This window comes from Lampetra planeri, chromosome 60 (genome assembly GCF_965212315.1).
Source record: "Lampetra planeri chromosome 60, kcLamPlan1.2.h2, whole genome shotgun sequence".
Classification (NCBI taxonomy): domain Eukaryota; kingdom Metazoa; phylum Chordata; class Hyperoartia; order Petromyzontiformes; family Petromyzontidae; genus Lampetra; species Lampetra planeri.
In genome coordinates, this window is record NC_136166.1 from 3997616 (window position 1) to 4069704 (window position 72089).

Consider the following 72089-nt stretch of genomic DNA (forward strand, 5'->3'; position numbering starts at 1 on the left):
TGGAGGTCGTATAGGTCTTGCGGCCGCAATGTGTACGCGTCAAATGGGGGAGGCGTCGGTGGTACGTGCACCCCTCAAGGTTGAAACCGTTCATTGCGCCGCCCCGTGGTTCGCACACATGCACGCATGGCCAAACGTGTGAGGGGTCCGCCGACTCCCCAACGTCGCTGCTCTCGCCTAACCTGACATCAACTGTGCCATCTCCAGGTGCAACTGGAGTGACGGCTCCGCGACCGCCAACCCCCCCCGGGGGGGTCGGGGGTCGCTCGGCAGCGGCACCAGACTCTCTCGCACCCGGACCGTCAACAACCGCCACTGAGCAGGCCGGGACGGGCCCTTGTGACGGGCCCGCCGCGAGAACGCGCACCAAAACGCGCAGACTATTGTGAGGTCGGCCGTTGGGGGGCCTTTGCGGACGAGGGGGGGGAGGCGCCTGGGGCGCGTGTATATATATGGTGGTTTTACGGAATGGGGTATTTATTCGGGAGGGTGCGCCGGGTTATTTTTTTTCTTCTCTTTCTTCTACCTGTTTCCTGTTGTTGTTGTTGTTATGGTTGTCATTGTTCTTGTTAAAATTACGCGAGGCACACACGGGTTTGAGGAGGGATGCACCTTTATTCTGATTTTGTTGCAGCCGGGGACGGCTGCGAGCTGTACAGGGGGGGGGTGATGTAGAGGTGTAATTGTGTATGGGAGCGGATGGCCAACAAACACAAGGGGCGTGGTTAGGGCCGTACACATAGGAGGTGCTCACACCGACGTCCGCACCTGCATCCCCCACGGGACCCTCCCGGGGGCCGAGTACTATAAAAGATGGTGAGCCGGAGGGCTCGGGGTCGGGGGTATCAGCTTTAACCAGCGAAGACGGAAGACCAGCTAGCATAGGCCCCGGAGCTCCCCTGGCTCGCTGTCCTTATCAGGGCCGACCAGGGCAAGCCGGTGGCGTGGCCCCGAGAGCCCAGACTGACGAGCCGGTCTGGAGACTCAGGGTGCCGGGATCCCAGCTTGACCAGGGCTGGGATAGGTAGCCTCCCCTAGCTCCGTAGTGGAGGACTTGGGCGTAGGTTAGCGGGGTTAGAAGTTGTGTATCCCTGTAGCCGAGTGAAGGGGACGATACCCCCTTAAGTATTGTGTGTACCCATTACTGTGCACAAGTTGGTGTCAATAAATAAGTGTGCCTCCGACCCTGTCGTCAAGCCTCCTGATACTTACTACATATGTAACCATACAGATAGTTATAGGAGTGCCTATAACTGGCGCAAGAACAGGTGAATAAAGTGTAAGCAGGTGACTGGTTACAACGTGTCGGTGTGAGTAATTATTGAAGACACTACACTTAGACCAAACAGGGATTCTACCTCCGATTCGCGCGGTTGACTACATACGGTGCGAAAAACGTTAAATGTACATACATTAAGAGCTTGTAATTTAGTAGAAAAATATGTAAGGCTTGGTAGATATTGACAATGGCGTGTTTCTGTGTTTTGTTGACATTGCGTAAAGAGTAAAATGTCGCAACTGTTATCATTGACCACATCTGCATTGCGCGTGCAACTACAGGGCAGTAAACACACGGACAGACAAAAAAACAAACACGTGTGTGTATATTTTTACTGGAGAGTTTGGGTACAGCCGTGATACGCAAAGACATCACCACCACCCGCCCGACAACTGACGGCGGGATGCTACAGATCGACAGGACTGGAGGCGTGAGTCGATCAATATTTAATGTAACCACAATTATGTTACATTGCCTCACTGACATTTCTGAGGAGACAGAGATTCCGAGACCACAGCAAAACGCGCCTTATGGTTCTTTGGGGGGGGGGGCAGTGTAATGCTTGTCCACGTTACCATGTCCGAGGATGAGAGCGGAATTACATTGAGGACAGAAAGATGAACATGTGGATTGGAGAACACACACAGACTAATGACATATAGGTACAGCAATTCAAAGTGAGGACGAGTGAGTGGGCTTAGGCATGGCACGTCACGGCGAAAAGGGGTGATGGCAAGCAGTAAGGATTAAGAATGATGTGGTATCACTGGTGGCAATGTTAACTACCTCGCCTGGTATACAGGAGGTTGTGGGTTAAATCACGACCGTGACGCCTGTTGTATATTTGGAGTTTGCTTGTCTCTCTCCCCATGGTCGCATGGATTTTTCTCCGGGTCCTCTGGTTTTTCCCTCCACATTTATAAACATGCGTTTAGAGCATTTGGCTGCTATTAATGTATACGTGACAAGGCACTTCGTTGAGCTATCACTTGTGGCCTGGTCGCTTCTGAAAAAGAACCTAATATCTCAGTGGGCTTTACCTGGTGAGATAAAAAAATATATAGTTAAGTTTGATTTGTATATTTGTTTAAGTTATTTGTTTACCTTTCCAAAACGTTGCACTCCTAGTGTGTTTGTATTGTTTGTTGTTGTAACGTTCTGACCTGCCCCAACTGGACATCTTTGAAAAAGAGCTTTATAGCTCATCCGATTCCTCCAGTAGAAATATTCTGATTCTGAGAGCTTGTCGCATAATTTGCTATGAGTTTCTCCAAGACGCACGGTAACACTTCCCCCCCTCACTCGCACGAGTCAAGCTTGAGGCTAAGCAGTGCTGTAAGGCTTTTTAAACACTGACAATGAAATCATCGCTGGTGTTCATGACCCCTTGGTGGCCGCACTCGGTGGATTACACTTGGCCTAAACAATTTAGCCTTGGAGGTGAAGTGGAATTCTCTGATATCCGTGAGTGACGCAGTGCAGAGGCAATCGCCTTATCTCCTATTTCACAATTGGCACAACATTCCGAAAGTTGTAAGCTGCTCGCTAAAATGGACAAACCCCTGCCATTTCCTTTTACAATAGCATGTCAACATTGATCTATCAAATTTAACATCTACAGTGGTGTTCTGCTTAACCCTGTCACACACCAAATGCAAACAATTACCGGCGCAGTAATATACAATCTCATCCTTTAGTAGCCAATATCACCTTTATTATTCAATCTCACCTTAATATCCAATCCCACCTTATTATCCAATCTCACCTTATTCTCCGATCTCACCTTTATTTTCCAATCTCACCTTTATTATCCAATCTCACCTTTATTATCTAATTTCACCTTTAGTTCTCAGCACTTCGCGCCCCCCCCCCGCCCCCACTGACGTCCTCTTCTTCTCCACTCCCCCAAATGTGTGCAGACACTACTGACTCGATTGTATGTAGGGTGTGTAGGCAAACATTCCTACAAAATATATTTCTTTTTTTGGGGGGGGTCCACAATTTAATTAAACCTGTTGGATCAACTTTTTACCCCCACATCTGGGAGTGGGTCACTTTCTATAACTTGTTGATTCAGGCCTTCTGAAAGGATCTTGTAATTAAGTTGACGTACAAACGGAACGCCGGGGCTGTTATAATCGATGGCTCCTCATGGTGCAGCTGTGTTGGCAGCGGTGCACAAGCACAAATAATAATTACAAATCAACACGCGCGTCAATACCACTGTGACGTTTACAATAAGTACTGTACATAATAGGTAACGTTTTGAGCAATGGCCATTCTGCACAGCACAGTGTAAGCCGTGTAACAATGGGAAATTCATTCATTTGTCATCTTAACAAGATGGCCCACACGTTATTCTTTTTTTCATAATAAACTTGAAAGGAATAATTTAATGAAAATTAACTTACCAGTAGTGATTGTTAGACTTCTCAAGCTTCTTCTTGAAGTTATTTTTGTTGCCAAATGACCTAAAGTTGCATTTGTGGATTTTCTAGTTACACGGTACGACACAATATATATAATACAATCTCAATGTGTCGAGAGAGTATTTAAAATTGGGGAGAGAAAAAAACGAAATCTGTTTTATTAATTTGAAACTCCAGTGGGGATGTGGACACGAGGCCTGTCTGTCTCTCAGTTCCCGCTCAGTTTTAACAATAATTCAAATTTATAATTGCGCACTCCATCCTAAGATCCCAATGCGCAATGCATGAAAAGCAGGAAACAAAAACAGGTCCAGGAGAAACCGACCAAACTAAAGACGGAAGGGCACTTTAAAGAGATGGGTTTTCAAAGCAGATTTGAATATATCTGCCTTTAACCACCCCACCAGTGCCACCTTTATAAGCCCTCTCACGTTGCACACACCCCCACCCCCCTTTGCTTGCGTGAAGGAATGTACCCAAGTGAATAGCGCGTAGCCAGAGAGTGTAAGGGGAGGGGGTGCACATTTATGGGAGGGCATTAATGCGCACACCCCCACAAGCTGAGCCAATGGGCAATGTTACATGTCACACAAAGACAAATATTCCCCGTATCGCCTTCAAGAGACTGTTGGGGTGGTTGGCAAGTGCTGTTAGCGAGCAACTATGGAGGCACCGTGGCAGGGCACACGAGGTGGTCTTGAGTGGTGAACACCACGCCGGGCCGTCTTTGTCTCCCCCAGTGCTGATGTTTATTACACACCGTGCCAGATACGATTTGTTTTATGACTGAGTCCACCGAGGGGATGGCCAGAACCGATTCATATGTTCGTCATTGTTATTTGGTGGTGTAGAGTGAATCGAACTCGAGTCGCCGGGTTAGTAGTGCAGTGGGCCAACCGCTACAACAACATCCGCCCTTTACCACGAAGTGGTGGTGACGACACCACGGCGCTTGTGCCATGCTAGGTGCATTTTAAGGCCATGCTAGGTGCATTTTAAGGCCACGCGAAGTGTCGAAGAAGGCCCGCTGGCAGGAGGTCACGGAACAGACCCAAGTGTCATTGGTTGACTGAGATGACTGGTCGATGCATCAAACTACACTACCTCTCCGCACAAACACACACATACAAAGATTACCCGTGTAGCCTTAACAGACTGCTGGGGAAAGTGTTGTTCGCAGTAACACATAAGAAGGCCAATGGGGGTGAGTGGCTACCACCACGCCCAGCTGCCTGTGTCTCCCTCCGTGTCGATGTTTACACACCGCACCAGGCACAGTTCTCATTTGAGGCTGAATCGACCTTGGGGAGGCCCAGGACCAGTTGAGATAATCGCCACTGATGATGGCCACACAAATAGACACGCAAACACACACCTGTCCATTCCTGGCCACGGACAAATTGTGGTGGCGCATTCCTACCGGAGTGGCTGAGGGTAAGGGCAGGAGAACGGTTAGAGGATACAGCACTGCGTTAGTTGCCAAGGGATTGTTGTTGTTTTTCAATTATTTGTTTTTAGGCTTTTTTTAAAATCCCAACACAGATTAAGAGGTCTCAGCCACAAATAACTTAAGAGACCACTTAACCTTATCCCCCCACCCACCGCATCCGTCCCTGCCCCTCCCGCCCAGCAATCACGTGCCCATTACAAACGATCTCAAAACATCCACTCCCCTCCCTATTGGGTGTGAGTGAGAGGGAGGACCCACGCACTCAACCTTCACCCATGCAAATTCAACCCCGACGATGATAGAGCTTGGAAAGCTGAATGGAGTTCACAAATCACAAACTCCTTCTCGTGAAAGACCCGACGACGCAGAAGATATATTAAACCCATGCTCCATAATACAGGTATTTTTTGGGTTAGATCGCGTAAATGACCAAAAAACATGTATTATGGATGATATTGGTCGCGAAAATCTACGTATTACGTTTGAATTAAAGCTTTCGTGACTGCAGGAATTAATATTCTTGGGTCTTTCGGTAAAGTAACGTAGATAGGTTCAAATACATTTCAACCGAGAAGATGGGTACAAAGTGAGCAATCATTGGAAGGACGTTATTAACCAGTTTAGGTCATAACTGGCTGTGATGTTTCCATCCTATCTTCGGATGTTAGTAGTTATTTTCGACTCTCCGGTTTTACATTAACAGGTTAGATGTCTCACAATAACACAACCACCGTCGCTCGTGTCCTCGATGTGGCGGTGGCTCTGCGATCTTACATTGACATGCTAATCTCCAGAGGTGGGACAAAGTCATTGTTATGCAAGTCACAAGTAAGTCTCAAGTCTTTGCTCTCGAGTCCCGAGTCAAGTCGAGTCAAAGATGAGGCAAGTCCAAGTCGAGTCTGAAGTCATCAAAATCATGACTCGAGTCTGACTCGAGTCCAAGTCGCATGACTCGAGTCCACACCTCTGAGGTGGGACAAAGTCATTGTTGTGCAAGTCACAAGTAAGTCTCAAGTCTTTGCTCTCGAGTCCCGAGTCAAGTCGAGTCAAAGATGAGGCAAGTCCAAGTCGAGTCTGAAGTCATCAAAATCATGACTCGAGTCTGACTCGAGTCCAAGTCGCATGACTCGAGTCCACACCTCTGCTAATCTCTCACAATACAATGGCCATCTCCATGCCTTCGTCATCGTGGAGGTTGCTCTCCAACCTTACATTTACATGCAAATTTCTCACTTTAACATCACTAGCCCCGCCCACTGCGTTTATGACCCTTGGGCTACACCCATTTCAAACCTTTGTAAGCGATCTGCGAGCCACCCTCACGCACACGCACCACGCAAACACGACATCTCCGCTCTCATGACAACACGCACCAATCACACGCGCGGGAATGCGCTGGACGGGGGGTCAGGGGTTAAAGGGCAGTGACGTCACACGGACCAGGCGTGCTAGACGCGGATGTGTATTGGGAGCGGCGATTGAGGGGTTAAAAGGGGCTGTGGGACGTGTGTTCGGGGTTGGTCTTGGAACGAGTGTTGCTGTGCGTTGGTGAAATGAAGAAGTGCTTAAACCATTCTACGACGCCTCTTCACCTTTAAAACAGCCTGCCTCGGCAGCTTTCCCGCTTTTTTCTCCTGATGACGATTGCTTGTGTTGCGATCGAAACGTCGTAGTTTTTTCTTAATTTTGTTATTTTCTTTGAACATATCTACGTAACTTTACCGAAAGACCCAAGAATATAAACCCATGCTATTTTTATTTTACCAGGTAACGCCCATTGAGCTATTATAGGTCTTTTTCAGAAGCGACCTTGATCACAAATGATAGCTCAACGAAGTGGCTCATCATGTGGAAATTTATAGCAGGCAAATACTCTAAACGCACGTTTTTAAATGTGGTGGGAAAAACAGGAGGACCCGGAGAAAAATCCACCCAACCACGGGCAGAAAGAACATGCGACCTCCAAATATACAGACGTCGGGGTTGGGATCGAACCCACGACCATCCTGTACACCAGGCGAGGCAGTTAACATATTGCCACCGCGGCACCTCTCCCTGGCTTCCATCTCCCTGCCGTGTATATTTTGGGCAGCAACCCCTAAACCGCGTTCACTGCAAAAATCATGGCAGCAGCAGATGATGCGGATACTCGACGATGATGATGCACAAATGGAGAATTTTTTAAAATCTCCGACAGTGTGCACCAACTGTGGTCACCACCCAAAACAGAACCATGGAGCTACTCCTGATACTATCACATGGCTCAACCACCCCAGTGTAAAATCACAGCTGTTGCCCTACAACATCAGCCAGAATCAGAATCGTTATTTGTCCTGGACGAATCCAATGAGATATGAAGCTCTTTCTCACAGATGTCCAATTTGTACCTATAGAGGGGTGGTGCTCAACCAGGTGTGAATTCACGAGACCAGGATTACCTCACTTGCAAGAATGCCTTGGGTTACTCGTCTGCCAGTTAGAGGGCGATGATGACTAGGCACAATCCCAATTGAGTAATTTGCAGCGTCATTTTCGACTTTGCCAAATTTGGACCGTGACGCCGGCACATGATGGCCCACTCTCGTGAATGACGTCAGGGGATCTTTAACGTCCACGTGTGAGTGAAGCAGGCGGTGCGTAGTGTTGTTACGATTAATGCACACAGCGGTAATAATCAGGACGGTCGCTGGATTCGAACTGGGAACTTCTGCAGCGAGCGGTGAATGCGTTACCGCTGGGCCGCGTCACCGCTCGTCATCCACGATTGTACGCTCAGCATGAAGGTTTTCTCAGCCGGTGGTTACGATTCAAAGTTGATTTTTGGCTCGGGCCATGCGATTATCTCACAAAACCTGTCGTTGGAACCCCTCCACCACACGATGTTGCTTCACGGCCTCTGCTGTCCACAACGTGGCCCTGCAGCAAGCCGATAGCGCCTCTTCTATGCATGGCATTGGTGGTCACCCATCCAAGAACTGTCCAGACTCAACCCAGACTTAGCTTGGGGGCATCATCTCGCTGGGACCATTGGGCATGGAATGCAATCACTAAGCTAGACAGATGGAAGGCGGCATCTGAAGCTGACTTATAAATACGTGCTGTGCTTCGGAGCCAAACTGTTGAGTGGACGACATTGGACGCTCGACACTATAATCAACCACACCTCCTCGATTCATACAACGCCAGCCAGCCACAATCCCAGGCCCCATCCATTAATGCCCCCCTCCCTCCCACAGTGTCCCCGACTAATGCCCCCCCCCCCTCCCAGTGTCCCCGACGAGTGATGTGTCTCACTGACCTATATGTGCTGCAGAGGCAAACCATTATATATGTTATATAACCGTCGGTCGATTGCGAGCACGGATTTAAACAGTATTGCACACTCCATGTTGCCAATGTCGATTGGGGTTGAGAGGGGCTTGCAATGCTGTGGACTGCTCTATGAACCTGGTCAGTCCTGTTATTACCGCAAAAGTACCGCGCAAGTTACCACCTTTTCCTAGCCCCCCCCCCAACCTTGTCACCAGTGGGCCTGGCTCACAGCATAATCTGATTGGCTGCAGAACACGTGCCAGCCAGCGGGAGGAGGGGGCGAGGGGAAATGTAACTAGACACCTGAGGATCCACCATCGTGCGTTTGACCTCGACCGTATGCGAGAGTTGCTATGGGCGCAGTGGCGTAGCTAACAGTGGTGCAGGCGGTGCAACTTCACCAGGACCCACGGACCGCAGGGGTCCAGGCGTCAGACTATAAAAAGATGGGGGGGATTCGACAGGGTTTAGGGTGGGGCCCCCTGTCCAGTTCATTTAATTGTATAGGGGGCCCCATTGCATTCCTGTCGCTGTCCCCAATACCAACCACGTTGTGCCGCAGAGCACCGACGAGGGCCGTCAAGGCACGCAGAGGTCATGCGACCGGCACCGTGGTCGACAAACTCACGGCGCATGTCAGCACTTGTTTGACACGCTGGCAGAAAAATGCTTTTAAGGTTCAATGCAGCAAGCTCCATGGAAGACTGGGGCCGCCTCTGTTTACTCGGCGGCGAATGTTGATGATGGATACCTTAAACCGTGGGGAGGGTCGACGTGGTAAAACACCCAGGGATCACTGTGGGTCATCATGTACAACTGAGGCTTGGGAGTGCAGGTTTATGAGCCAGGACCAAGTGGGATTTAGCGATTGTGATGCTGCTGCTGCGTGGCTCGCCGATGTGCTCTTTCGGGTTGTGCTGCAGTGTGCTGTTTGGCATCCGACGTTTCGCTCCACGTTCTGGTATCCTCTTTAGAAAATCCATTCGGTTCCTGAAGAAGATGTGAAACAATGTTAATGTTATGCTAAATCAAGTAAGACACAATAATTTAAAACATTGGAAAATTCAATACACGAGGCACATGAGTACAATTGGGGCCACGCAACCCAAACTATGAACCGTATCGTAAACTCACTTTAGTCTGTGCTCCTCCACTGGAAGGGGAACAGCAAAACTACATTAATAATCTCTGCTGAAGCCCTCTCATAATGGCCAGCAGACCTCGACACTGGCATTGAGCTCCTAAACACATTGCTGCTGCCATCATGTGCGCAAGAATAGGCTTAAAACATTCTTCTTTATGCACATTGCTACGTTCCTTTTCATGATTTCCATAAGCACTACATCGTCTTGCTCTCATTCAGCTCTTTATTTTATCGTGTTGAGCCTGCTCCACCATGAATACATACTCTAGTTTGACATACTCTGTTGTGTTTTCCACTGTGTCCCTATAAAGTATGGCCTATATAGATTGTTGAGGCAAATACTATTGGTGAGCACCTGTTCAGGCCACTATGGCACACAAAGTCGTGGTGGCCAGTCATGCATCCGTGCCGTCTTTGTATCTCCAGTGGTAATGCTTACATACCACAGCAGGAACTCATTTAATGCCGAGTTAACGCAGAAAATAACCCCAGCACAAGTTCAGATAATACTTACCACTGACGTTCGCCACGTCCTGTAATAAAAGCCAGGTTACCGGGTTCGTAGCGTGGAGTGCTAATTTAGTCAACCACTGCCCATGTAGGCAGACACATGGACACACATGGATACATGCACGAACTCTGGAAACCAAACAGATCGTTGCCAATGCACTGAGATGTGTGACCCCTGCATTGAGTCACAGCGTTAATAGGACTGGCACACACAGATGCTCAGCGACGAACTGATATCCAACCCCTCCCCAGCAGTAACAGTATAAAAAAAACTGGCGGCCGACCGAATCCGAGTACATTTTCTGATGAGCTGCGCAGAATGACACATTCCCGTTAATTTTGGAGCACACTGCCACACCTGTATGGTGCTGGGGCAAATGAGATGGCCAGTTATATAGAGAAATAAGTAATATTTATAAACACGCTTTTATGAAGAACTCCATGACTCCAGGAAGTGGCCCCGAAGCTTGCCATAACGTAAGGGACCGTGGCTAATTACAGCCAACGTCAGTTGAGCGTGGACAATTAGACCCAAACCGAAACATAACATATAAAAAAAATGCTTAAGAATATAGATTTTTTTTTTATATATAATATAGTACTGTCATCAGTATGACATAAGTATACCACGTTTGCAGTCGATACCACATTGGGAAGTGGGTTAAATTTTGATACAAGATTTGAGGATACAACAACGACAACAACAACAGACAGAGCGAGTTAAAATAAAGCGTGTAATAATAAAAAAAATTTAAACACGTTTGGTGGCCAATAATAGTGGCGGTCTTTGTCACGGCCAACATTTCAGCCTTGTTTTCCGACACGGAGATAAGTCTACACTTTAGAAGTGATGTTAACGCAGAGACTGTTCTCCATAATATAGGTTTTTGGGTTAGATCGCGTAAATATGGATAATATAGGTCGCGAAAGCCTATGTGTTAAACAGACTCCGTTCTCCATTTGTTGCCCAAAGGCCTCTGCAATGTTGCACTGACAGCCGAGAGAACGAAACTAATCTAACTGTTAACGCGTTGGAGAAAATACTAAATACATTCACACTGACCTGCATGGTGAAGTATGGTCATACGCACCCCCCCCCCCCATGCCTGACATGGCGTGAGTCCTACTCGCGGTAGCGGATTGGCAAATCGCTGTAAATCAGGGGTGTCCAAACTTTTTGCAAAGAGGGCCAAATTTGATAAAGTGAAGATGCCCGGGGGCCAATAGTTCCTTCCGACATTTTTTTACCACAAAAGTTACGTGAAAACACACTGTTATAAAACAATTTTCATTGTCACAATTACCTTTATTTTTCAAATGACAATGTAACCAAATATAAGTCACTCAGGCAGACGTGAACAACTCTAAAAACACAATTCTGCCTTTCATTCAGTCAGATAACATTGAACAAACTGTATAGAATACCTTAAATTTCCATGAGTTAAATATCTTTACCTCATGAACATTTTAAACAGGAGTTATAAGTAATGCAAAGTGGTCTGTTATCATTAAACTTTTAAATGAGTGAATTTTGCCCTTGCCTTTTACAAGATCTTTCAGGAAAGCAATAGTTTGTGTCACATCTACAGGTAAATAACATCAACAGTTATAACCAAATCTTATTCAAGAGTTTAATAAAACAAGTGCCATAAGTCCAAGTGCATTAGTGTGCTTTAGGCTTTTCACTGTTAATAGTGACAGATGTTACAGTTCAAAACACTCAATTTCAGATTGATCAAGGAACAGATAACTTGCTGATACTAATGAGAAGGGTGATACTGAGATATAGATTTCAGTAAAGAGACCAGGTCTGGCTTGAGGGCAGTGGTTGAGATGCGTAAAATGCCACGCAAGTGGGAGTCACTCATCCTTGACCTCAATCGGTTCTTATTTAAGTTCATGACTGAGAATGTTTGCTCGCACAAATATGTGGAGCCGAATAAGCTCAGCATTTTCTTAGCGAATGACCGCTTTTCTGGAAACCTGCTTTTGTCCAGCTGCCGGTAAAAGTCAACAAGATAACACTGCTGGTGTTTTCCGCGGCACTCATCGTCACACTGCAGCTCAATGAGCTCCAGCTGCAGCTGTGGAGGAGCATCATCAGGGTCCACGGAGTAGGGAGAAGAGAAAAGCAACATGTCCTTTTCAATAACTGCAAAGTCCCGAAAGCGTTTGTTAAATTCCACAGAAAGAGATGCGATAGCTGTTGCATAACTCTTCATTTGTGCACCGATGTTGTCCTGTGGGAAACTGTCAATGACCTCTTTCAAAGCTAGGAAGTGCGCGGTGCAGGGCTCTGTTTGGGACAAGTGTCTTTGGAAAAGTTGCAGTTTGGTTCCAAAGGCCTTGATGTGAGCATATAGCTGGCTCACCACTGCATCGTTTTCTTGAAGATTAACATTCAGCGCATTCAGATGCTTCGTTATGTCAACCAAAAATGCCAGATTTGCCAACAATACAGGATCGGACAGTTCTTCCATTGGTTGTCCCTTCTCACCCAAAAAATGTCCAATTTCCTCTTTGAGAGAGAAAAATCGCTGCAGTGCGGACCCCCGACTTAGCCACCTCACATCGTTGTGATATATTACGTCACCGTATTTAGCCTGGATGTCACGCAAGAACTGCTGAAACTGTCAGTGGTATAGAGCTTTAGAGCGAATATAATTGATTGCCTTTGCCACTGGTTTCATAACATCGTCAAATTTGAGATGTTTGGCACAGAGAGCCTGCTGGTGAATGATACAGTGAAGTTTAAAAGTGTTGCCTGCTTCTTCGCTGACTTTATTGCAGATCAGTGTGGACAATCCACTTTGCTCACCAGCCATGGCAGGTGCACCATCGGTAATGATCCCAGAAACTTTACTCCATGGTAGTTTCATATCAACAGCTTTACAAACAGAAACGAAAAAATCTGTTCCTCTGGTTTGCCCATTAAGGCTTTTGGGGTCAAGCAGCTCCTGTCACGTTCATGTTGTCATCAACTCCTCTTAAAAAAATAAATAGTTGTGCAGTGTCAGATGCATCAGTGCTTTCATCGCAGGCTGATGAGAAATAATCAAAAGCCACTCCCCTGTCCCCCAGTTGTCTCTGAATATCTGACAATATGTCCTCAACTCTCCGTGCCACAGTGTTGCGTGCCAGGCAAACATTCATAAATTCTTGCTTCTTCTCGGGGCAAATGTTCTCCACCATTTTCATGACACAGTCTTTGATAAATGCACCTTCAGTAAAAGGTTTGCCATGTTTAGCTATTAACATGGCCACTTCATAGCTGGCTTTGGTGATGTTTTCCTTTGACTCACAGGCCCGCGTGAAGAATCGCTGTTGCGATGCCAGAGCAGCACGGAGTTGCTTCACTTTTTCAGCGCGGTCACTCCCTGTTAGCTTGTCGTATGTTGTAGCATGTTTAGTTTTGTAGTGTCTCTTTATGTTGAAATCCTTAAACAAGGCATCCGTCTCTTTACAAATTAGACAAACACAATTGCCTCGATTTCCAGTGAAGAAGTATTGTAATTCCCACCGCTCCTGAAAGCGGCGGCCCTCACTGTCAACTTTTCTCTTTTTTTTTCAGTCGCCATGGCAGAAATAATTCGAGAAGGGTTCGCGGCACGTATGCAAAGCCAGAGGGCATTAGAATGGTGCTGCCACCGTGTGGCGGAAGGAGGAAGTTTTATGATTTATTTATTCTGACAGAGATAGCGAGCCATAAATAACACATAAGACCGAAGCTGCGGGCCGTATGAAATCTGCCCACGGGCCTGACTTTGGACATGCCTGCTGTAAATGGTCCCAAAGAAGCATACGATAACATTGTGAAAAACGTATTAGTTAAAATGCAGAGTTAATGGGAAACAGAAACCCTATCACGATAATGGGCCGTCCATAAATGACGTCACGCGACTTTGGACGATTTTTGACCCCCCCCCTCGTCACACGGCGTCACAATAAGTCAGACCCCCCCTCAAATATGACATCACAAAGCTCTGCCCCCCCCCCCCCCCAAATAAAACATGCTTCAAATCGCTTTAAACTATTGTCATTATAGTGCGTATGTAATGTGCCGCTGCACTCTGATGTTGTAGGAGAAAACATTTATTAAAAAGTCTATTTAATTAAGTAGAACGTATACACATATATAATAGCCCAAATCTGTCCTTTTGTCATTAACGCGGCACGAATTGGTTGAAGTGCGTCACGTGACCGCGAGAGGAGACGGATGAGTCCGTGAGGAAGCTGACGGTCGATCCACTCACACACGGCTCACTCATACACACAGCTCACTCACACTCAATCGCATGCAGCTCAGAGGAGACGGGTGAGTGAGACTGAGGAGACGGTTGAGTGACAGTGAGGCAGAGCCGTGCTCCGTCCACTGCTGCCCTGAGGGACCCCCGTGCTCTCCACTGCTGGCTTGAGAGAGAGCCGCGCTGTCTCCACTGCTGCCGTGAGGGAGCCAGACGCACTCTCTCCACTGCTGCCCTGAGGCAAAGCCGTGCTCGCTCCACTGCTGCCCTTAGGGAGAGCCGCACTGTCTCCACTGCTGCCCTGAGGGAGCCAGACGCACTCTCTCCACTGCTGCCCTGAGGCAAAGCCGTGCTCGCTCCACTGCTGCCCTGAGGGAGAGCCGCGCTGTCTCCACTGCTGCCCTGAGGGAGAGCCGTGCTCTGTCCATTACATTAGTACTGTCTCCACTGCTGCCCTGAGGGAGAGCCGCGCTGTCTCCACTGCTGCCCTGAGGGAGAGCCGTGCTCTGTCCACGGCTGCCCTGAGGGAGAGCCGCACTCTCTCCACTGCTGCCCTGAGGCAGAGCCGTGCTCAGTACGCTGCTGCCCTGAGAGCCGTGCTCTCTCCACTGCTTGCCTGGGGGAGAGCCGTGCTCCAACCACTGCTGCCCTGAGGGACCCCCGTGCTCTCCACTGCTGCCCTGAGGGAGAGTCGTGCTCTGTCCACTGCTGCCCTGAGGGAGAGCCGTGCTCTGTCCATTACATTAGTACTCGAGTTTTTTTGGTGCTTAAATCCACTGCTGGATGAAGGCCCACCGCACGCTGTGCGAGTGGATTGTAAGCATTTACTTGACCAGTCTGTTGGGGGCCGCCGCATGTCGTGGTTGTTGGGGGGTGTCGCAGGCTGTGGTTGTTTCACGGCCGCCGCAGGCTGTGGTTTTTTGGGGCCGCCGCAGGCTGTGGTTGTTCGGGGACCCTGCAAGCTGTGGTTGTGCGGGGGCACCTACGGCGCCCCCGCACAACCACAGCTTGCAGGGTATTTAATGTGGCGCTGCACTCTGATGTTGTAGGAGAAAACATTTATTAAAAAGTATATTTCATTAGGTAGAACGTGTTGTCTATATTTATTTAAAGTTGTGCATTTTGATGTGACGTCACATTTCTCAAACCGCCCCCCCTCGTCACACATCGTCACAAATGTCAGACCACCCCCCCTAGGTGCGTGACCTCATTTAACGACGGACCCTAATCCAGCTCACATGGTGGAAATTAATATCGTGACGTCAAATCGCTTCGACCCTGCTCATTGTTAGAGCAGATCAATGGGCCGAGGAACCCTCTCTTGTGTTGAGGGACTGTTGTTGTTGTTTTGATGTCTTGCCCATGCTTGCATTTGGTGTTGACACATCGGCAGGAATATACGTACTTGTGCAATTTGTACCTCAAAACTTTGATTTGTTTATTTACAGCCACCTGCTTACCTTTTCTCTATTTTGTACTTATATCGTTCTTTGTATCGTTTGTTGGTGTAACGCGCTAACCCACCCCTACTGGACATATGTGCAAAAGAGCTTCACAACTCATCGTATTCCTCCAGTTTAAAACAGGACCCTGCGGGGTGGGCTGGTAGGAATAATACTTAGTACCGGTACAGGGATATCGACCGGGTATAGAGGAGTTAAAGAAAAAATTACTGTATTCTAGTGTAACGTTAATTAAAAGTGTTTGTTTTGACAAGAAACTCTGTGAGATTTAAAGACTCGTAGTCTTTCATTTCCAAACGATCACATCTAAGATTAATTGACCTTAGATGGGGAAACTCGAATGCATTTACTAGTATAAAGGTGAAATAAAATAGAGGGAATAAACGGCACCTTGGTGCATTTTATGTCGTCTACATAGAGTTGAATAAACAGGCGTTTGGCATATTCATATAACAGTACTACATTGAGCAGTGTTTGTTTGGCACTTCGAGTTTTTATTCGCGCGCACGACATGGATACCAAAAACAACCACGACTTTGAAGACCCCAATGGTTGTCTGGACGCCCACGTTGAAAATATGCTTGCTGAAACAGAGACCGCATTTGCTGCTGGAACCCTTTACAAACTCGCAGTGAAAAGCGTCGTTTCCATGGACCCAGAACCAACCGCAGTTGGTGCTGCTATAACGGTAGCATCGCCACCAAACATGCAGCCAGCAGCTAAATAATCAAAGATTGCAGCACAAGTAGAAATACTTGCGTGTGAATACGATGTAGTGAACACGACAGAGATGTAGTGAACACGGCAGAGATGTGGTGAACACGGCAGAGATGTGGTGAACACGGCAGAGATGTGGTGAACACGGCAGAGATGTAGTGAACACGGCAGATGTAGTGAACACAGCAGATGTAGTGAACACAACAGATGTAGTGAACACGGCAGAGATGTAGTGAACACGGCAGAGATGTGGTGAACACGACAGAGATGTGGTGAACACGGCAGAGATGTGGTGAACACGACAGAGATGTGGTGAACACGACAGAGATGTGGTGAACACGGCAGAGATATAGTGAACACGACAGAGATGTAGAGATGATAGTGAACACGGCAGCGATGTAGTGAACACGGCAGAGATGTAGTGAACACGACAGAGATGTAGTGAACACGACAGAGATGTGGTGAATACGGCAGAGATGTGGTGAACACGGCAGAGATGTAGTGAACACGACAGAGATGTAGTGAACACGACAGAGATGTAGTGAACACGGTAGAACTATAAGCGAGTGAATAGCAGCAGCGACGAGGCCTCTCGCTGCCTCTGCTCTGCCGCTGCCGGGCTGCAGATTCAGCCGAGTCAGGCACCACTGCCAATATGCACAACAACAACAACAATAAACGTGCTGCGTTTCATCTGTGTTAATAAGCCTCCCGCACTAGGCCTCGCGAAGCCTGCCGCACTAGGCCTCGCGCCGTGCTTTTCGTGCACAAATAAGGCGATTAAATGTATCTCGTCTCTGTGTTAATAAATGTTTCTTGTCTCTGTGTTAAAAAAACGTGCTGCGTTTCAGTAAAGTAATTTTTTAAATAAACGTGCTGCGTTTCAGTAAAGTAATTTTGAAGCGAAGTTTAAAGTTTTGCCGTGATGCGCCGGAAGCGACGGCCATCTTGTTTAATTCACAGATCGCAGGGGGAGCGGGCGGCCATCTTGTCGGACAGGGTCATGCCAAGTGTTTGCAGTAGGGGGCGATGTTGATACACGGACGGACGGACAAACGCGGATGGACGGACGGACAAACGCGGACGGACGGACAAACGCGGACGGACGGACGGACGGACACATTCATCTATTGGTGGTCTGGTCCACTTCGTTCCTACCAGTATAAATATTCTGACTCTCGGGGCACCAACGTTTCAGGTTCAAGACCCGGGTATTCTTCTTCGCGTGGCTGATATAATTTACATTGAGACTGTTGAGCAAGATGATTGTGTCAGGAGTAGCGGAGTGCTGAATCATTGCGACGATGCCTTCACCGTGTTTGTGAGTCCGGCATAGAGTCGCTTATGGTTGTTACTGTTTGACTTGCATCCCATTGGGATTTATGCACACAGCATTGATATACGGTGCTTTTTCTGGAAGACTTTGCTGTTTTTTCCTGGCTTTTTCTGTTGCGCATAGTCACTATAATGTTTCTTTTTCATGTTTTTGTTTGTTGCGGTTGCACCCGATTCAAGAGCCGAATGGCTCACAGGGCTATACCTAATAAATGAGCTGAACTGAACGTTCCACGGTTCAATGCTGGATGGCAACCACAGTCGCACGCTATTTGTTTTAAATATTCCATTTGAGCATAAAGTATCTGCATCATCTGCTGCTGCTGCTGCTGCCATGGGTTGTGCTTCTGGATGTGGGTTTAGTCAGGGGTAGTGGTCCATGAGCTTCAGGGTGGAGATCGAAGCCAAGGCTCTTCTGCGTAGTCGGGTCGATCATGAGGAAGATTTCGTGGCTTGTGAACTCCATTGAGTGCGCGGGTCCTCCCTCGCACCGATAGGGAGTGGATGTTTTCAGATCGTTTGTAATGGTCACGTTAGTGCTGGGGGGAGGGGGTGCAGTTGATAAGGTTAAGTGGTTATTTGTGGCAGAGACCTCAATCTCAGTAACATTAAAAACAACATATTTTTTTAATTTCCTTTAACGTTATTGATTTTATTCAAGTAAAGGTGTGCAAATGAGCTTCATTGTAGCACCGTCGAATCATTTCCCAGGGTAATTGTCTTACGACTTCGCATATTGATTTTTCCACCTGAGCTTTCGACCCTGGGCTTGTTGTTGTTTTAAATGTGGATCTAAATCTCACGACTCGCTGATGGGCGCCTCTTCCACGCTGTGGCCTCTCACTCTTCCCATTGCAGGACCACACACCGACCTCTCATTGAATGTCAGCGTAGAATATCAGGCCTATTTACATAACTGTCAACCCATACGGTTTACGTCGTAGTCTTGGACAGGGAAATTGAGTTTTCAGGTCCATGCGGTGTACAGCCATTTCAATATGGGCAAATATATTTGTGTGTGTTTCTCCCTTGTTTTGGGACTTTGTAGGATGAACGGTCAGATGTATAAGTGCACGGGGTAACCAATACGGTCTGAATTGGTCTGTGATAAGGTACAGCACTGCTAAGGGGTTGACAGGTATGCAACCGCCATGAGACTTAAGAGCTGAAGCCAAACGGTGGTGATGATCTCATTTTGTTTAGCAGTAACACAAACATTTGAAGTTAGTATTCATTGTTGGAGTTATGCGAAACGATCCCATTGAAAGCAATGTGCCAATTATTGTCATGTAATTTCTGTAGGTATCCAAACCAGAACGTGTAATCTGTGAACATGACTGAAAGCTCCATAGTACAGTATTTTGGGGTTAAATCTAGTAAATATATGTGTCGTTAAACCCGCCACCACCCGACAGCCAATTTGTAAGGTTTGTCACATAAACAGAACATGCCAATTCGTTACGAGTATAGCACACCGGTGTATTGGAGAGCAAAGCCACACCATTTACAATCTGAGTACGACGTTGCATTCCTGAATGCTGAGTAAAATCGTTTTTGTATTCTATTAGCCGTTAATAATTAACAACTAAAAATAATAAACACATTTAATGGTTGTAAGTGAAGTAATAATTTAAATATTTACAGTCAGCTGATTCTGCCATTGTCCATTCACCTCTGATTAATTAACCCTATCACGCTTCGTGTTGTTTTCACATATTTTACGAATGGAAATGCTTAGAATGTATATACAGGATGTTTACATTTTTTTTACCCAATTTCAAAGCAGTATATTTCACGATGGTAACATGTTACAATTACACTAAAAGTTACAAACATTTTAACGAGTTATCAAGTTTTACTAACCATTTTATAAATGCTCTATGTGCCCTGCACCTGCTGTACGAACAACATAAAGACGATAGTTGAATTCGTTCCAAACGCCTCTCAAAGTGTCTACTTCCACTGAAGTCACCGCTGCCGTGATTCTGTTTTTGAGGTCATCGAGATTAGTCGCTAATGGTGGCACAAAAACACGATCTTTTGTGCCACCATGCTCTTTGAGATTGGCGGATCAATGCCACGCACGCTGCACCGCAATTACGGATTAAGTCTTGCTGAACTGCAGAACCCAAAACGCCTTGTGTTGCGGGGTCACCATCTTGCAAATGACTGAGGCTAGGGGCTGTTTGTGCGCTGGGAGAGGCATCTATTGGTAATCATTTGAAACTCTATGCCCCGCCCTTTCAAGTAGTAAGAGTTTCATTCATGGGCGGTTCGTGGTTGCAGAGATATCGCGATTTCAAATCGGGTCCATCTCTTTGAAACACGCTGTATATTAACAGTGTTAATATTAATATCAGCAGTTAACATTTGCTGGATGGACTACGAGTGTTGTGTACTTTGCATCTACCATCATGATCCTCATCAGACATGATAAATCATCATCAAACAATGATGGATCCACTGGTGTGAAGGGACCGATCACCAAATCCAAATGCTACAACTTAGGTGGTTAATGGAGCGGACACAAACTGTAACAAGACGACAACAAAAACTTTTACAAGACAACAACAAAAAACTGTTTCAAGACGACAACAAAAACCTGTACGACGGAAGTTTGTGGCACTAATTTTGTCAGACCCGATTGGGGATGATGGGCAGAGATGATTGAATGGGAAGAGACAATATTGTTAGGAAAGCCACACTATGCTTGTGACTGCTCCCTTTTTGATAGGATCGAATGACGTCTGGGTCACGTGGTCATAAACAGAAATCTACAGTTATATAAATACGGTATGTATATGTAAACCTGACCTGGCCCGCACAGAACACTATTTGCTTTACCAGCTAAGCCCCACTGAGCTATGTAGCTCTTTTTCAGAAGCGTCCTGTGCACACATGATAGCTCAACGAATTTGGTTAATCATGTGGAAATTTATAGCAGCCAAATACTCTAAACGCATGTTTATAAATGTGGAGGGGAAAACCGGAGGACCCGGAGAAAAGTCTACGCAACCGCGGGGGAGATATAGAGACACGCAAACTTCAAATATACAGCAGGCGTCAGGATCGAACCCACGACCTGTATACCAGGCGAGGCAGTTAACATTTCCTAGCCACCGTGGCGCCCATGAGGGCTGAGGCACGAGGAGTCGCCTCTCTCCTCCGCCTGTGTGTCACATGCCAGGCTGTGAGGCTGTCATGTGGGCTCCGTCATTGGGGGCTCGTTGGAGGCAAACACGGGGGTGTTTCTCTCAGTTGGCCAATCAAGAACCGGCGCAAGGAAGCACGCCTGGGAGGTGTGACACAGCTGTTCGGTGCTTTGGAACAATTGTCCGTGGAATTTAAGTGGGAAATGTGCCAATATAATCGAGTGGAAACTGCACGCATCACACGTCACGTGCACGCATGTGTGTACGCGTGTTCAATGCGCGCCGCACTTACAGGGATGTCGCTGGCCAAAAACGCTTTCGCGCTGCTGTGTTTATCGAATTTTGTCATCTATAAAGTGAGGTTAACACTTTAGCCGTAAGCTTTCACGACCGTTATTATGATTTGTAATTAATTTATGTTGGGATGTATCGTGTAATGTATAACGTGGCACAATTAAACTGTAACGCACTACAACCCGACAGAGCCAATCAAATCAGGTTGCAACGTCATGGGAAAACATTCCAGTGAAACCGGTTACCTTGAACAGCAAGCAACATTTTAACATCTTCTTGGTTCTTTCGGTAAAGTCACGTAGAAGGGAAGTAATAAAATAATAAAAATAAAACATAATAAAATAATTCTCACGACGTTTCGGCCACAACGCAAACAGCCAGGTGAAACCAGGTCTGTCGAGGCGACAGCGTTTGAGACGCTTGCGTTGTGGCCGAAACGTCGTGAGAATGATTTTATTATGTTTTATTTTAATTATTTTATTACTTCCCTTCTACGTGACTTTACCGAAAGAACCAAGAAGATGAATCCCTGCAGTCACGAAAGCTTTAAATCGAAACATTTTAACAATTTGTGTACGCCGTTTCTCTGTAGATTACATCTGGCATCATCAGGTGCTTACAAAAGCTCAGCTCGCTTTGTAGCATTCCTCGTTCTCCGGTTCGCTGATAAAACCGAAAAAAGCCTATGACGGGACAATTTAATTTGATTGGCTCTGTTGGGTGGGGGACCGTCATAGCAAAAAAAAACATTTTCCGTTCACGATTATATAACCCAAAGAAACTCATTATCAATCATAATACAATATAGCCATTTTGGTATTGCACAGCGGCTTGCTAGTTAACATGCCAACGCTGACATCTTTATTGGGCTCAAAATGTCAACTCATTCGCAACGACTCCCAAGTCAAGATGAAAATTTACGCTACACACGTGAAATTATTTGCAATTATCCGTGGACCAAAAACTGAGAGGTGGCCAATGAACAGAAAGACACGTGCTTGTAATTACGCATGAAGTGTTTTACGAAGGGTTTATTGAACATATAATTCTGCTGAAAAATCGATTAACAAAAAGTAGAATGAGGACGAGCAACGCGCAAAAAGTTTAACAACAAAAAATTCCCCCTTTTACCAAATGCGAGTTTGATATCTTTGAGAGAGCGGTGACTGCAGATTGAATGGACGGATCAGTTTGGTTAACGTTTGCTCGCTGGTGACACCTATTGACGAACGGTTGAACATTGCCCGTTAAAATCATCACAGCGTTACGATTTTTTTGTGAACACTGAAACCGACACCAATCCCCCGGGCTCCCTGTTCTGGCACACACATTTCTGCCACCAAATATCCGCAGACACATGCACACTGCAAAGGAGTTTACACGATGTCTTGCCAAAGACATCATTAACCAAGCCCTCAACAGTACACCTCGCTGCCGACTCAAGTCGTTTGTGCTGTCACCATTCCAAATTGATCGGAGATTCCGGATTGGTCCTGATTACGAATCGTCCCGGACAGCGGCTGGGTGGATGGGGAAGGAGTTGAGGGGCTGTGGCGGGTGCGGTGTGGGAGTGGTGATGAGGGGGATATGGGTGGTGGTACCTCAGGGCTGCGGGGCCACAGAGGAATTTATCGAATTACATCCTTCGACGTAAAACATATGGAAGTATAATTTGTACACATCACGTAAATCACACAACCTTCTGGGAGCGCATTATTTCAGCAGCATTGATTTAGCGCAAGCAAACTCTACATTGGTTTTGACACTGAGTGTCTCATGAGCGGGATATTCACGTTTTCTTTAACCAATGATGGTGAACTGTGAAATGTTATAGACAAGGGCTTTTTTTTCGAGATGGTTCTAGTTTGATGTAAACTTATATAGTTATACTCAACTCCAAATAATCAGCGTCGTTTTTTAGGATGTAAATAATAAAATCACAGAGCAGACAATGTCTTCTTCACATATTTGTCCCTCCGCATAAACAAATATAAAAAGTTTTTTTTTGCACATTCCCAAATAGGTTACTGAATTTATGAAGCCACAGACTGCTCTAAACAAATTCTTGGACGTTCTTATTTTATTTTGACTGTTGTAGCTTGCTGACCTGCCCATTCAGGACATCTGTGAAAAAGAGCTTCATAGATCATCGGATTTGCTTACCTTTCCTATACTTTTCACTCCTATCGTGTTTTTGAATTGTTTGTTGTAACTTACTGACCCGCCCCTACTAAACAACTGTGAAAAAGAAATGTCATGCTAATCGGATTCCTCGCAGGGTAAATAAATATTCTGACTCTGATAAGTCAAAGGGCTAGCTCGGGATCAGTTACTAGAAAGGATGATTGATGGCTGACGGTCGAGACAAGTGTCAGCCATTTTATGGAGCCAATGAGATGAATTTTTTTGGCAGGATCCAGACGACGGATAGCTGTATCGTCACACCGTCAGGAATGGCGACTGACGGATTGGAGGGCGGGAGTCTTCTTCATCAAGCAGTGGAGAGATCACGGCTGCTGCTGATGACGCAGCTACGAAATTAAGGATGACAACGTAACCGATGTTATGTAACGTCTCTTCTTTTTTGTTCCATTGAAAATACGTTTAATCTGTACTGTGTTTTTTTGTGCAACTTCGTGTTTCGCCAAGGTCTTGTTGTTTCTATCATTGCGATATTTGTGTTGGGAGCCTCCGAGATCACAATGTGAACGGAAAACCTTATCCTAGGTTTTGAGCTGGCAGATGCCACCACGGTGACGGACCGTGGAAACTATTCCACCGAAAGGGAGGCAATGCACCGCGTGAACACGTGTGCGCACACAAACACGCTCGCCATGCTTCAGTCAAGGACATAGGAGACAGACGCATTGGCAAACCGAAGCAGTTCTGCAGATCGCTCGGCTACAGAGCGAGCGCCTCGCAGTTGCAAAGGTTGCGAGTTCAAATCCTGCTAGGGTGGTCGACTCAGCCCATCATCATCATCATCCTTCGTGGTCAATTAAATGAGTCATCACTTTGTGGGGGAGTCAGCAATGGTTGTGCTATGGATATACTTTTCCCTGTCATAGGAATGTGTAATTTTCACCAATGGCTCAGGGCTGTAAACTGGAGATGATCATCGCCTCAACGCTCATTGCAACTATATTTTTACTTGTTGAAATATTTTCAACTGGATCATTTCTCGAAATTGAATATCTCGCATCGCAACGATGTCCAGGGTTGTCAATTGACGCTTCACAAAGATTCAACCTCGACTCGGCGATGCGGTAGTTGTGGAAATTTCACGCTCGCCACTTGGCCAATTTGTTGATAAACGTCAGTTTGCATTCCAGAAAGGAATACTCGACCGGTGGAGTGCGAGAAAAGTGTCACCTCTCAGAGGCGATGACAATATCCATCGAGTTTAACACGTGATAGGCTTTCGCGACCAACATCATCCATAATACAGGTTTTATTGGGTTAGATCGCGTAAATATATAAATGTGTCGTTGAACTCACCACCACCTGACGCAGCCAATTAGTAAGATTTATCACGTAAACAGAACATTCAAATTCGTTACTAGTACAGCACACCGGTGTGTTGGAGAGCAAATCCACAACATTTACAAGTAATTAGCTGTGCCGGGTGGTGGCGGGTTTAACGACACATTTATGAGTGCTTACATGTAAGTTAGTGTTGGGATGTTTGGACAAAGCCATTTACATTGTGTTCATTTGTTTTAGCTATGGGAGGAATCCGAAGAACACGGAGAAACCCCATCCAGAACAGGGGAAGAGAATACAAACTCCACACAAAAAGGTACCTGAGTCTAGAATTGAACCCATGTTTTCTTGCTGCGAGGCACAAGCGTTACCACTACACCACCCTGCCGCCCTATTAGCCATTCATGCAATAATGTAATTGTATTATTAATGTACAGCCCTTTTCAATACACTGCTGGATAAAGGCTTCCCTGTGGTCGTGTGAGCTGTTTGACCATACTTCACAAATGTTTTTCTCCGGATGACCGCTGCAAAGTATGATCTTGTGTTTTGATTTAGTGTGCTGATCTTTAAAGGTGCATTGAAAATGTTTGATACTCCTACTGATGCTCCTGCTGTTGTGGAGTGACTCATCCAGCCAGCTATGGCTACAGGGTTTGGTGGTACATGTTGTTTATGTTGTTTATTGTGAAATTTCGGTCACAGTTCCTATTATCACTGTTACATTGCTTTTATGGCTTTATTTTGGTGATTTCGAAAACTTTTTTTGGTTTGGCCATATTTGTTTGTTGTAGTACGGAGTTAAACTGATGGCTTTAATCTAAGTTGCCTTGTGGTTGTTGTTTGACTTGCATCCCACTGTGATTTTTGCACACAGCGTTGGTGTACTGTGCTTTTTCTGGACGATTTTGCTGTTTTTTCCTGGATTTTTCTGTTTGCGCATAGTCACTTTAAGATGTTTTCTTGTTCATGTTTTTGTTTGTTGGGGTTGCACCCGATTCAAGAGCCGAATGGCTCACAGGGCTATACCAAATAAATGAAACTAAATGAAACTGAAAACACTATACTGGTCAGTGCGGGTTGGGGGATTATGTCCGTTGGAGGGGCCTGTCTCTAGAGCTCCCTCTAGTGGGGGTCCCTTCCACTGGCAGTGGGCTTAGCAGGACATCTCAGGGCTGTGCCTCTACCTTGACCTCTTACACACATCGGGTCATTCGCGGAAGAATTCGTTATTTCCGATTCGTATGAGTTGTATATAATTAGGTCACGTGGAATCCCTGCCGCCACTAGAGGTGTACAATTCACGAACGTGGAATTAAAGTAAATTATTTCGAAATGCAACTGTGCCCCTGAATCACAATGTATGTATGTCGAACTTCTTTCGCACCGTACATAGTCAACCAACAATGGGAAAATCATTGCGTGCCTACCCAGTAGACATGTAAACGTTGGACCGACGTTGGCTCAACGTTGGCGTATGTTTAAAACCGTTGGCCCAACGTTTCATGTTTCCTGGGTAATTACCCTCGCTCACTACTGTAAGCCTATTATCATCACCAGTCTGGGTAAATCCACTGATGGATGAAGGCCTCCTCCGGCTGCCGCCTTATCTCATGATCCTGCAACATATTAAGTCTCTGAGCGTAATAATCAACACATCGATAGGGCGGTGGTGGTTACACACGCCTGTAATCCTGCACTGTGGAGGTGAGAGTTGGTGGATCCCACTAATGTTGTGAAACTCCCTTCCCGTGAGTGGGCATCGAGGAGGTGCCTATATCCAGGCTCACCGGGAGAAGGCAGTGGAGCAAAATGTGGACTTCCAACCGTTTCCACTGCGTGGGATATAGCGTTTCCCCTTCGCATGCGTGTCTTTTCTCTGGGTACCCCGGTTTCCTCTCACATATAAGCACTCATTAATTGGCAGATAACACCTTAATGTATAGAGGACCGCAGAGCTCCGGCAACTATTTGCGCCGGAACACCGCGTGGGTGCTGCCTTCCCACTTCTCGGTGGTTCCGCCTCACGCCTCTGAATCATCATTTATTTAATTAGCAAAATATCCTAATTGCAGGACGCATTCTGAATAAGAGTCTGGAGACTCCGACTTTCTCTGTGTAAACGAAGGGCATTATTATAACTACTACCACTAACTGGCCAAACATCAAAGCAATTCCCCTGGATAGGTGTTAGACTCTGCACAGTATAAGGCTTTTAAGTAAAACGGTGGCGCAGTGGTTAGCGCACTGCGCGATGAACCCGGTGACGATATCAGTTACATTCCAGGCCACGGCTCACATCATTGGCGAGTGATATCCGAACCGGTCCTACGTGAGTCCCGACACCTTGATAAACCCACACTAACCAGCGTAGCCTGACACGTTTGTTACAATATGGGTGCGTCACAAATGTAAGTGGCTTTGCTGTTGCTGTGAAACTCGGTTCAAGACAAAGACACCCCATATAGCCTTTAACAGACTGCTGCCGCAAATGCTGTCAGTGAGCACCTATTAAGGCCGTCACGGCATACAATGCGGTGGGAAGGCCAGCACCACATCTGCCTGTCTCCCCAATGCTGATTTTTACACACCGCACCCCCAGGTGCTCATTTTAAGGCTGAGTCGACCGCGTGGAAGCCCAAGACCGGTTGGTCCGTGAGTGGAAATGGAACTCGGGTGAACGGGTTTGGTGGAGCAGTCCCGCTCCCCATGCTGTCAAAACCTGACATTGACCAACACCGCAAGAGGAGGTACATTTGTGACGCACCCATATTATCAATGTATTGACAATGATAATTTAATAATGATTTATACTTCTAAGGCCCCTTTCACCCGGAGATCACAAAGCACGGGACAAAGCACACGAACGTGTAGGCTCACAGCAATCAGATCCATCCCCAAAACACAGGATTAAAAAAATAAAAATCCCTTCCAAATAAGTGCCTCTTACGGCACGATTTGAACAAAATGAGGGATTTAAATAGGCTTTGCCTCGGTAAAGAGAGATTATGTGTATATGTATTTGCTATTAACTATAAACATTGTTAACGAAGCCCCCCAAAACAAACCAGATCAAGAGTGACTTGCCCTTGTGCAAGGAACGTCATTTGCCCTGTGTTTACCCAACACAGAGTTGTGGCGAGCCACAGGACTCGTTTGGGTGGGTCCTTGCGTGCCAAACCGAGGCCAGCAATGTGGCCCTTTCCGCTTAAATCCAGCAACGGCGTCACTCCTCCAAAAGGTGGTATGAACTGGTCACACCGTACAAAAGACTAACAGAGGGATGTTCGTCAAAACATATATATACCGGCTTACTCTTGATAAGTGCATTCGGTATGTTGCGGAGCTGACATTTGGCTGTGGGGTTTTTATCAAGGAGTCGGAGTTTGGCGTTCAGAGGTAGTGGAGTCAGTGGCAGAGAGTGCTGTGTGTGGGATCCCCCATCAAAGAGCGCATTGTGTTTGAAGTAAGTGCCTCAATTATATCATAATTGCGCTAAATTACCTTCTCGTATTTTGTACAATGTGTTTGTATTTTGTACAATGTGTTTGTTTACTCGGCAATGTTTCCGTCGAGCCAGCCTATTTTAAGGGTCATTTGTCTAGTTCCCGTTGGCAGTATTTTATTATTATTTAGTGTGGCCATTGGTTTTGATTAGCGCTGTTATTGTATTGTTGCGATGAACAAAACAAATAGCTTTGAAAGTAAGCTCCCGTTCCATTGCGCACGCCGCACAACGTCGTATGTCCCATTCGCTGGGTGGGGGGCTGAGGTAGAGGCGGATATTCGAAAAGGTCGATTATGTAAACATCTGTATGGATGACAGTAATATTATGCACAAATTAGATTTAAGTAAGCTTAACCTGTGATAACTTGCTTTTTTAATATTTGCATTACGTCCATTGTTGTTTGCCACGAGATAATTATCCCATTATAGGTGGAACCAATCATGTCAACTAAATTAAACACTGCACTGGGTGTTGGCAGTTTATTGGCCAGAGTGGAAATATGTCATTTGTACAGCATATATACAATTAATTGGAGGACGATATGAATTTCATGGCAGAGTATCCAGAATATAATGTGGCAAAAGGGAATAATGGTCACGTGTTAACCAAGAGGAGGAGGCGGCTGTCATAATTTGGGACTCGTGTGCAGGGCGGAGGAGGAGGAAGAGGGCAGGTGACCAAGACGGGCATTGCAGTGGCCCCCCAGAGGTTGGCAGTCAAGGAAGGGGAAGACCTGAAGCCAGACGTTGGGGCACTTTGCGGGAGCTGACCTGTTGATCAAGGAAGGGGGAGACCTAAAGCCAAACGTTGAGGCACTTTGTGAGAGCTGACCTGCTGACCGAGGAAGGGGAAGATCTAAAGCCAGAGGTTGGGGCACTTTATGGGAGCTGACCGGCTGATCAAGGAAGGGGAAGACCTGAAGCCAAACGTTGAGGCACTTTATTAGAGCTCAACTGCTGCTGCTGTGGTACACAGACGTGTCAAATGCGCAAACAGTTGTGGGGTCTGAGAAAATGAGATCAATGGCAGGACGTGGTGGCATTAATGGCTGGGATGACCACTTGCGTTTTAACCTTCGACCTTGTTGGAGGAAACCCGGGTACCCAAAGAGTGTAAAGTGTACACTTTGCTAGGGGGCATTAGTATAGTTATACGAATGCAGCAGCCGATGACCCAATTCAAACAAATGCACCCTATATCATCAGATCTAGAAGATAACCAGGATTGAACCTGGGTCGTGCTGGTTTGGTGAACACGATGCATGTCAAGTTGTTATAGATTGCTGTGAGGCTACGAGGTGGGAATGCACATGACTGTGCAGAACTATCCATTGTCGTGCTGTACTTTCTATGCTCTCACGTCTATGCTGCATCCCCCTTCACCAACTGGCACTAACCAGCGTGGTGAAGTATAGTCAAACAACCCACGTGACCTACGTCAGGCCTTCACCCAGCCGTGGATTGACAAAGGGATATCATTTAATTTCAACATTATTATTTTAGGAGTATTGTATGCAAGTTGTGGAAACTTCATCCTATAATCTGCGCTTTCTATGGACTTAACCCGAATGACTAATTGTGGTGTACTCATCGATAATTTTTGGGTGGACAGAGGCGTACGGCGAGGGAGGTGGTCACGGAACGTGCACCATCGCTTTAAATTCCACGCCGGAGAGGGAATCGAATCGGTGGATTCTGGATTGCAAGTCAAGTGCGCTTACCCTTAACACCACCACAGGTGCATAGTCAACCCCATGTCAACACAGATATAAGAGGAGAGGTTTCTCCACTATTGGTACGTTTATCGAGTAACATTGTGCTTTTCTTTAAAATTTCAGGACATTGAATAGCGGAGCAGAAGATGAAGCGGAGGACCACCTCGGCTGTGCCCACCGTGTCGGCGCTAGTGGACGGATCGGGCCCTCCAGGGGCCGCTGCAGAGTCGCGGAGGCCCAAGCGACTCATCAACAAGGACGGCTCGAGCAACGTGGCCATCGCCAACGTTCACGCGCACTGCTGGGAGTACTGCCGCGACACGTGGACCTCCCTGCTCGAGATGGCCTGGGTCTGCAAGCTGCTGCTCTTCCTGTCACTGACGCTGGGCATCGTCGGCCTCTTTGGCCTCCTGTGGTGCGTCCCAGGAGCGTTAAAAGTGCCTCGCTCACGGGGGCAGCACACTTGGCGGCCGGCGGCCAGGCCTGACTTTTTGACTCGAGGGCATTTTTCCCTGGTCTCATTCCTGGCCTCGGCCTCGTGGTTGTTTCTCAGTCCCAGGACTTCGAGGACTTGGATCTTGTTTCAAACCGGTTCTGGTGTCATTTCTCCATCATCGTAATTTTCACAACATTGCAAAATGTTGACCAATTTCTGATTTTAATAAAAAAAGCGTTTTTCTCCCGCCAAATATTAAATTGTGAGGTTGATTAGACGTAACTTATCGGATTTGTTATAAAGTGTTTGGCAGTTAGCGTACGAGCTTTGCTCATGAGCCAATCGGCCAGCAAAGATGCGGCCTTGACGCTGGCCCCGACGTAAAAAGGCCTCGGCCTTATGGCTCTTTTAGTCTCGGACCTCAGCCTTGGCCTCACGGCCCTGCATCCAAGGCTGGCATCATCTCATCTACTCGATGGGGCTGGGTGTTTGGCACAGGGTTTATGCTCATGTTGAGCCACTTTGCGGCGTTTGGTTCACACTCTGTAGAGCTCCGTGAAGTTTTGAAGGCCCACTGCAGGGCAGAGACGTCATGACCAAGATCGTGCGGCTGGGTTTCTCTCAGAGAGTTTGTCTCAACCACTGGCCATCATCCATTCTCGTAATGCGTCCAAACTAGCTCGCTTACCTTCTTTAACCTCGAATATTAGTTGAGCGGTAGTGGCTATGCATAGGTGTAATCCAGCACTGTCTATGTAAAGGTTGGTGGGTTACGCAGCTGTTGTGAAACTTCATTCCCGTGGGCTTCAGGGTGCGATATCTTGGCTTGCCAGAAGAATGCGGTACAGCAAAGTGCAGACTAATATAATCTGTTCCATCTGTACGGGATAGAAAGTTGCCCCCTTGAATCCGTGGGGGGGTTTTTCCAGGTGCTCCAGCTTCTTCCCACGTGTAAACACTCAGTAATTGGCTGAAAATATCTTCATATTTAGAGGACCACAGAGCTTGGAAAATGGATTGGAGCGCCGGCTCACCGCCTGGCTGCCGCCTTCTCACTTGCTGTGGTTCCTCCTCACGTCTCCGGGTCATCCTCTCCCTGCAAGAGTGAGCGAATAGTGTGCGGAATTTAACATTATTACGTATCTTGTGTATCATATGGAATCCACGTGTTCGTCTTCCTGCCTTGCAGTGTAATTCCAAGTGTGTACTTCGCTAGCTTTTGTTTAGATTTCGTTGTCGTTATCAAAGCTTTTCATCCATATTGCCTTGCAGCCTAGTCGGTAATATGCACTGATTGGATGTGTTATTATTGCGTCACATTTTCTTTGTTACTTTTCATGATCTATTTCAGTTTTCCGAAAGTGTTCCATCCCATCGTACTCTGCAAGTGCACGATGGAATGGAACACAATTCGTTAAATCATTATCCTGTTGTATTTTCCACTTATGTCCCTCCCATACCGATTTCTAGTCATCAAACCTGTTGTAAATGACTTTTGTTTTGTGTTAAGTTCACAAATAAGAACACTGCGCTATGAACCCGGTGACCAGAATATTTTTTCCCCCCCATGGCTAACCTTAGTGGTGAGTAATATCCTCTCCCCCCCTCACCAACCCCCACGAATAATGATCAAGCAGCCCCCATAACCAACCAGAACCTGGGGAGGGCCTCATCCAGCCAACAGATTGCAAATCACGTCGATCTTAACAACGACAAACGCGATGTTTCCTCTGCGGCAGGTACGCACTGGCATTGCACCACGGCGACCTGACGCGCCCACCCACAGACGCAGAAGCCGGCGCCGCCGCCCCCTGCGTGATCAACATCGTGTCCTTCGGCTCGGCCTTCCTCTTCTCCCTGGAGACTCACGCCACCATCGGCTTTGGCGTGCGGCGCGTCACCGACGCGTGCCCTGCCGCCGCCCTCCTCCTCACGCTGCAGATGCTGGTGTCGGCCGCAACGGACGCCCTCGTCGCCGGCGTCATTCTCGCGCGCCTCGCGCGCCCATCGAGGCGCGCCGGCACCGTGCGCTTCGCCTCCCGCGCGCTCGTCGTGCGGCCGCCGAACTCCGAGCGAGGCGCGAGCGGCGCCCCCCGGCTGCTCGTACGCGTGGCCGACGCGAGGCCCTGCTGCCTCGTCGGGTGCTCCGTGTCGGGGCGGCTCCTGCGCGTGTCACCGGCGAGCGGGGCCGACGGCGGATGCGGCGACGGGCGCTTCGTGACCCTCGCGCAACGCGGCGTCGAGTTCACGGTGGACCGCGGCGGACGGCAGCCGTTCCTGACGCTGCCCGCCACGCTCACCCATGTGCTCGATGGGCGGAGCCCCCTGCACGGGCTAACAGAGGGCGGCCTCCCCGACGGGCAGCCGTTCGAGATAATCGTCGCGCTCACGGGCGTCGCAGACTCCACAGGTAGAAAGCGTCAACTCTCGATTATGGCGGGGTGATGGAAGGTGGGCCGGAGGTGGGGGGGCTAGGGGACCGTAGCATAGTCGGTTTGAAGTTCAAAATACGCAATCGCATCACTTCCCACACCACCTGTTCCGTGAAGCTGAGCTGTTGGTGTGAGACGTCCAGGTGTGTGGGATTTTTTATTCACTTTCACAAAAAAAAAATCTTGATAGGATTCACAGCAAAAGTTAAAATCGTGCAAGGATTCACAAGTGGCCAGCTTCCCGTAACAGTCCGGTTTTCGGCGTGTAGCTGATGCAGTTGTGAATATCGGACGAATATCCAACTTTACCACGCTGGAAAAGGGTGGCCCGGATGAAGCGAAGACGCAGATAGTGCCAACCGCGTGTACACAAGCCTTCTCTGGTTCTCATTGTAACCACGTGTTGTTCCGCACGATGTAACAATGAGTGACGTTGAACAATAGGGTGTGCGCGTTTAACCGACGCAACGGAGCCAGTAAAGCTGCACGCGTGGGATTTCCGCAGCTGCTCTTCCCTAGATGGAGAGAGTTGATTGGCCACCATAGCCATTCTCGAGCCGAGCTGATGGGAGGGTAAAGAAGTAGTAGATGGAGGTGTGGATGTGTGAAACGGTGACGCAGTGGTTAGCAGCACTGCACGATGAATCACACCACCTGAGTTCAATTCCCGGCCATGGCTAACATCAGTGGCCTTCATCCAGCAGCGGATTGACAAATGACTGTGCGTTTTCCAAGATGCATAAATAATTTGACATTGCTTCATCTAAAATGGCGTTACTCAGATAACACAACTGGGATATAATTGCTGATCATATATGCACACACACGTTGCTACACGTATTGATATTTGTGTTTGTTTTTGATTGCACAGGTGCAGTCTGTCAAGCCCGTACATCCTACCTGCCCTCAGAGATCCTGTGGGACCATACCTTCTCACCCACCATGTCCCTCCTGGCACAAGGAGGCTTTCGGGTGGACTTGACTCAGTTTGACAAGGTCTTGCCATTGCCTCATTTTCAAGTATAGAGCTTCATGATTTAACTCTGCAGAGGCAGAATGAAGGTATTAGAGCCTTAGAGAGAGTGACTAATATTCTCGAGAAGGTAAGGGAGGTGAGACCTAGTTTATTTGGGCACGTGTTTGAGAAAAGAGATTAAGAAGGTGCAATGAGAAAGGCTCTGGAGATGCCATCGGTGCAGGCCATAAGACATAGATGGAGACCGAGGATGATATGGGAGGACGCCGTGGAACGAGAGAGTGGAGGTGACATGAGAAGAAGCGCAGAGTTGAAGCACGTGCATAAAGAAAATGTCCCTGCAATAATGGGACCTCTGGCTGAGGATAAGAAAATATTGGCTCAGCAGAGATCACCTTTCATAATTCCAGGGCCTTCCAAAAACTAAACAAAAAATCAACGTGGAATCTTACTTATCTGATCGTGGTGCAATGTGCACCTCCAGTTTCTAGCTGAGAAAATTCCTAATTCCTATGGCGGGTAGAAAGTCTTTCCATAGGACAAACACTCTTTACTGCCTGACAAAGCAATACTCATCGGGGGATGAACCCCACCGACCGACTTGAATTTGAACGCGTCACCTTCCAACTGTGAATCCAGTGCTCGACGAACTGAACCACGCAGGCAGATAAAATCCAGCAGTCATGTTCACACTACTCATTGCTGTGCCCGTTAAATACTGTACCTTATTCTATGGATCACGACGCAACTTTTGACCCCTGTCATTTAAAGGGGTGCGTCATACAAGCATGTGTGGTATTGGGGAGTGGAGGCGCAGGGGGTAGTGTGCTGCACTCCGAACCCGGTCAGCCGAGTTCGATTCCCTCTCTCGGACGATACCAGTGACGATTATCTGAACCAGTCATGGGCCTCCCCAAAGTCGGCTCAGCCGCAAATTATTACCTGGTGCGGTGTGTAAACATCAGCACCAGGGAGGCAAAGGCGGCCATGCGTGGTGCTGGCCACCCACCCCTAGTGTGCTGTACTCGCAAACACCACTTGTCCTAACAGCCTGTTAAGGCTGTATGGGGGATATTTGTCTGACCAAATCTGTATAAATGTATTGACACAGCGTAAAAGTTAGGGGTGAGTCTTACTTTAAGGAGCGTCTTATAATCAGGAGAATACAGTCCGTCTCTCAGTCTGAGAATACTTGACATGTTTCCACGGAAGCTAACAAAACACTAAACCCAACTGTCGGCAAACGTAACCACAGAGTTTGCTAATGCTAATAAGTATGTGCAGCTTTAAGGCAGGTTTGGCAATAAAATATTTTCTAATATAAATAAATAGTTATATACTCTACATCAGTGCACGTGTGAGGATGTGTGTGTGTGTGTGTGTTTGTTCGTTTCTTCATCCGCGCAGTGTTTAAATAATATACCAACCGCCGAACGAAATGGAGGCTCCCTTAATGGACTGGTTAGCCAACTTGCTTCGACGTTTTCCAACAAGGGAAGCCCCGCCGATGGTGAAGGAAGGTTGCCTGTCGACATTGTGAAGGAATTTCATGGGACAACCGAGAGCTGTGTGGAGTAGAGAAGAGGTTTCACCAGGACTAGAAAAAGGCCATAATTGCGCCACGACATTAAGTAAACACGACACGTTCGTCAATAACACTGTGTGGTCTTAAACGGAACAAGTACGTACAGTAGTAGGCGACGTTTCGGGCAATGGCCCTTCTCAATTCATAGAGAGGCCAGAGAGAGAGAGATAAGCCAGAGAGGTAGAGTGGATAAGAGTTTAACTCTTAAGAGCTGATCCCTTATCCACTCTCATACCTGTCAACCCATGCGATTTACATGTATTCTTGTACAGGGAAATTTAGTTTTCAGGTCCATACGGCGTACAACCGTTTCAATACGGGCAAAACATGTATTTGTGTGTCTATTTCTTTGTGTTTCTCCCCATGTGATGGGACTTTGTAGGATGAACGTTGAGATTTATAAGGGCACGGGGTGATCAATAAAGTCTGAATTGGTCTGTAATAAGGTAGGGCACTGATATGGGGTTGACAGGTATGCACTCTACCTCTCTGGCCTCTCGTACCTGGAACGTCGCCTGTTATATGCTTTTTATTTTTAAGGTCACAGTGCTGTTGACGAATGTGTTGAGTATTTTATTGTTTATGCTTGTGCACCACTGCCAACGTTGCAGTATAACCAAACAATTTGTTTCAACGAAGCTAAAACTATCATGGGGACCTTTTTTTGCCAGTATAAAAGTATGAAAAATAAGAATAGATTTTACCCTATCTGCCAATAAAACAGGAGGTGTTAAGATGTTCAAACACCAAATAGAAACCTTTTGCAAGGAATCAAGTCTGTATTAAAAAATATCTGATGATATAGCTGCTCACGCCGAGCTATATATGCTACGATACGTGCATTGGCATTGTACTGTTGACCTTTTGGCGTTCTCTGTTCTGACACTGGTGAGACTAGGCCATAAATAAGGCTGTCTCTGGTGTAGGCCAATCAGTTTAAATATAAATGCCCATATATTATCAGAGCACGTTTATTTGCATGTTCACCACAAGTACGTGTGGTTAATGCAGTAACGTGATTCCTTGCGAAATGTTTCTATTTGGTGTTTGAACATCTTAACACCTCCTGTTTTATTGCCAGAAAAAGGGTAAAACCTATTCTTACTTTCTTCAAAAGCTAAAACGGTTTACTTTTAACCTCATCAAGTTTAGCTGATTAACGGAAGCATGTTACAAAGGAGATACCTTTAATCCGTGTATTGGTAGTTAAATTTTAACGTGCCATTTAATTGAGGGACTTTGTGTTGTCGTCTTGGTGTGGTCTGTGACCGTTGTTGTTTTGCTGCCTTGCCCAAGCTTGCATTTAGTGTTTAAACATCGGACTTGTATACGTTTATTTATTTTCTTACCTTTGTATCTATTTTGCACTGTTTTTATATTGTTTTTGTAACTTGCTGGCCCAACCCTGTGAAATTTAGCTTCATAGCTCATCACTCTTCCAGTATAAATACAAATTACGCTTATGCTGCCATCTAGTGGTTATGTTAAAGTTTTAACGTTGCTTTCATTTAACCGCGCGATAACTCGATAGGCCAGGATGTCTCATTCGCAAGAGTGACCCAGAACTCACCGAACCGACAAAAGACAAACTAGTAAAGTCAAACTCTTTGGTTCTTTCGGTAAATTCACGTAGGTAGAAAATAAAATAAATCACGACGTTTCGGGCGCAACACAAGCATCCATCATCAGGTGGGAAAGCATGGTCTGCTGCTGAGGCAGACTGTTTTAAAAAGGTTTGAAATGGGTGTAGCCCAAGGGTCATAAAGAAGTGGCCGGGGCTAGTGATGTTAATGTGAGAAATGAACATGTAACTGTAAGATAGGAGGAGAGCGGCCTCCTGGACTAGGGCACGGAAGTGGCTATGTTAATGTGGGGGATTAGCATGATGTTAATGTGAGAAATTAGAGGGCATGGAAGTGTCTATGTTAATGTTAGGGATTAGCATGATGTTAATGTGAGAAATTAGAGGGTATGGAAGTGTTAATGTGAGGGATTAGCATGATGTTAATGTGATAAATTAGAGGGCACGTAAGTGGCTAATTCAGATTCCAAAGAACACAGGATGAGATGTTACTATCCTTTGTGCAAGCACTTCCAAGAGTTCATGAACAGTGAGCCTGGTGAAATTTGGGGAGCGCATCGTCAGTAGTGAACCTTTGGTTCCTAGGGTGTTTCGGCCTTTCATACTATACACCCTCCCCAAAGGCGGCCAGCGACAGGGTGATCAATCCTACGCTTGTGTCCCATTCCCAATTAGTCATAGGAGTTGCCTTGTTGTTGATAGCCAACGCATTGTTGACTGCATACCTCCTGGCCCTCTCACTTTGGGGCCCAGCTGGGGTCTTTCCTCTTCATCCAGAGCCACTGATTGCTGCCTTCTGCCGCCTCCGATACAGCTCTGATTGCCAAACACTGGCTCTGGCCCTTAATTCCCAGGTCTCTAAGCAGTCTGGTTGTAGATGTTGCCACAAAACCTCTGCAGCCCACCTCCACTGGTCGGACTTCTGTGTTCCAGCCATGATGCCGTGCTTCGGCAGCTAGATCGGCATAGCGCAGATGTTTTCGCTCATAAGCCTCATCTACTGAGTCCTCCCAGGGTACTGTGAGCTCAATGATGAAGACCTTCTTGAGCGAACGGGACCAGAGCACCATGTCAGGTCTTAGGGTGGTGGTTGCGATCTCCGGAGGAAACACAAGTTGCCGGCCAATGTCAGCTAGCATTTTTCAGTCGCGGGCCAAGCGCAGCTGGTCTCGCTCTATTGGTGTAGAGCCGCTCTTTGGTGGTTTAGCCCCTTCGCAGACAAAGGTCGTCCGTAAGGGGTGTGATGCTGCTGGGGGTGGTAGGGAGTTGGTGGCAGCTCGCTTGTCCACCAGGGCGGACGCAAGGTTTTTAAGGACTTGGTTGTGATGCCAAGTGTAGCGTCCTTGGGTGAGGCTTGTTTTACACCCTGTGAGAATGTGCCTGAGGTTGGCTGGCATGGAACAGAGGGCACAGTCCGGATCTTCACCATACCATTGGTGAAGATTAACTGGTGTTGGAAGGACGTCATATGTTGCTCTGATGGAAAAGCTCAACCGCCTCGCTTCCATGGCCCACAGATCCTTCCAGCTGATCTTCCTCTTCTCCACACTGTCCCATCGAGTCCACTGTCCCTGTTTGGCAAGAGAGACTGACTTGGCCCACCTTGCAGCCTCCTCCTGATGGCGTACTTCCTGCACTACCATCTTCCGCCGCTCTGGTTCAGTGGCCTTACTCCAAGCAGCACGGCTAGTTAGCCCAAGGCCTCCTCTCCCTTGCTGAACATGACCCACAATGTCAGCATGTCTGAGGGCTGCTGTTGCCTCCTGGACTGCTTTTCCTGGCCTCCATTTGCGCCCAGTTGCCAAGGTCGGCGCGTTGTTGCTCACCACTGGGTCTCGAGATTCATTCAGTGTCATCTGGAGCCTGGTTTTTGCACACTTGAATTCCTCGGTTAGACTGGTGAGGGGCAGCTTGAGGACACCATCTCCATAGAGGCCTATGGTGGTAAGGCATCGTGGAACTCCGAGCCACTTTTTTAAGTAGCTCGTGACTCCTCTTTCCATCTTCTCACTGTTGAGATTGGACCCTCATACACTGCTAGGGGCCACAACACCCGGGGTAGGAGACCAAACTGCAGACACCAGGCCTTTAACTTTCCAGGTAGCTGGGTGTTGTCGATGGACTGTAGGCTACTACTGATGTCTTTGCGCAGCTGTTGCACCTGATCTTTGTCCTTCAGGCTTGCATCATACCACCTTCCAAGGCTTTTTACCGGCTGCTCAGACACTGTTGGGATTTGGTCATCTCCGATGAAGAATTTCAGGTCACAGAGTACTCCCTTCACAATCGAGATGCTGCGTGACTTGGATGGTTTAATCTTCATACGGGCCCAGCTGATGTTCTCCTAGAGTTTTCTGAGCAATCTCCTGGTGCATGGGACAGTGGTGGTCAATGTTGTAATGTCGTCCATGTAGGCTCTGAATGGAGGGAGGCGAAAACCAGAGTCGACTCGCTGTCCACCAGCAACCCATTTTGAGGATCTGATGATAACCTCCATTGCCATTATGAATGCCAATGGAGAAATGGTACATCCCGCCATTATACCTACATTCAGGCATTGCCATGAGGTGGTGAACTCTGAGGTGGTGAAGCAGAACTGCAGATCCTGAAAGTAGGACTTCACCAGGGTTGTGATGGTGTCTGGTATGTGGAAAAATCTGAAGGCAGACCACAGGAGTTCATGGGGTACAGAGCCAAATGCATTGGCGAGGTCGAGGAAGACTACATGGAGGTCCCTTTTCTCCACCTTGGCCATTTGGATCTGGTGCCAGATCATGCTGGAATGTTCCAAGCAGCCAGAGAACCCTGATATTCCTGCCGTCTGTACAGATGTATCGACGTACGCATTCCTTTGCAGGTACTCGGCCATCCTCTGGGCAATGACCCTAAAGAAGATTTTACCCTCGACATTCAGTAAGGAGATTGGGCGGAATTGGCTGATGTTCACTGCATCCTTCTCCTTAGGGATCAGGACCCCGCCTGCCCTACGCCACACTTTGGGTATTATCTTCTTTTGCCAAGCTGTTCTCATAAGCCTCCAGAAGAACCTCAGGACGTCTGGTGCGTTCTTATACACTTGGTACGGGACTCCATTTGGCCCCGGGGCTGATGCTATGTTAATGTGAGAGATTAGCATGATGTTAATTGGAGAAATTAGCGTGCAACTGTAGAAAAGTAGAAGAAGAGCGGCTTCCTCGATGAGGGAGTGGAACCCAACAGGTGTAATCCAAAGGGCCTGTGAGCATGAGAGTGCAATCCAAAGGCATGAGAGTACAATGTAAAGTCAAGTACACTGCAGCAATGAAGCAAGTAGAAATCAGGGCAAAAAAAACTGTGTCACGCGAGAAATGGAAAACACTCCACAAACAAATCAGTGTTCAATACATTCCCTGTTTCGTGAGGCGGCTTGGGCAGATATTTTTGAGACTGATCACAGCAGAATTATTGTGCCAAGATATATTTTTTTGTTTTACCAGGGAAGACCCACTGAGCTATACACAGCTCTTTTTGTCAAAAGTGACCTGGCCACAAATGATAGCTCAACGAAGTTGGATTATCATGTGGAAAGTTATATCAGTCAAATAATTCAAACACGTGATGTTGATTCTAAATGTGGAGGGGAAATACCGGAGTACCCGGAGAAAAATCCACGTGATCACAGGGAGATAGAGACATGCAGACTCCAAATATACACGCATCAGTCGGGATCGAACTCCACGACCTCCTGTATACAAGGTGAGGTAGTTAACTTCTCGCCACTTTGTCAACCCTGAATATAAGAGCAACACTGTACGTGAAACTGTTTTTTGACGTAGTTTGTCGTACTGTATTGATTTGTGCTTGTACAAGACAAGGCAATCTGTGACAATCGGCTGAGAGTGAGTGGGGTTCTTCTCTCCTCGGTCGGGCGGTGTTGGATGAACCCCCGTCCCAGCCTGAGTGAGAGAGCCCAAGGGATAGCCGAGGTTAGGATGAGTAAAACTTGGGGGTCCACGGGAAGGACCGAGTATAGAGAACACCTACCCCTGTTGTGAGCCGAGTGTTTAAACCATGTTAATAAACGGCGCAAGCCCTTACAAGAAGTTATGTCTCCACGTGGTACTACAACGCAACAACTGTATAGCTTTACAATATATTTTTTTGTATTTCAGGTTTACAGTATTTATGAGTCCGATTATCAAAGTCATCCCATTGATACCACGCCTCCCAATCAGTAACATCCACGTGTGTCTCGAGCTCGTGTGAGTTCACACCAAGGTTATGTAGGGGGTCACGATGAGGAGACGAAGGGGTCACGCCGAGGAGCCTTAGGGGTCACGCCGAAGAGATGTAGGGGGTCACGCCGAGGAGACGTAGAGGTCACCGGACCGCGCCATGGGAAAAATAAAGGAAAGGCACAAAAATTAACACGGGGATTGGGGGGGGGACCCTAAAGATATGGTATTGGTGAGAAAGAAGGCAGGAGGGGACAGCACACTGGTGTGTTGGAGAGCTAAGCCACAGCATTTACAATCTGAGTAGGACGTTTCGCCAGTAATTACAACTAGCTTCATCAGGCGATAGCCAGATTTGTATAGAAATTATTCTGTTTCGTTCCTTAAATAGAGCGATAGATGTTTAATACGTAGGCTTTTGTGACCAATATTATCCATAATACAGTTTTTGGGTTAAATCGCGTAAATGTATAAATGTGTAGTTAAACCCGCCACCACCCGACACAGCCAATTAGTAAGGTTTGTCACGTAAACAGAACATGCCAATTCTAGATTTGAAGCTTTCGTGACTGCAAGGATTCATATTCTTAGGTTTTCTCGGTAAAGTCACGTAGGTAAAACATTAAAATTAATAAAAGTTAAATAAAATAAAAATCACGACGTTTCGGAGGCAACACAAGTCTCCGTCATCAGGTGGGACCGTCACAGCCAGATTTGCTGCATCAAGTGAGGCAATGATTCAAGATGTAATCCCTTAAAAGTAAGTTGAGGGGGGAGGAGAGGGGGGGGGGGAGCTCATCAGAATGTGGTAGCCAATGAATGGAACGTATCGGGAGGGAGGGGGGCGGGGCTCAAAGACGGCACAGAGTGCCACGTAGAACGCATCGGGAGGGGGAGGGGGGCGGGGCCAAAAAAATGCACGACGTGGTACACGAGAGTCGGCGGCGTGGACGTGGTTGTGCGCAAGCAACTACTGCTGCACACGCCAACGCATTGGACAGAGAGGGGGAGGGGAGGCCAAAAGAGAGTGTGGGGTGCAAGTGTACGTGGACATGTGTGTGTACCATCAAAGGTTTGTACACGAGGCCATACAAATATACAAACACAGACATAATTTCAACCGTGATGATGGGTACAAACTTAGTAATCATTGGAAAGATGTTATCAACCACGCAAAAAAGACTTAATTACACATTTTTGGACCATCTTATCTGACAGGCACTATTTTACTTTACTTTACCGAGTGTTAACATCCCCAGTGTTTAACAGTACTCTCTTCATTGTTCTTTTCTATCATGTGTATCAACAGGTGCTTGTACACACACATGTCCACGTACACTTGCACCCCACACTCTCTTTTGGCCTCCCCTCCCCCTCTCTGTCCAATGCGTTGGCGTGTGCAGCAGTAGTTGCTTGCGCACAACCACGTCCACGCCGCCGACTCTCGTGTACCACGTCGTGCATTCTTTTGGCCCCGCCCCCCTCCCCCTCCCGATGCGTTCTACGTGGCACTCCGTGCCGTCTTTGAGCCCCGCCCCCCTCCCTCCCGATACGTTCCATTCATTGGCTACCACATTCTGATGAGCTCCCCCCCCCTCCTCCCCCCTCAACTTACTTTTAAGGGATTACATCTTGAATCATTGCCTCACTTGATGCAGCAAATCTGGCTGTGACGGTCCCACCTGATGACGGAGACTTGTGTTGCCTCCGAAACGTCGTGATTTTTATTTTACTTTTATTAATTTTAATGTTTTACCTACGTGACTTTACGGAAAAAACCTAAGAATAAGAACATGCCAATTCGTTACTAGTACAGCACACCGGTGTATTAGAGAGCCAAGCCACAACATTTACAACCCGAGTATGACATTTCGCCAGTAATTGCATGATGAAGCTAATTATAATTACCGGCAAAATGTCGTGCGTCTAGCTGGCCACCCACCTCCTCGCGTGCCGTGCCAGCCTCCATGAGCGTTACTCTAACAGCGCTCGCCCCAACAATCCGTGAAGGCTATCGGCGTGATCTTTGTGTGCAGATGAGAGGCCGGGCGAGCAAGGTGGAGATGACGCACACGGAGCCGCCGCGACCTGCCAGGCGCCTGCCATCCCCGGCCGCCCCCACGCCCCACGAGCAGCACTCCTTGTCCCCCCTCGTGTCGTCTCCTCCGGTCGCTCCACCACCCCAGCACCAGTTCCCCGTGTCCCCCGCACCCCCCAGCCCGAAAACGGTGGGTGCACCATGACCATGGTGACGGGTTCACATTGTATGACCCCACCTCCCCCCATTCAGAGTATTTGGCTGCTATAAATATCCACGTGATAAGCCACTTCATTGAGCTGCCATCATTTACGATGGCCAGGTCGCTCCTTAAAAAGAGCTCTACAAGAAGAAGCTTTAGTGGGCCTTACCTGGTAAAACTGAAACTGAAAAAGATAGTTAAGTTAATTCTTGTCGACAATGGCAGCAATATGTATGCCTCCTCATCACTGTTCCATCGCTACTCGCTGTTCATGTGAACTTCCACAGGAACTCAGGCTACCAGAATGACCGTTTCATCTAATTCACACTTCAACCACCACCAACTACCACACTACAGCTCACAACAACGTACCCAACTACTCACCCAACCACTAACCCACCCACCCATTCACTCACGCACTCACCACCCACTCACCACACTGCAGGTCACATCGCTTATCTTTCTGCTTCTTTCCTCGCACTGCTCCACTCTGGAATTCCCTCCTCCCATCATCGTATCTTTTCCCCAAGCTCTTATGATAACATTGCTCGATTCAAGCAACGTATCGACTCGCATCTATAACAATGTTAACAGCGCTGTTTGTCGCTTTACGCTTGGTGCTTTGGGCCTGCACTCAGCAACCGCGATTTGTAAAAAAGATAATCTCAGGCGGTGGTGAGCCAGCCGATTTGCTATGTCCCTCAGAGAGGGCGCTGGTGCGGGGGGGCCGATCACCCGATCGGCGGGGGCCCGGCGAAAGGTGGCCACCGAGGAGGAGGGGGGAGTGGAGTGGGTGGACGTCGCACCCCGCCCGCTCACAGGGAGTGGGGAGGCGGACGTCGGCCCCCACAATTTGATGTCAGAGATGTTACGACACCCCACACCTCCAAGGGAGCGAGGCGCCCCACCCCAAGCGAAGGTAAGATACGTATTCACCGGACAATGTATTCCGTCATGGAAATCGTTTGCCCGGAACCTCACGTACGCGAAAGATATTAACAGCTGGACGGACGCGCAAGCGTTACAACAGCTGAGTATGCATTTGGATGGGCGGGCAGCCGACTTTGCAGAAGCGCTACCCGCAAGCACACAAGCACATTGGGGAGAGGTAATGCACCGCCTCTGCCAACGCTTCTGTACGTATGACCGTGAGGAGGCAAAGGCAGCATTAAATGCACGCCCCCGCCAGCCCGGCGAGGACCTCCACAGCTACGCCGAGGACGTGCGCTCGCTAATGCAGAGGCGCACGACCGGGATACGCTCCCAAGATCGTTGTTGACCCCGCCGCTGAGAAAGTGCAGCAGTATCTGATGAGCACGGCGTGGTGGCAGCCAGATGCAAACTGCCCGTATCCCCCACTTAACACCCTTGTCGAGCGCGCGCGCATGTGGAAGAGATTTGCTCATGAGCGCGTGCAGTTCCGAGGGCTGGGACGGGAGTGCGCCATCGCAAACCGCCTTCCAGGGGAGGAGGAGCTCGCCAGGATAGTGAGGGAGGGGGGGGGGCAAGGGAGGCTCCGGGACCCCGTGAAAAAACCCGGGGATGGGTAGCAGGGATACAGACTGGCATAGGGGATATAGCCGGCCATGTAACCCAAGTAAGCGAGGAGGTGACCCAAGCACACAGGGAGGTGACCCGAGTACACGGGGAGGTGACCCGAGTACACGGGAATATGACCAAGCTGGAGTCTACAGTGGAGACAGTCCAGTCCCAGGTGGGAGGACTACGCTCCACGGTAGGGGGGATAACCGGGCGGGTGTCTCAATTAGAGGCAGAGCTCGAACAAATGCGCACTGGGAGGGGAAGGGGGAGCGAGCAAAGGGGCTCTTATGGAGCCACCACCCTTCCCCGGGCATGCTATATATGCGACCAACGGGGACATCGCTCGAGAGACTATCCCCAGATCGCCCGTGCTAGACAAGTGCCAAGGTTAAACACCAAGGCCTCCCTAGAGAGGGGACCACCGAGGGGTGCAATCGACGTGGTCCCAATACAAATAAACTGTAATGATAATAAAATTGATTTGAAGCTTTCGTGACTGCAGGAATTACTCTTTGGTTCTTTCGGTAAAGTCACGTAGAAATAAGATAAAATGAATAATAGAATACGACGTTTCGATTGCAACACAAGCAACCGTCATCAGGTATGAATTAATGCAAGCTCGGAGAGAGACACATACAGAGAGAGAGACAAACACAGACACGGAGAGAGACACATACACAGAAAGACACACAGAGAGACAAACACACAGAGAGAGAGACACACAAAGAGACACACAGAGAAACAACGCCTCTGTGACGAGGCATTATAAATAGAGAGGGGGGGGGGGGGTGGAGCAGGGAAATTAGCATGTCAATGAGAGCGGCAGGGAAAGAGAAATAAAAAAACAAGCCTAGTAAAATTTAGAAATGTAATGCAATGCAACACAGAGAGTCGGCTAACACAACAGTTAACACTTTACCTGGTTGATTACATTCTTCCAAAGAATAGCTCCTTGAACCTAACTGCCAATCAATCTCGGTTAATCAATGTTTTTTTTCCCAAAGTATGTATCAACACTTACATCTTTGTCGGAGGGAGCGCGATGCAGTTTTAAATCGGCTCTATTATGCAATATGTAACGAGCGGAGGCATCACGCCTGCAATTATCATTGTTTTACAGACACGCTTAACCCCCAAATACAATAAACTCCTGCTTTGCACTTTGAACTCTGCGCTTCAATGCCTCCATCGCGTTCAGAGACCGCAATGCGAATTCTGTGGTTTCTAAATCTCGGGCATTCACACAAATCACTAAATATGGTTAAACATCAAAGAGGTTTATCGCGTGTCCAACGACGGTGGGTGTTGACTTTTAGAGGCTGTGTAGGACAAGAGGGCAGTCAATGCGTCAGACTTTCATGCTTATAATGCACTCGCTTATTAGAAAATTAAGTCAACTAACCACCAGTCCGGATATCTTTTTAAAAGCACTATTTAAATGGGTTTTGGCTATTTATTTTCTAACTTTCATCATTATTGTGAGCTTAATTACTTGTTATTTCATCAATAGTGAGAAAATAAAATATTTAAGACATTCCAACACACAAGTCTAAAAATATCCAGAAGCCACTGGATAGGGTGGGGGTGGACTGTGCTGCCTTCTGCACCGCACATCCAAGATCTGGGACTCCTCGGGTTTTCCATCTGACCAGCCCTTTGACGAAAAGACTTGGTGATAATGCATTGGCAGTGGTGCACAAGCACAAATAAAAACAAAACTAAAATAAACTAAAACTCACATTCAACAATGCCGCCTTGTCATCTTGTTTCACTCTAATGTGGCTAACAAACTAGGGAATGCAATTCGAATTAAAAAGCATCGACTGATGGCCAAGAGATGCTGCTGCTGCTGCGAGGATGACTGGAGTTTGCGTGATGGTGGTTTATTCTCCTTGGCACAAGATCAGCAAGGTGTCATGGTTCATTTGTGGCAGTTGCACCGCCTGTACGCGATAACGGTGGGGGGGGGACTCAACCGTCGACGCGGCCACCCGGGCCCCACGTTTGCCGTGAGGCACCACGGGGGTCAGAGGGCCTCCCGAACGGCCAGGGCCTGTGCACGGTCAGCGTGGGCAGAGGCCGGCCTTCGACTGGTGGCTTGACGAGAACACTAACAAACATTCGAGCCCACGCTTCGCTTTGGCCGCAATTTGCATTAATTTGGCTCTGAACGGCTCAACCAGCCTGCAAGCCGGTGGATTCAATCACCTCCGATATCTAAACGTGACAAATCGCATGTTAATCGGGAGCAAAATGGCACAGGGACCATTTACGAAATAATTTGCAAACGTGTCAATGTTTTTGTCATAAATTATATTTGCACGTCTAAAGAACAAGAGAAGCTCTAACAAAATTTAATTGTGCATTTAAAAACAAACCTTTCAATTTGTTGACAACACCGACATCTTCTTTATTTAGTCTCCTTTAAACCGACCACGATTTAAACAGCAACAGCTCGGGGAATTTCATATTCACTTTGTTCTATGCAGCTGACCCCTGCCCCTTCATAACGTAAACGGCTCCTCACAAGAATAAGTAAACCTAACATGCCTTGCAGGAAATCCTCTCGCGATGAAAACATTCCATTGGCTATCCATCACGTGACCCGTGCAGGTATCACCATGTACAATTACACTTTGTGACTTTTGAGAGTGGAGAGACAGCCTACGAAGCTGTTGTTTGTATTCCCCACAGAGTTTTGCCCTCCGAGTGACCACCCCAATGGCCCATTCCTGCAGGCCAAGTCTGGCACAATTGCAGGTTTTGAACTTTAGATAAGTGGTGGCCGATATGTTGATCGCGATTCAGGGGTGGATGATCGCAAAAAATGGTGGTTGTAGATCTCAGGACAAATAAGAACAAACACCTCTAATATATAGTAATTCTCGTTATAGTCGATGGCAAATAAGAATACCTGACTAAGCATTCATGGATTAAGGACATAATTTTTCTACCAATAAATCGCACGAGCACTTGGCATGTCTGTCGTGTTATATTACTCGGTTAAATCCATCCGGGTAACTGTTGGTCATAGCATTCTGGTGGATCACGGAACATGTTGAGATATACCAGAATGGATCACAGTGCTTTGTGGTTAGTCAATAAACACCACCGATTCAGTAACCAATATTTTTGTGAAATCACCTTCATCACAAGGGGGTCAGGGTCTTGGCTGGTTAAGAAGTGGGCATAAGCTGTCCAAAACTATGAATACATCATGACGCTAATATACCTCACCTGACTGTTTGTCCTGGTTGGCAAGGTTACAATTGTAATTTTAAGAAAATTGCTCCACTGTTTCAACCGCTGTGATGGGAAAACGAACCAGCAACTTCTGGATTGAAAGTTCAGAGTGCAAACCGTCCATTACTTCAGGGTAGCGTTTCTCATAACCGCCACTGATATTTTTTATTGTTCACCTCTGCTTGCGAGCACAATGTACACTTAATTAACTCTGCAGGTGTAAAACCCAGAGTATGTGCCCACTCATGGACCTCTTGTTGACACCGCATGCATGATGCACTAGTACTGTCTGGGTTTTTTAGGCCGGGGAGAAGGCGAGCCCCATGGGGTGGACTCCGGAGGGTTGTAGCCTGGAATCTGTGACAGCGGACACACAAGATGGCACAAACGTACAACAAAGATGAAGATCACCCAAATGAGCCTTAACAGACTGTGCTGCTGTTAGGCGACATGGCCCACGAGGAGGTGGGTGGCCAAAACCACGCGCATGCAGCGACCTCTGTCTCCCCAGTGCTCATGTCTACACACTGCACCAGGTACTAATTTAAAACAGAGTTTACCTAGGATAGGCACAACACTGGTTCAGATAAGGCAGACTATCTGCCTCAGCAGCTGTCCCCCTCTCTTTTTTTCTTCCTGATTACGAACGCTTGTGTTGCGATTGAAACGTCATAGTTTTTGTTATGTTTGGTTATTTTCTTTGAACCTATCTACGTGACGTTACCGAAAGACCCAAATAATACAAATTTCTGCAGTCACGAAAGCTGTAAGTCAAGATTCATTATTAAATTTCTTTACCCAGAAAAAACTCAAGATTCTTCTTCATGAGGGTCCTGCGAAGTTTTTTCCGTCACTGTTTAGTCCCAATTGAGTAATTTGCAGGTGATTTTTCAGTATTGGGATGTTTTGCCCGATGTAAAACTCGTTGTATTGGGTATTTTTTGACTATGGGAGGAAACTAGAGAACGCGGACAAGACTCGGAAGAGGGGGGGACAATCCAATCATCACAAACTCACACATTCACGTTAACTCACTCGCACACACCCTCAATTAAACACTCCATTGCACTTACACACTCTGATGAACAGGGGGAGAGATGCCAACTCCACAGAAACACGCTCGAGTCGGGAATCAAACCCAGCTTTCTTGCTGCAAGGCGCAAGGGTTACTTACCAATGTGCCACCCTGCCGCCCATGGCGACGTGTAAACTACATCAATACAAGTTTACGCGGACTCCATTTCATATGTACCCTGGCCAGGATGACACTGGGGGCAGCTGCCCTTTTGCAGCAGCGGCCTTGCAAGCGGGCTTTATCCTGCCAGTTGGTTTGTGATGTTATTAGGCGGCTTCCCCAATGGAATAATTTGCGAGTAACTTCCTCAAATTCGGATAATTATGCTGCACAACACTTGGCCGACTCTCTTTTTCGAATCATGTACGTGTTCGCTCTAACAGTGTCGACTGCGAAGCAGACTGCGGTATAAACCAGAGCGGCCACCGGCCTTGAACCGAGACCCTCTGCAACAATTCGAAAAACACGCTGCGGTTTAAAGTTTATCAGAACGGAGAATGCATTTGTTTAAAGAGTGCATGTTTGATTGTGTTAGTTGTGTAAGACATATGCTGTGAATTATGCTGCAAAACAGTTTGATATTATAGATGTTTCGTTGATCGCTTGCCGCGTTAAATATGTATACTCTTTGGTTCTTTCGGTAAAGTCACGTAGGTATAAAATAATTTTACCGAAAGAACCAAAGAGTATGGATCTCTGCAGTCACGAAAACTTCAAATCTAGATTAAATATGTATACTTGAATCTGAACAATAAGAAAGATTTGAATTGCTTGCTTTTGCGTAGAGATTTGATTTAATAGAATAAGCGCCCACGTACAAATGAGCAACATCTCATAATATAAATCAATTCTTATCTCCAATACTATACATTTTCAAGAAGTACATTTTCAAGGGGTATTTCATTATACGATGTGACTCCAGAACCTCACGTTGGTTCTTTCGGAAAAATCATATTTTATATGTATTTTTTCGTCTATATTTTGTATTTTGACCTGTACGTGTACGGGCGGGATAGATCACGTGCTGAACGTGGTACGTGTGGGCTGCCTAGGACCACTCGCTAAAGAACCGCCACCGAGGTTACCGAGCTACAGACACCTTTCCTTGTTGAGCTTTGCAGCTGCAGAGGTTCATTCACTTTTGAAGGTCCTCCAGCTTCGCGGATCCTCAACAACTCACTACAGCGGAGTAAGCTTTATCTACGGCATGATGACCGTTATGATCAGGATACTTTAATGGCATTGATCTTGCTGCTGCTGCTAATATTGATATTGTTTTCGATGACGATGCTGTGGCTGCTGCTGTAGCGCTAAATGTAGGAATGCAATAAATGCAGTGTTCGTATAACGTTTTGATATACTGTCAAGGAAAAGGAGAACGTATGAGTTTTAAAGGAAGTTTTCAATAACATCTGGAGAAGAAAGCAAATCTGTTGCAAGACCAAGCTGAACATCTTAAGAACATGCGGGTTCAGTAGCAGCTTTGTATGCCTGCGAGACTTGGGCATTAAAAAAAGACTAACAGAGATAAGATACTGGCACTCGAAATGTATTGCTACAGAATGATGCCACATCTAAGCGGGACCGAAAGAGTGACAAACGTAGAAGTGAGAAAAGGGTTGCACATAGAAGAAGACAATCTGATGATGTTGCAGGCAGTGATGGGAAGGAAACTGGCACTATTTGGACAACAGGAAAATTAAAAGTGTGTTGTTCAGAAAAATGGAAGGAACCGGAAAGAGAGGAAGAGCTAACAGAGAATGGTTTGACGACGACATCATTAAGAGATTGGTGCCAGAAGATGTAGCCACTACCTGAGCCATATTGGCACTACAAGACAGAAAGGAAAGTGGAAACAACAAATGACGAAATGTGCAGTGGACACCTACTACTACGAGCTATCTGCCCATGGAGTTTAAATTCACTTTTGCACCACATTCCCCCAACTGACGTGCAGTATTTGCCCCACGTAAGGTTCGAGGGTTAACGCCACTGGTAAAACAAGTCACAGCAACCTGAACTGTTAACAAGAAAGGTAAGTTTGACAATGCCAGAGGATGATCCAGATTCGTGGCATTGTTGCTAATGCTGACGTTGTCCCTACTTTTGCTGCTAATGATGACGATGTCGCTGCTGCTGATGCTTCTGCTGTTTTGATCATATAACTGCTGCTGCTGATGATGATGCTGATGATGCTACTGCTGTTTTTGATCATGTAACTGCTGCTGTAACACTGGATGTAGAAATGCACGATATGCTAAAATTAAGTTTATGCTAAATTTAGGAAACAGAAAAAATGTAAATATGGAGTTTCAGTTACATTTTGCATTAACGTGCAGTCATTTTCCTATGCAAGGCTCCAGGCTAAAGTGACCCGGAAGAAATCTCCAGTGAAGTTCTCTGGCTTTGTGCATGCACAACAACCTCAACTTTCAACAACAGATTAAGTTTTACGGTACGAGATGATGGCCGTCATAATCAGGATACTGTAATGGCATTGCTGTTGCTGCTGCTGTTGACATTGATGTTGTTTCTGATGACGATGATTTGGCTGCTGCTATTGCTGCTGTAGCACTAAATGTGGAAATGCAATAAATGCACTACTTGTGTAACGTTTTGATAACTGTAGTCAGAAAAAGGGCAGGCATGATGTTTTATTCAATTTTGCACAACATTCCTCCTTCAAACGTGCAGTCTTTTCCCCACTCAATGCTCCAGGTTTAAAGCCTTTGGTAAAAACAGTCTACAGTCAAGGTTCTACTCTCAACAACAAAGTAAGTTTTACAATGTGAGAGGATGATCGTGATGATCCGAGTAACGACATTGCTGCGTGTGTGCGTGAACACATGTTATTTGTCCATACTTCACCACACTGGTTGGATAACGTGGGGAGCTTATTTGATGTTAAGCTCTTGTTTAAAGTTCACGTTATTTAATTGGGCGAGAAACTCAAGAGACCAGGATAGATAAGAGTCTCAATTACGAGTGTGACCTGGAGAATCAGTCTACCAGTAGTGGGCGATGATTGCTGCTACATTGTAATCGTGCCACTTGAATAATTTGCGCTGTCATTTTCGAATTTGGAAAAATGTCGACCGTTACGTCGGCACACAATATCCGTCTCTTGTGAATGATGTCACGGGATCTTTAACGTCTCACTGTGAATCGGACGGCACGCAGCATTATTACTCCGGTTATTGCACCCGCGGTAATGACCAGGGAGGCCACTGGAGATTGAACCCCGAACCCTCTGCAATGAGCAGTGAGTGCGCTGCCGCTGAGTCCACCGCGTGAGCGCCACCACAGAAGACCTGTTAGCAGTAAAAGATCCGTGTCCTTTAGACATCACGTAGTGGGGTAAAAACCGACGGCCCTCCGCACACACCTCTGAGTCGCACTCGAACTTTAGTTCATTGGCGAACTACCTGTACACGTAACAAGTTTTTTTTTTTTTTATATAAAAGCATCAGAGTCCCATATATTCAAACCATTATACAACGTCAATGATATTGCGACCAACGTTACGATTGATCTATATATATAAAAGGGAAATTTGTGAATGTGTGTCTTTTCGAAATGTTTAGCATAATTCCCAACATGCAACAAACTTAAAATTTGGCATGTGGGTAGCTTCCAGACTATACACAATGCAAAAAGTATAAACATTGGCTTTTGTACTTTGGGGGGGGGGGGCGCAATAATGGATATATTTTGAGCGGCATCCCGAGCCGACATGGCCCCGGACGCCGCAGTTGAAGCAGCACGGGAGCGCCGGCGGAGATGACGGACGGTCGAGGCGGCTTGACTCGTCCCGGCCCGACCGTGCTCCCGTCGCCTGCTGCCGTCGACGGTCGACGGCGTAAAGCTCCTCCGTCGGAAGGGTGGCTGCAGCCACCGCACGCCCGGCCCTCGCCCTGCTGGCTCTCCGTCGCAGCGACAGCAAGTTGGCGTGGAGGAGCCGCGCAGCTTGGAGAGAAGTCATCTCCTTGTCTTCTTGCGCAACGACGGCGATGTCCAAGTCGTCAGCTAACAGGAGAATTTTCTCCGTGACCATCGCGTCTACGCCGTCTTCATCCATACGGGGGAAGGCCGTCTTCGCCAGCGCCAGGAGACTCGTTCTGTACGCCAGGGGCGACTCCTTTTCACCCTGCTGGCGATCGTAGAACTGCTGTCTGCATTCAGCTGAAGGCCCGTAGACCCCGGCCAGCAGCTGCAGCGCCATCCGTAACGTGGAGCGCTCCTCCCTCGGCGCCGACGTGAGAGCGGCGAGTGCATCGCTGTCGAGGAGCGCTGGCAGCGCGCAGAGAGCTTCAGCGTCCGACCACTTGGCCATCTCTTGATGGGCGATGAAGCGTCTCTGGAAGCCGCCCCAGTCGCCCTCCGCAGCAACGAACTCCTTAAGCGGAGGCAGCCGTTGTTGCAGCACAGCGTTCGTCGTGGAAGTCTGCAGGCTGCTGTCCCCGGAATTCGGCAGTGCTTCGGCGCGAACGGCAGATGGGATCGCCTGTCGCAGCCGTGATGACGCTCCCTCCGGCGATGACGCGGCTGCCCCAGCGAGAGCGATGTCGGACCCCAGGTAGAGCCCGGCCACGCCCTCTGCAGCTGCCGTGGCGAAGGCGGGAGATTCAAACTTTGAATCTGTCGAAATGGCGGGAAGGCGCACCGGACGTCGGTTGCCCTCGCCCCGTGGTGGTCCACCAGCCCCCAGGCGCGTGATGTTTTCAAACGTGGCGGCAGCTGCATAAAGCAGCTCCGCCAGCCTCGCGTGCGCCAGCCTCAGCCCTTCTGACGGCAGCTCCTCTTCATCGTGATGCCCCGGTAAGAATGCGTCCGGCTCCGGCTGCACGATGTCTTGTTGAGCTGTCTCGGGCTCGACAATTTCAGCATCGTCCTCCCCTTGTGGTACTCCGGCTCGAGCTGTCCAGCGCGTGTCCATTGTTCGTAGTTGTTCTGACACCAGTTGAAGTACCGTTGAGGACGCTTGACACCAAGGTTGAGGCACACGTATGTTTATTCGTGTAAGCGGTCAGAACAGGACAGCACTAGAGGGGGTATCGGCCCCCTCACCCGGATAGCTGGGGATACTTCGCTAGCTATCCTGATCTGCCTCGTAGTCCTCCAGTTACTGGGCTAGGGGAGGCTGTCTGGGCCGACACTGGTTAGCCGGCCTATGGTACCCGGAGTCCCAGAGACTGACTCTGGGTCGCGGGACCACGCCACTGGCTCGGTCCTGCGCGGCCCTGACAAGGGCGGCGTCTCAGGTGAGTCCAGGGCTTCTAGCTAGACGGTCTTCAGTCTTCCTTCTCCATCCTAATACTGAGCCCCGATCTCTCCGGCTCATCCCCCTTTATACCCCTCAGAGGATCACAACTCCGGGCAACCCCCCAGGCTGCCCGGTGCGGACGTCGTTGCGGGCACCTCCCCGTTAGCACTCACGGAGCCCCGCCCCCTGTGCTTGTTTCCCGTGTGATCCCATGCATACAGCCCTACACATACAGCCCCTCCGTAACAGCCCTACACAGGAAAGCCACCCACACGGATTCCTATCTAAAGCCTGACTCCCACCACGATCCGGCCCAGAAGAACTCCCTCATCCAAATACTACACCATAGGGCCCGCTGCATCTCCGACCAGCGCCACCTAGCCATTGAACTGGAGCACATACACCAAGCCCTCAAGATGAATGGATACTCAGACCACACAAACCGCAAAGCTGTATCCCCAACCATGGGGAGACAACCATCTGAGGACCCAATCAAAACCATCACCTTGCCATCCATAACAGGTGTTACCAAATTTTCTTCCTAAATCTTAAACAAACACAAAATTCAGGTCAGATTCAATACGGTACATAAAATCCATGATTTGATCCCATCTGTGAAGGATGTCATTCCTGACATGCAATACCCTGGTGTCTACAAACTAAGTTGTGTCTTCGGCAGCAGTTACATTGGCGAGACGAAACGACATGTCTCGGACCGTGTTCGTGAACACAAGGCAGATTTGAAACACGGTAGAACTAATACCTCTGCAGTGACTGATCATTGTTATAACGTAGTGGGCTCGCACAATATTGTTTTTTCCGAGACCAAGGTACTCTGCAAACCTTCGGGCTACCATCAAAGATTTGTCTATGAAACCATCCAGATATATAAACAAAGAGACAATTTCAACCGAGAAGATGGGTATAAGCTGAGCAATCATTGGAAGGATGTTATTAAAAAAGCAAAATTGTAACTTACTGTGGTGCTTCCATTCTTTCCTGCCGTTTGGCTGTTATCTCCGACTGCATTGCCCTGTTAGGTGCCTCTATATTAACGGGTTGTAGTCTCACTAACATGGCCACCTCTTCTCCCTTAGCCTCGATGGTTCTGGCTGTGTGATGGGCTTTGTCTCTCACTGGCGCGACCACCGTTGCGGTGGTTTTCTTGCGTGGACGCGCTTGCCTCACAGCACAGTTGGCAGCGCCGCAGCTTGTGTTACACATAGACATGACATTAACTTGCTAATCCCCTAATCTCCCTGCCTAATCTCTCCCATCAACATAGTGTTAATCTCCCATTAACACTGCAGTTGTGCGCATATGCGATGATACTCTTATGCAGCGACAGTAGCTCATTTCATTTGAATCTCTCTCCCTAATCTCTCTCTCCCTAATCTCCCCCATTAACACAACTGACGTACTTGCATCCGGGGATGGAATTCCTTTCCAACTCGGACCCCGCTTGCTTGCCCATCGCCACATAAATAACCTTGTTGTAACAGGTCTCTCGCTGGTTCAGTCAGTTCTACTGCTGAATTATTTTTTCCGCCTGAGGATGAAACGTCGTGATATATTATTTTTTGTTTTATTTATTTTTCCACCTACGTGACTTTACCGAAAGAACCAAAGAGTATGGATTCCTGCAGTCACGAAAGCTTCAAATCATTATTGTGCTTTAATGATTGCATTTTATATGAGTGTGTCTTCTCAATGTTACACAGTAAATATAATCTTCAAGGACAACTCTTACAGTCCCATAATTACCACCATCTTTATAATAATCACCATCATCACCAAATGTATCATCATTATCATCCCAACCATCTGTATAATCAATCACAATCTGTATCATCACCACCAAAGACAAAGACTCCCCATATAGCCCGAATAGACTGTTGGAGCAAGTGCTGTTAGCGAGCACCTATGAAGGCCAGCATGGCACACGAGGGGTGGATGGTCAAAACCACCCCCGGCCGCCTTTGTCTCCCCAGCAGTGTTTACACAACACCAGGTACTTATTTAGGGCTGAGTCGACCTAGGAGAGGCCCATGACCGTTTCAGATAATCGTTTCCTGCGTTTGGCATGAGCGAGAATTTAGATCGGGTCGCCGGGTTCGTAGCGCAGTGTGCTAAACGCTACGCTACCGCTACCCACCACCTGTATCACCATCATCTTCCAGAGTTAATATATTTAATGTCAATAGCTGGAAATGCTTGTATTTGTAATTTTAAAAAATCATAAGTAGTTGTCACTCACACTCACCCACACTCAAACGCTCAGCAAGGATTGAAAGATGAAATATCTTCAGAACTCTACATCCTGAAACTAAACTAATTATTTGTATTTTACCAGGTAAGGCCCATTGAGCTATATCGCACGCTCGGGAGTCCTGATTCCACTTCTGGGAGTGTCAATTACAACGCCATGGAATTGTATATGTTGACACATGTCCAAGCATATGTGTTTGTGTGCACGGATGTGTGTATGCGTGCCTTCATATCTGCGTGCGTATGTATGCGCGTGTCTGCACGTGCGTGTGTGGAAAATAACTTTAGCCATGACATTTGGGATCTATTAGGTTTAGGGTTAAGAGCTTTGCACACATAAACAGGTGGGTGTGTGAACTCACCAGTGTGGAGCTCACCTCACCGGTGAGCTGGTGTGTACGCTGTCTAATCTGTAAGTTCACTACTGTGTGTGTGCGCCCACGAGTGTGTAATCTCACTGGTGTGTGCTCTTTGGTGTGTGGCCTCACTAATGTCCAGCACATTTTTTGTGGAAGCTCACTAGTATGCAAGCACACGAGTGTGCCGGTGAGTCTGTGTGAGTGCGGTGAGTGCGGTGTGTGCGAGTGTGTGAGTGTGCAGTGAGTGCCAGTGTGTGAGTGTGTTGGCGAGTATGTGGCTTGACGTGTCTCCGTATCAGTATTTAATCAGCCACCCCCTTACTTACCCACGCAAAGATCCGTCCTGCCCACCAGAGAGCTACATGCGATTCAAATGTCGACGTCCACATGACATCACATTGCGATGCGCATGTGTGACATACATGTCCCACTTGTTGCACACACTACGCACGTCACATGCACAAAGGGCATGTCTTACACGTGATGAACACGCGATGCAGGTGCTTGCCTCGTATGTCACGTACACGTGACGCACGTGTACGTGCGCGTGACGCGTGCTTCGCGCTGCCGTGTGCTTTGGCCAATTTCCTTCCTCATGGTAGACCAGGGCGTCCTGGTCTTTGTACTCCTGCTTGTATTTGGCCGCAATGACACCCAACATGGACGACCCCATCACCTGTGTTCAAACAAGTGTTACACAGTACATACGCACGCGCAATAAAGCAACCACAAAGCTCATACACTTTTAAATTTAATATAAAACCACTGTGGGCCTAGTACTGTAGTCACCAATCCGTGTGCATTATTTATTTGTTGGTCATTCCGATGGCAGCACAAACAGAAGCTGCATCCATAACTTCCCAATCTCCACAGTCCCAGGCCAAGGTCCATCCATGGAATTAATACACATATATACTTATTAGAGGGTGTTTTTGCTTGTTTGGGTTAGATCGCGTAAATATTAGTAAGGTTTGTCACGTAAACAAAACATGCCAATTAGTTACTAGTTCAGCACATCGGTGTGTTGGAGAGTAAACCCACAACATTTACAATTCAAGTACCGTGACGTTTCGCCTGTAACTACAACAACAACCTGCCTCGTCAGGCGACAGACACAGTTGTGATGAAATCCTACCCCTGTCTCGGTCTTAAATAAGACGGGGGATAAATGTGATGTCGTCACTTGTAAGCATATTGGATACGAGGACTAGAGGGGGCGGGGGGGTGTTCATGTATCCATGTAAATTACAATGGATATCTGTTATTGGTTGAGTTATTCACAGTTAATCAACAGACAATGGCACACGAGCAGTCCATGCGGTCCGCACCACGCCCGGCCGCCTTCGTCTCGCCAGTGTTGACGTTTACACAACTCTACTCGGTTAAGGCTGAGTCGACCTTGAGGGAGGCTCGGGACAGGTTCAGATATTCGCCGCTACTGCTTTTGGCCGTGAGCGTGAATGAACTTGGCTGGCTGAGCACAACGTAGCTACGGTAGCAAGTTGCCACGGGGTTCTACAGCAAAGTGGCAGAACCACCACCCCTCTACCCCGCTCCCACCCCCGGCCCTCACGGACCCTCCACCTCACCGCGTGCAACTCGCACACACACAGGGTCTACTACTGGCCTGTACGTGTTTACAGCATGTTAAACACTTCTTTCACACCGTACATAGTGGACACTGTGTGTGTGTGCTGCGAGCTGAGTGGTGGAGGTACCTGGCAACAGTTGAACCGAGCCCACTCGGCTTCTTCATCCGTGGCGACCAGAGTACAGTCGTAACTATATTCTTGGTTCTTTCAGGTAAAGTCACATAGATAGAAAATAACAATGAAATAAAAATAAATTAAAATAAAAGCAAAAAACCCGCGACGTTTCGATCGCAACACGTGATGAAGACCGCTTGTGTTGCGATCGAAACGTCGTGGGGTTTTTGCTTTAATTTAAAATGTTATTTTCTATCTACGTGACTTTACCGAAAGAACAAAAAATATGAATTCCTGCAAGTCACGAAAGTTTAAAGTCAAAATTGACAGTCGCAACTACTCAGGCCTGGAGGATGCAGTGGACCACGTGGGCTTCAGGTTTGTTACATTAGCAACAAGTGACGTCACTTCCCTAGCAACGGTCGACCATTACGGACTCTTCTTCGTGGGAGGTGGACGCGCTCTCCGTGTGCTTGAAGATCGCATTCGGGAGCACTCTTCGCCCACGTCGTCAATAAACATCGTTAACGCGGTTAAATTACTTGGTAAACCTGACAAACATCAGTGAGGTTGAACACTTCATTAACATAGCCAAATCTATTGACAAACGTGACCATCCGTGACTTCTCTTTCGGCCTTCAAGGCGATATCGTCCGTGAGTACATCTACACGCGCGCTGTATCAGGATACAATTAATCTGAGAGAATATCTATATAAAATAAAAGGGAAATTCATAATATATTGCACTTAAGTGCAATATATATCACGTCTGTGACGTCACCTCTGTGACGTCACAGCTCACTTGCCGTGCAATCTATATCACGTCTGTGACGTCACATTTGTGACGTCACCGCTCACTTGCCGTGCAATATTTCACATCTGTGACGTCTATGACGTCACCCGCATCTAGCAGCGTTACGCAGTGTGCCTGCTGACTTCACTCATCCCCCCTCCAACCCTCCGCGAAGGCCGTATATCCCGCACAAATGCGCGGCTGGGGCGGCGGGAAATAATGGATATATACTAGACTACAAACTTTCAATTTGGCATGTGGCTAGCTTCCATACTGTACACAATGTAAAAAGTATAAAAATATACTTTTTTTATTTAGGTGGGGGGGGGGGGACAATGGATCTGACATTGCACGACAAGTGAGCGGTGACGTCACATCTGTGATGTCACCCGCATGCGGCAGCGTTACGCAATGTGCCTGCTGACGTCACGCACCTTCCCCCACCCTCGCGTAGGCGTTGTATTAATCCAAGACAAGAATCCAAGTCCCGAGCGAAGCCGGGTAGTAAAGCTAGTTTCTGATAAATTATGTTAATCCTCAGGGAAGCCAATCAGCATCAATGGGAGGGCTAACAGCCAAGGAATTTCACCAGTGTGCTTTTTCGATTCACAAATCGTCTTTTTTGATCTACAAATCGTGTGACAGGAATCACTGCTGATTAAAAGAAAATGCCTCTGCTTGATCACTGCTTGGTCACGTAAACACAGGTATTAAGAATCATAGTTCGATCACTGCTCGATCAATGCTCGATCACATAGACACATGTAATGCGGTGCCATGGTGGCGAGATGTTAACTACCTCGCCTGGTGTACAGGAGGTTGTGGGTTCGACCCCGACCCTGACGCCTGGCTGAGATCAATTTCCATGTGATAAGCCACTTTAATGAGCTATCATTTGTGGCCAGGACACGTCTGATAAAGAGCTATGTCGTTCAGTGGGCCTTACCTGGTAAAATAAGAACAATTCATAGTTTTTTTAAATTTATTATCTAATTTGTCAATGCTGGAACAATGCTCGATCACATAGAAACAAATATTCAACATTTTATTGCTCAATCACTGCTCGATCACATATACGCATGTATTCAAAATGTCACACCGTGATCACTGCTCAATCAATGCTCGATCACATAGACACGTATTCAAAATGTCATACATAGGTCGATCACTGCTCGAACAAATAGACACATGCTCGATCACTGCTCAATCATTGCTCAATCATATAGACACGTGTATTTGAAATGTCATAGCTCGATCACTGCTCGATCAAATATACACATACTCAATCGCTGCTTAATCAATGCACGATCTAATAGACAGATGTATTAAAAATGGCATAGGTAAATCACTACTTGAACACATAGACAGATTCATAATATAGGTTTTTGGGTCAGATCGCGTTATTTATAAATGTGTCGTAACCCTCCACCACCCGACTCGGTCAAACAGTAAAAAAATGTGTCACGTTTTCAAAGGACAAAATAATTCACTTTAGCCCACCGGTGTGCTGAAGAAAGGATCAACAGCATTTAAAATTTGAGTACGACGTTTCGCTGATAATTACAATCAGCTTCATCGGGCAAGAATGGTGAAGCTCTCCTGTTGCTTCCGTTCTTAAATAGAGCAGCCTCAGGGTGACGTCATCATTTAATTCAATTCAATCTGGTGCAGTGATTCGAGGCAAGGAGGGGGTGGGTATTGTAATTATATAGATTGGTAATCATTCAATTGGTATTCATTGGTATTTGTTTCCCTTATAAGGATTTGTAATTGTATTTATTTGATAATACTCTTCCCGGCGGCACTAAGCCTGTAGCTGTCAGAGTGATTGAAGTTATTTCTGTTTCTCTCAATTTCAATGGATTCTCTCATTTGTCTTGGCCAGTAATAATTAGTTTTACACAACACTTCAACGTTATCAAAATCAATTGAGTGTTCTTGTTGATAAGCATGCTCTGCCACTGCCGACAGTTGTGTTTGAGATAATTTAATGTTTATTTGGTGTTGTTTTAGTCTTACACTGATGTTGCGTCCCGTCTGTCCAATATAGCATTTGCCACATAAACAATTAATACGATATACACCTGCTGTTGATAATTTGGGCAATTCGTTTTTAGTGCCAGATACCAGTTTTTGAATTTTGTGCACTGTACCAAATCTTACTTTAATGTTTTGCTTTTGCAAAACCCGGGATAATTTGTCAGTTACTCCTGAGATGTATGGAATTTTGATTGTTTGAACAATCTTATCGCTTTCAACAGTGTTGCTTTGCGTTCGTGATTTGGCCTTCAGTGCTCTGTTAATTTGAGCATTATTGTAGCCATTCTGTCTTAGTGCTTCTTTAACATGTTTCATCTCTCTCACTAGACACTTGCCATCTGTGACCCGAGCTCACTCGGCTTCATTATCTGTGGCGTCTAGGTGCTGTGGGTACGCGGTCTCCCAAGCGGCTCCAACAAGTGGGGACTTCGGTTCTCCGTGGGGTTCGGGAGTTCTTGCCGTGCGGTTGAACATCGCATCCGGGACAACACTTCATCAACATCGCCAAGAACTTTCGTTAACACAGTTAACTGATTTAGTAAACTTCGTTGACTAACATCAACGAGGTTGAACACGTCAGTAACATAGTTAACAAAGTTGTTGACAAACGCGGACATCCACGACATCTCTTGTACCGTCAAGGCGATATCTTCCGTGAGTACATTCGCCCCTCGCATTCGTCCAGATGCGTGCTGTAACAGGATGAAATTTACCTGCGACAAAATAATGATACATTATGTTCATGCTTAGGGAAGCCAATCAGGTACAATAGGAGGGCTGACAGTCAAAAAAATCCACCATTGGGCTTTTTTGATCCACAAATCGTCTATTTTACGATACGTAAATTGTCTTATAGGAATCACTTTACCGATAAAAAAAATCACCTTTGCTTAATCACTAATTGATCACGTACACACATTTATTCAAAATGTCACATAGCTCTCTGAGTCCTCAAACAATTAGATAATATGTATTAAAAATGTCATAGCTCGACACAACTGATCCGTACATGGTGGACATCATGTGTATGAGCCCCAAATTGTGAGTTGTGGAGTCAGTTAGCAACATTTGACCCGAGCTCACTCGGCTTCATCATCTGTGGCGTCTAGGTGCTGTGGGTACGCGGTCTCCCCAGTGGCTCCAACAAGTGGTGACTTCGGTTCTCCGTGGGGTTCGGGAGTTCTTGCCGTGCGGTTGAGCATCGCATTCGGGACAACACTTCATCAACATCACCACTTCATCAACATCGCCAAGAACTATTGTTAACACAGTTAACTGACTTAGTAAACTTCGTTGACTAACATCAACGAGGTTGAACACATCAATAATATAGTTAACAAAGTTGTTGACAAAGTGATCATCCACGACATCTCTTTATACCGTCAAGACTATGTCTTCCGTGAGTACATTTGTCCCTTTTGCATTCGTCGACACACATGCACATATGTTACACACACCCCCGTGTCGCCTTCACACAGACAAACACAGACAGACGAATGTCACCCTAGATTCGTATGGACGGCTGGGGAAAGCGTTAGTGCGCTTCTATTAAGACTGAGGCAGCAAACGAGTGATCCTTTTGGTCCTAACAATGCTGCCTTTTCCTCCCCAGTGTTGATGTTTATACACTGCACTGGGTCATCAGTGAAAGCTTAGTCGACCTTTCCCTATTTCCTCACCCCCGCGTGACCCCCTACAGAACCCCCCCCTGCCTGGGCGGGATAGGGGTTGGGGCATGGGAGGGGATGTGGGATCCACGTGGGGGTGCAGAGGGCAAGTGGGGTGTGTCCCGTTGTGCTATTTTTCCGTAGACTTGCAATACTTTGCAGTAATTGGTCGAAGCGGTATCCACACGCGTGAAGTTAGATGTGGGGAGTGACACACGTGGGGAGGGACCCTGGGAGTGAGAAATAAGATTATGGTTACCATGGTGATCATTATGGTGGCGATGATGAAGACGGTAATGATGGTGGTGGTGGTGGTTATAAGCTGTTATGTGATTAGAGTCTCACGTGCGCTGCTGTGATTTTGTTGCAGGGTGGAGAGAAGAGCAAGCCGAGGGGAAGTGAGTACTGAAATTCCACACACAGACATACACACAGACACATGCACCTGTATACAAATACAGATCCCCATATAGCCTTAGACTATTGAGGCACGTGCTGTTAGCGAGTTAGCACCTATGATGGGGTGGGTGGTCAGTACTGCACCCGGATGCCTTTGATGTTCGTACGTTGCACAAAATACTATTTTAAGTCTGAGGAGATGTAGGGGAGGCACACGACTGGTTTGATTTATTAGTCAGATGGTTGTGAATGGGAATCGAACTCAGGTCGATCCCCACAGACACTACTGCTCCCAACCACTCATACAGACACTGCACAACGACACAAACAAAGACAGAAATCTTGTGTATAGCCTTGAAACACTGTAGGAGCAAGTGTTGTTAGTGAGCACCTATGACGGCCGGCACCGCACACGAGTGGGTTGCCAGCACCACGCTTGGTCGTCTTTGTCTCCCAAGTGGCGATGTTTACACACCGCATTAGATACCTTTTTGAGGCTGAGTGGACCTAGGGGAGGCCCCTAACCGGCTCAGATAACAACAACAGCCCTCATTCGCCACTAAGTGACGGAGACGTCACCATGGCGCTTGTGCCAGGCCTGGTGCACTCCGAGGCCACTTGAAGTGTCGAAGGCTTGCCGACAGGAGATCAGGGGACAGACCCCAGTGCAATGGGTTGACTGACTGAGATGACTGGCAGACGCACCACCTTTGCATCCTATTGTGCCAACTTGCTGTGTTTTAGTCATCCAGTGCACCGCCTGTTGTTGTGAGCGTCGCTCTTCTGCCCTCCTTTTTTGCTGGAGGGAAACTTGCCACCAACTGCCCATAAGCATCCTTCACTAGCTTCCTCCATAGAGGCCGATCTTGACACCAATGGTACCATACTTAACACCAGTGGTACCATACTTTACGCTCGTATTACCAGTCTTCGGCAAGTCCACTCAGCTCCGTATCCTCCTGTACTGCATCAGTCCATCTCTTCGCCAGGCCGTGCCACGCCCATTTAGCCCCCTCTATATGGAAAAACAGAAGCTGCTTGGGCATGCGGTGGCTGAGCATGCGGGCTACATGACCCAGGCAATGCAGCCCTGCCTACCAGTGGAGCTCACTGATGGGAATGTGTCCAGATCTTTCAAGGATTTGTGAGCTCTTCACACATTCCAGCCTAGTTAAACCCAGGGTGGATCGTAGGCAGGCCAGTCTGAATGTTTAAAGCTGGTTCAGAGTTTTAATTTATTTCATCATTGGCCAAGAAGACCCAGCGCTTTGTGTCGAGTGACAGGCCATGGAGATACCTCACAGTGTTACGAAGCTGATGAAAATATGCCACTTGACCGATTTGGAGTGAGACCTCTGCTGCCAAACCGGAATTTTTGCATAAGCACACTACCCAGGTACGTAAACTTGTCTCTCTCTACAACTACCCCATCACTCATGAGTAGATAAGGGGGCGGAGTATTAAATTATACAAAATACTCAGGCGGGTGCTTAGTTTTGGTGGGGCTGATGGTAAGGCCCCACCTCTTTGTCGCACGTTCCAGGGTTAGCAGCAGAACCTCCAACTATTTTTCAGTGTGAGCATCAACTACCAAATTATCAGTGTACATAACATGATTGACCAGTAGGGAGCCATCCCTTGACCTCACCCAGGCATCAATCAGCCTCCCATTGTATCTGTACCAAATATTAAAAAATCCACCGGTACAGCCATTAAAAGCTTCTAGAACTATGTGGTCGAAGATGATGCTAAATAATGTGTCAGCCAGAGTAGATCCCTGTCGCACCCCAATGTAAACAGGGAATTGCTCTGACTCCCGGGCACACAACTTTATCCGGGCCTGCCCACCATCATGAAGGTCCTTAATGAAAAAAAACACCACCATAAGGCAAAAATAGGGGAGAGAGGCATGGGGAAACAAACACGGGGAGTCAGACAAATATACATGGAAATGTAGTTCTGGCAGGTATTTATAATTTATTGAAATATTGTATTTGTTTTGGTATGATTGCTTCGTTAAATACAATCACAGAAGCCAATGTTATTGTCCAGATTCTTAGATATATTACATGTGTAATGTAGGACTCTGGAGACAATAACTGTAGAGGCATCTTCTTTATTTATATTACTCGTACTCACTAGACGACTCACTGAGCATATAATGCAACGCTGACCGTCAAGCTCAAGGGCGCTAACTGACTGGATAGCTGGCTGACTATCCAGCAGTGGAGACATCGGGAGATGACAAGGACGGCAGCGACGAAGGCGACGACTTCCACAGCGAGACCACCCTGATTCCCACGAACAGCCCCGAGCTCCCTCTCTCGCCCCCTTTTATGCTTATGCTTCCAGCGGGGCCTGGCCCTGCCCTGGCCACGCCCTCTTTCTCGACCCTTCTAGCAGGTTCTGGGAGCTCACAGATGGATCCCTTCCATGACCCTTAGCCCAGTTCTTATCCCTTCCATGACCCTTGCCCCAGTTCTTCACCTTGGGTGAGAACACGCGCAATTGCTACTTCTGGACGCCAGTCGGCGCTGCAACACTACACATGTAACGCATGGATTTGTTACACTGTTCAACCACACACAGACACATTTTGATTAAAACAAGTCCCTTATTTGTAAAAAGTAAAACCAAGAGTACCAGTCATCAAATAGGCAATTGACACTTGGGCCAAAGAATGCATGATACTGTAATAGAAATACATGAATGGCTAATTTCAGAATTTAAGTTAATAAGGCATAACCCAGTGCACAATATGACATTCATGAAAAGACAGTGCAACAAAGGAAATCAGCTTTCCGTCTGTATCAGAGGGTCTCTGACGCTAGTGTTGAGAAGGTGACATGGCAGGCATTTAGAAACCTGCTGTGCCGGTGAATGTAAAGTCGTCACACAGTGTCTTTCGAACAACACAACAGCCAGGTGCTTGATGCAGCTGGTGACTTGCCAGGTGTGGTGAGGTATTGACAATGTGTAAAACAATGAAATTGTACTTCTTTCTCGAATGTCAGGTGTTGTCGGGCTTTGACGATGTGTAGCACGATTGTTTTCCTTCAGTATCCAACGTATAGAGGTGTCTTCACCATGATAATTATTCACAGGCTTGTTGGTTTACAGTCACTTATTTTAAACTCATGTGATTCATGGCACGTGACCTTGCAGCTCAGTTTTGAGAAATGCCTTTCCTTCTCCAAAAGGCACACATGTATCCTCTCTTTTCTCCAAGATTTATTCCGCAACATTCACTTTAAGTCTTTTTAATTTCACTTGCCATATGTATCGGCTCAATATAAATTGACAACTGCAAATCTTAAACTTTGCTTTTAAAATCTCCACTGTTTTACCACTATACCATCTCCACTGCTTAACCACTATACCTCTCAGTGGTTACTCAGCGTTTCAGCCATTCTCGTGCAAGGAATGACTTCTGTTGAGAGCAACCTCACATGCACGGGAGCACATGCTATCTATCTAACAAACATCAGGGTTGCCCCTGGCTCTCTGGCCCCTGTGGGCACTCTCTGGGCTCCAGGCACCCCTGCCCTCCACTGCTCCTCTCCTCCCTTTATTTTATCCTTATCTAACGTAGCCCACTAATATACTAATTGTATGAATGGACCAGTGTATAAGAATTCATAGTGTATTTCTTATCCGATTCATGCTCTCTCTTGTGAAACAATGGACATCTTATAATTTTAGCCAGACCTCCACAGCTTGGTCATCAATCCATCTTACTTTTTCGGAGATAAGGGAAGTTTATTTATGTTTGGCCTGGAGTTTCAGACCTCGCAAACTTAATAGAGCCTCCCCAGCCAGCCCATCAATCTAATGAAGTACTTTGGAGGAGGAGGTGTCTCCGGCACATGAGTCAATCTCCAGACCTCCCTACAGTGTTATTAGTGTTACATCGGTCTCAAGTTAAGTTAGATTCCTGTCAATGGTGCCAAGTTTCTTTACCAAAATAACATACAGGAAATGCGCCTTTTGGCGTCCTCTGGTCTAACGCCGTTTGAGACGAGGCTCAAAAGAAAGCTGTCTCTGGTGTGGACCAATCAGTTTCAAGGACAATGCATATATTATCAGAGTATTTTTTTGTTTGCATTCTGACCACAAGCATTGTGGTTAATGCAGACATGATTCCTTGTAAAAGGTTTCAGTTTGGTGTTTTAACATCTTAACACCTGTTTTATTGCCAGAAAAAAGGTGAAAAACATGTTAGCATAAAGGAAATACTCAAACACCCATTAACGAATCAATTGTGGTGCTGCTCTCCCCTCCCCATGTGACTCCCCAGACCCTGGCTCGAAGGGGCAGCGCAAGAGGATGCTCTGTGCTATAAGACTAGAAGCTGAGCGCCAGATACGGGAGCTTGAGATGATCCTGCTGGATCGTTGTGCACAGCAGCAGGCCAAGTATCAGCAGGAGCTGCTGGAATTCCAGAACAGCACCGAGCTGAAGAGCTTCATCATCCACCACCAGCAGCAACAGGCAGAAGAGCAGCAGCAGGCGGAAGTCAACACTAATAATGAGGATGTGCAGCAGACATGTCAAAATAGCAAGAAGGTTGAGAACGAGATGGAGAAAGTGGGGGAGAGAAATGGTATGAAGAGAAAACGTGGGAGTAGGAAGAAACATAACAACAAGAAGAAAGTTCTGGAGGAGACGGTGAAAGAAGAGGTGGCTGAGAGAGAGGGGAGTGAGGGAGAGCCCATGCAGGAAGTGGTGGAAGTTGGGACGATTGAGGTAGAGATTATTGAGGCAGTGGCTTTGGAGGATGTGATGAAGGAGGTAGAGTTCGAGAAGGTAGAGGTGTTAGAAGGAGATGGCAAGTGGGAATTAGCTAATGAGGAAGAGATACCAGTGATTGAGGTAGAAGTATTGACCAAGCAGGAATTTGTGAAAGAGGTAGTGGCCAATGTCGTAGAAGGGATTGAGAGAAATGCCAAGGAGGACTTATAGGGAAAGAGGTAGAGGCAAGTGAGGTAGATGGGAATGAGGGAATAGCCAAACAGGAAGTGGCTAAGAAAGTTGATAATGTTGTGGAGTCAAAGAAAGAGGGAGAGGATGGTGTTCATAGGAAACGTAGGAATAGGAAGCTACGAAGGACTGAGATGAAAGTTCGGGAAGTAGAAGAGATGAAGGAAAACGAGATTGAGGGAGAGGGGAATGATGGAGAGGCCAAGAAGGAAGTGGTGAAAGAGGTAGTGGCCAATGTTGTAGAAGGGATTGAGAGAGATACAAAGCAGGAATTGGTGAAACAGGTAGAGGCAATTCAGGTCCACACGATTGAAGAAAAGGCCTTGCAGGTCTTGATCAATGAGGTAGATATGAATGAGGTAAAGGCCAAACAGGAAATGTCAAAAAAAGTTGAGAACGTGGTGGAGGAGATAAAACAGGAAGGGGCAAAGGAGGTTGAGTCATATGTAGTAGATGCCATCCAGGAAGTGGCAAAAGAGGTAGAGGAGATTGAGGGAGAGGCCAAGCAGGAGGTGGTTATGGAGGTAGAGCCAAATGAGTTGGAGGCGAATGACGTAGAAGTGATTGAGGTAGAAGTGGAGGTAGGGGCTATTGAGGTGGAGGAGAGTGAGGCGATTTTGCTAGAGGCGAATGGTGTAGAGGCAATAGAGCTAGAGGCAAAAGAAGTAGGAGCTATTGAGTTAGAGGCAAATGAGGTAGAGCTGAAGGAGGTCGACATGATTGAAGATGATACAAAGCAGGAAGTGGTGAATGGGGAAGGGAGATGCGAGCAACCCTGGAGGGCAGATATTGTTCAGGAAGAGAAGAAAGAGATTAAGCACATCCCATCTTCTAATGGAGAGAGAAAGAACAGTTTCTGGCGTTGGGCAATTTGGAGCTTCCTGGGCTGCACACGGCAGCTGGAGAACGATGAGGAAGAGGAGAATGAACGAGGAGGGGACAGAGGGAAGGAGCGCCAAGACCAGGAGCTGGGAAACAAGAAGAAAGAAAAGTGGTGGAGACTCCGCAGAGGGAGAAACTAGCGTGTTCTCCCAGACATAGACATTGAGATGTGGTTGGATGGACATGTATATCTATATATGTATATATATTTTAAGTTGTAATAAAAACGTACTTATGTTTCTTGAACTTGACTTCTGGTACAAAAGATGTATTATCGAAGCGATCAACAGAAGGTGTCTACAGGATTAACTGCACTTGTGGCAAATGATATGTTGGGCAAACAGGACGAATGATCAGCACGAGACTAATAGAACATCAGAGAAATATTAAATACACGCGTGCCAACAAGAACACTCAATTGATTTTGATAATGTTGAAGTTCTGTGCAAAACTAGCTACTACTGGCCAATACTAATTAGATAATCTATCGAAATTGAAAGAAATAAAAATAATTTTAACCGTTTGGATAGCTACCGACTTAGTGCTGCGTGGAAGCAAATCGTCAAATAATACAAATTTTAAATGCATGCCTATCAGGGTACCATACTTCAATAGGGATTACTGTTGGTACTGCTATTTTAATACAATTGACAGGAAGGATAAGATCAAAGGGCTCGCATAATGTGCATGCATAATGTACGTTGGCTCATTAATCCCTCACCTTCCCCACTTTGCGCAAGAGCGCAGAAGTGTGGTCAGCACATCTATGCCTCGAGGTAAGGAACGAAACACGTGGACTTCTACACAAATCTGGCTGTCACCTGATGAAGCTAGTTGTAATTACTGGTGAAACGTCGTACTCAGATTGTAAATGTTGTGGCTTGGCTCTCCAACACACCAGTGTGCTGTACTAGTGACGAATTGGCATGTTCTTTTTATGTGACAACCCTTACTAGTTGGCTGTGTCAAGTGGTGCCGGGTTTTAACGACATTTATATATTTACGAGATCTAACCCAAAAAAAGACCCTCCTATGGAGCTATTCAGTAATCCCTGTATTGATGATGACAATGCACCATGGTCCCCAGTCTCATATTGAACCCGAAACTCACGCAGTCTGTGCACTCCCAGCAGATAGCGACAGCGCAAAAGGGAGCGCGTCACCAGCATTCAGTAACTCACTGGTTCGTTCATTTACTTTTTTTTATCTGTTCATCAATTTATAGGTTAATTAAATTATTTATTTGTCAATTAATTCATTAATTAGGCGCTTAATCCATTTACTCATATATTCATTAATTCAGAAAATAATGTATCGCTTCTCTCCGTCTCCTTCCATGCATCAAGTCGTACGTGAAGTCACAGCTCAGTTCCCATTCGTGTTCAGATATACAGGTGACGTCACGGCAGCTCTACACACAAAACGATGTCGTCCACGGTGGTGGAACGTTGATTTGGTGCACTGTACTATAAACCATAGGGAGTGTGGGGCCTGGGGCAAATCTCACCGGGAAGTAATAAAATATATAATAAAATATTTTATTACTTCCCTTCTACGTGACTTTACCGAAAGAACCAAGGAGATGGAATCAGATCACGGATTTTATGCACTGTACTGAATCGGACTTGGATCTTATGTTTGTTTAGAATTTTGGAGATCTTTTTGGTCACGCCTGCTATGTATGGTAACGTGATAGTTTTGGTCGGAATTTCATGTGGCTGTTTCTGTATGGTGGGAGAAACAGCTTGGCGTATGGTGCGGTCAGAGTATCCGTTCATCCTGAGGGCCCGATGTACATGTCTTAATTCACCGGCCAGGTGGTGTTGGTCAGAAATGCCATGGGCTCTGTGGTATAGCGTTTTGATGAGAGAATTCTTTTGAGATGGGTGGTGGTGGGAATCCGGTTTCAAGTAGGAATCTGTGTGGGTGGCTTTCCTGTACACAGAATGTCCCAAGGATCCGTCAGGTCTCCTCTCAAACAAAATATCCAAGAATGGTAGTTTACCATCTTTCTCCACTTCCATGGTGAATCTGATGGATGGGTGTCTGGAAATAATGTGGTCCAAGAAGTGGTTCAATGCTGGGAGGCCATGTGGCCAGATGAGTGCATCAAGGTAGGTGGGTGGAGCTAGAGATGGTCCAACCACAGAGGCTGGGGCAGTGACCTTTGTATTGTAAGATTAGCATGTCAATGGCTGGGGCAGTGGCCTTTGTATTGTGAGAGATTAGCCTGTTCATGATTATTAATGAGGGGGGCTGCTCGACGTGGAGTGACGTCACGCACGGGACACATAGACATTCTTGGCTCATTATAGTAGTAAATTTGGCATACAGTACAGCACATATTTATATTGTGATGTTTCTATTTTTGG

General features: G+C 47.0%; 1 protein-coding gene across 8 annotated transcripts; it reads left to right on the forward strand.

Moving 5' to 3' along the window:
* The first annotated feature begins 1601 nt into the window (after window positions 1-1601).
* LOC144736281 (ATP-sensitive inward rectifier potassium channel 10-like) lies at window positions 1602-41128 on the forward strand. Of its 8 annotated transcripts, XM_078618921.1 has the most exons (9): window positions 1602-1709; window positions 23743-23882; window positions 25053-25128; window positions 27415-27562; window positions 28189-28278; window positions 29933-30058; window positions 30159-30450; window positions 32211-32881; window positions 33775-41128. In XM_078618921.1, exons 7-9 carry the CDS (start codon window positions 30182-30184, stop codon window positions 33927-33929), a joined length of 1095 nt encoding a protein of 364 aa, XP_078475047.1. In that variant the 5' UTR covers window positions 1602-1709; window positions 23743-23882; window positions 25053-25128; window positions 27415-27562; window positions 28189-28278; window positions 29933-30058; window positions 30159-30181; the 3' UTR covers window positions 33930-41128. The 8 variants fall into 8 exon arrangements, with proteins under 8 accessions (XP_078475047.1, XP_078475044.1, XP_078475043.1 ...); XM_078618918.1 differs by lacking the exon at window positions 29933-30058 and having other exon boundaries at window positions 23743-23896; XM_078618917.1 differs by lacking the exon at window positions 29933-30058.
* Window positions 41129-72089: the final 30961 nt, after the last annotated feature.

What these genes read in the sequence shown, in the direction of transcription:
- LOC144736281 (XM_078618918.1), top strand. Translation starts at nt 30,182, where the DNA reads ATGAAGCGGAGGACCACCTCGGCTGTGCCCACCGTGTCGGCGCTAGTG. An exon ending in GGCCTCTTTGGCCTCCTGTG is followed by an intron (nt 30,451 to 32,210) that starts GTGCGTCCCAGG and finishes CCTCTGCGGCAG; the next exon opens with GTACGCACTGGCATTGCACC. An exon ending in GGGCGTCGCAGACTCCACAG is followed by an intron (nt 32,882 to 33,774) that starts GTAGAAAGCGTC and finishes TTGATTGCACAG; the next exon opens with GTGCAGTCTGTCAAGCCCGT.